Genomic DNA, 60,948 nt, shown 5'->3' on the forward strand with positions numbered 1-60,948 from the left:
TGCATTAACAGATGGAGCAGATGGTGTCAAAGTTGGAGTCTGAATGTTCCCTGGTTGTGAATATGAGCGTACTCTAAAAGTAGCTTCTTCTTGAAATCATTTGCTAGCTATGTCATAGTATTTAAAATTATTTGGGGAGGATCTTTAAAAGCCTTGAATATTTTCAGATTTTGTACAAAAAATAAGTAGAAGTTGCCTCAGAATAGAGAAGTCTAATAATGTGACCGTAAAAAACCAAAACATTTTCTTAAATATGTTTTATATTTAAATGCCTCCAGTTACTGCTTCTAAGTTGAAAAAAGTGAAGACATTTTGAAAACAAACTTAACATACTGCAAACACTAGAATTTGAAAATGATACTTGGTCTAACTTCAGGCCCTGCCATTGTAATCTGCAGCTAGTGTGAGGAAATAAATAAAAAAACCCCAACAACCCATCTGTTGAATAACCATGGAAACAACTAAGCAAGATGCACACTACTGTTTCAGAAATTTTTGAGGAAAATCTTGCCCTTATGAGGAATTGGAACTTCCATTTGCTACAGCTGTATCTGTGGTTGGACTTACCTCTTCCCCTGCAAAGGTCAAGGATCACTTGGCCGATTCAGACCAATGGAAATTCTGTTTTGGTACACCTAAGTCGTTGTTACACTGGGCTCAAATAAAGAGGAGAGACATAATGGCTATAACTCGTGGTTACACAAACCCTGTTGGAATGCTGCGAATTTTCTGTTTTGCATAGTTGTGTTAATACTTGATTAGAGGAACTTTTTCCATATGGAATGTTAGTCCTGAAAACAGGATTTTAAGTGCCTTTGACAGGAGTTCAGAGATCCTTCACTACAAATTTTGTGTGCTACTGTTTGCTCCCCCCCCCCCAATATCTCAAGATGCTGTCTCATATCAATAATTAGTAAAAAATATACAACATTTTATACATGCAGCCTCTTAGGAGAGCCACCTCTGCCTGATAAGTCTTAGCATTATGGAAGGTCCTGTGGTCCACCAAATGACAGGCTCTTTGCTGCAGCAAGTGTACCATACCTTTTAGAAAATGTTGCAAAAGAAGTGTGAGAATATGCTGTAACAGGTAAACACAGTGCAACAAATAGTGTGTTATTCCTTCTTTCTAATGGATTTATTCAGGATAAAGAAGCTAAACAGAAAGGAAAAGATTGTATAGTTTCTTTTGTTTGATCTCTTTTCCCTCTCCTACCATTCTTTGGACTTCCAGTTGTGTGTTATAGAAGAGATGGATGCTGTGCAAAGCTGCTTGGTTTAGAACAACCAGGGAGTATGTTGTGTCTTTCTTTGCAATAAAGAATTGCTGTCTGGAGGATGATAGAGGTGCTAATGTAAAGAGTCTGGTGAGTACTGGTTCAGTTAATTGAGTATCATTCAGATATTGTAGCCTACAGTACAAATAATGTGAGCTGTAGTTTGTTTTCTTTTAATGCATCTATTTGCAAAAAAGGATATGCATTTCCATCTGGTTAGTCTTTGATTTCCCTACTGAAATATTTATCTGATGGGACTTCTATTAGTTTAGATGGTAAACAAATGTGACGTGCTTTCCCCTTGCAGTCCTGCAGCAGGGCTTTTATAAGTGCTATATAGCATTTAATTTACAATTATAATTTCTTTGCCTGATACATTTTGGATGTTAATAGATATCATCTCCATTTTTTTAACTCTTTCCATGCAGTTCCAACCAAGAAGGTGTTGAATTGTAATTTTTAAAGAAATTAATACTGGGAGACTTCATTCCAGCAGTTGAATATGTTCAAACTAACCATGCTGACTGATTTGAGATTTCTAGTTTTCTGATAGCATTATCCCTGAACTAACTTGCACGTACTGTAGAACATGTACAAGCTTGTTTACCATATAGTGTAGCAATACCTCTCAGCTGCTAAACACACTGTGTACTGCTTTTATCATTGATGTGGCTGTGGGGAACATGATGATAAATTTAATTTGAGGTTAGCATCTTATTTGGGTTGGTTATTACAGGTACTAGGTTACTGCATCTAGACAAAATGGAATTTTACTTGAACTGGCACGATCCCTTAAATGTTGTAGTGAGCACTGCTATTTTATTTTTTTTCTCCCCAAAAGCTGTCCCTTCTTTTCCTTAGGGAATCATTCCTTTGTTGGTTTTGGTTGTTCCCCCCCCCCCCCCCCCCCCCCTTGGGCAAAACAACCAACCTGCGGACAAAGTTTCTGTATGCTTGTCCAGTTCATGGCCCAGATCTAACCTGCAGGAAGACTCTATCTAGCTCCAAAATAATTTTAACTGCTTCTAATATAGCTGTGTACGTGCAGGCCTTCCAGCTGGCAGGTGCTGCGACCATTGTGTGCATTGAGCATGACGTAGAAGTGCCTGAACACCGCCTGTCCCATATGTTTTGAAGCCATATAGAAAGTCTTGCTGCAAAGTGCACGACATGCCAGCACAGCGGCAGTGCGTGCTGTGATCGCTTCCTCGAGTCTCGTTTCAAGGAAAATGCCCATCTCACCTGTTCTCCAAAATAACCATATTTTATAGTCCTCAGTTTAAAACTTGGGCATCTACAGCATTAGACTGCTTACTAATAATAGATTCCAGAAGGATGTATAAGCACTGTCCTGGATCTTAGTAGGGGATAATCTTTGTGCAATCTTTCTGTAATCTTCAGGTATGCTGCTCAGTTTCTTGAAGGTAAACACTTCTGTTTTACACAAAAATGGTTTAATGATGCTGTTCTTTTCAACAACGAATCACAGTAACAAGCCATATAACTCGATGAACAGAATTCCATTGATGGTACGTACTATAAATTTGTCAAAGTTTATAAATGTGGTATGTCCTATGGGAACACATACAAGATTTAGCCTAGTCTTAATACTCAGAAGCACTGTAGTACATTGCATTGGCCAAGTATCACACTGTAAAACCTTATCTCCATCTCTGTTGGACTAACTCTAAACTTGTAAATCCTGAATTTACTCTAAAATTGCGATTTGAAATCCTCACTCCATTTTATACAAAAATAACTCTTTAGGGATAGACTTTTAAAAAAACCACCAAACTCCACAACTTCTCGGTTACAGGGAAGTGGGGATTTTCCACCCCTTTCAAGCTAACAAAATCAAGGGTCTGCTGTAATTCTGAGCCTTCTGACCGCTGAAGAAGACCTTGAAAATAGGGAACGAATTCCCGGTGCCATGTTTTGCAGTGCATCGCGCGTGTGTGAACAGCCCAGCACGCTAACGAGCTGTGAGCGGGTGATACAGTGTAAGACGTCAAACCATTTAATTGTACTTCTGTTGAGTTTCGTGCATATTTTTGGGGGTGTGGGGGTGCGTGTGTGCAAGACTCACCCACGCAGCCTTCACCCCCCCCCCCCCGCTGGGCGCCCAGGGCTCCCACTGCCGTGCAGCCCCGCCCCCGCGCCAATGGTCTCGGCCTGCCGCAGCGCTGCCTGGCTCTTGTGGCCGGCGCTCGACGCGCGCTGCCTGGCGCCGCCGCTCTGGCTGCTGGGTCGGGGCGCTGCGCCGCGGCCTGCCCCCCGCTCCTGCCCGCAGAGCTCGGCGGCGGCCCCGGGAGCTTTCCGCGCCCCGAGGGGAGGGCAGGGCAGGGTACGGGGGGGCTGCTCCGCGGGCTTCAGCTCCCACGCGCCGCGCCGGGCCCCGCTCGGGCCGCCGCAGCCATGACCACGGAGGACGAGATCATCCGCATCGCCAAGAAGATGGACAAGATGGTGCAGAAGAAAAACGCGGTGAGCGGGGGCGGGACGGGACGGGAGGCGGCTCGGCGGCGCGGAGCCGAACCGAGCCGAACCACCGCGGGCCCCGGCCGGCCCCGCGCTCCCTCCTCTTAGCGGGCCCGGGGGCGTCCCCCTTCCCACCGCCCTGCGCCTGGGGCTCTTCACCCGCGTCTCTCTGTCTCTCCCCCCGCTGCCTGGCGGCCTCGGCGGCTTCCTCGCTGCCCCGCGCGGTTGGCGGGTACGGCGGCTCCCCCCGCACCGCACCGCCCCGCCCCGCAGCGAGACGGCGTGGAGCCGCCGGCCGGCGCGGCCCGCCCGCTGCGGGGGGTGGGGGGGCTCTGGCCCTGACAGCCGGCCCTCCCCGGCGGATCGCCCCGGCCGCCCTCCGCAGCGCCGGCCGGCGGCGGGTAGGGAGCGGCGCCTCCGCCCGCTCCAGCGCGGCTTCGAGCCATGGGGAGGTTCCTGCCCGGGCACCGGACCCTGGCTCCGAACGGCGTTTCCCCCTCCGCTTCCCATTCATTACAGTCGCGATATGGGCCTCGCTCGAGAGCTGAAGCGATGCGGGAAGCCCCGTCAGCTGGAGGAGGGTGCCCGCAGGGGTGGTTCTCCTTTAGATAGCTGGTTTTCCCTTTCACGTGTGAAGATTAGAGTTTTACGTGGGGCGTGCAAACTAAAATATGAGCGAAGAACTCTAATTCTGCTTCAGCAGGGTGGCCAGAGGTGTGTGGGCAAACTTCTGAAACAGGTGGAGGATGTGAGCCACTTTTTTTTTTTTTTTTTCTTCTTTTAACTTGAAACAAAGTATGAGTATCACTTTAACTGTGTTTATTAATTCAGGGAATAACTTCTGCCTCAGAATGGAGGTAGGATATAGTTAGGTACAATTCAGTTAACTTAGTTTAAGTGTTATTCTCACGTATGCCCTTGATATAGAACTTACTTAAATAACATGCAACATCTATACTTACCCATACAAAAACATCAAAATAAGTAAAATCAGAGTGTGCAGCAACAGCCAAATACCTGGGTATGGCTACACATAAAATAGCATACAAGTAAATTGTAAACTCTGTTTACTACTTCTTTATCAGGTGGGTACATTTTTATTCTCTTGTAATTTGTGTATTTGTGATTGCTGCTCTTCCTGCAAGCTACTATTTTAGTACATAAAGTTAAGGGGTTTTTCTCTGTGTTATGATAGTGCATTAAATGCTCAGTGTTGGTGATAGTTCAGAACTGGGTGGTGTGGAATTTCAGTTCACAGAAGTCTTTTTTTTTTTTTTCTTGGTGTTTAAGATAATAGAAATTACAAACAACATTTTTTTAATAAGATTTGAATTTTTATAGAAATACTGATTGCATTAAACCAGTGAAATTTTCTTCATTCAGAATCCAAACAAATTCATTGCAAGTACCCACAGGTCATGCTTCACTGTGTTTCAAAATCCTTGATGTTCAATAATATTGTATGGTTTAGCTCTGATACTTTTGAACCCTCTAACGATACAGTGTGGAGACTGGAGCCTTGTCTAGTGGAAAGAGTTTTTTACAACCAACGTTTATTCATTTGATTTTTTTTCCCCTTTTTGTCCCCTCCCTCTTTATTTCTATTTCCCCATGCTTTTCAGCACAAAATAATTCACTGTCCTGACTCTAAAATTGAAGTAGTGGCTCTTTCCTATGAGGTGGTGAAAGGGTGAAAACATACGGACTGTGAAATGTTTAAATACTGTGGTAATGAGAATGATAAAGTACAGTCAATTCAGTTTTATTTGGAAGACTTCTGATGATTGATAGGAAGAAAATGGCAACTCCCAGGTGATATGGGAACGACTGTTGACTCTGAGGAGCATCACTGCAGCAATCCCGGAGATGCTCCTGGTGACCACAGTGTGTTTCTCTGTGATCTGGGAGGCTTAGGAGTTTGGATGTAATTCCTAGCAGCAGCTGGGGAGACACATTCACGCTGTAGCGTGTGTAACCTAATTAACTTTCAAAGCTCCAGGGAGCGGTGCGGTGTCAGAGCCGGGGTCAGCACGGACCTGATGCGGCCAAACGCAGCACACACAGCTGGGCCAGGCTGTGCCCGGCTGGAGCCAGCGCCCAGGTCTTCATCTTCGCCCCTGTCCCAGGAGCGAGAGCGTGGGCAGCACCAGAAGCAGTTGCGCTTTTGTACTTTGTTGAACAGAGGTCGTTCGTTCCAGCTCGTTACTGCACACAAGTGCTCTGTTGTTAGATGCCGTCTCAAAAAGCTTCTAAGGCTGAGGGCTTGAGCTGCCTTTGTGGCCGATAGCGGAGATCTGACAGTTTATCCAAAGCACGTGTGTGTACTGTGATAAAAGCCCCTAGTTTTATGATAGGGGAGGACTTTGTGTTTTTCTTACTAGTCTTTGTCATGGATGAGGTATTTCTTTAATTGCACAGTGTGATTTCCTACCCAATCCTGCCCTGCAGTTAAAATGCTAACTTGAGCAAAATTACTAAGATAATTTCTGTGAAGAGGTACTTCATTGTCTCACAACGATGAAGCTGACTTGAGAAACGCATTCTTACATAAGCACCCACTGGATAACGATGCTCCTGGCAATCTCTTGTATTCCTTTCTCCGTTTTCACTCAAGAACAGGTATTTGGTGTATGTCTTTGAATGAGAATGATTTGTTGAAACCCATCAGTAAAGGGGGGGAAAAAAAAACAGCTTTGATACTTTTTCCACTTTGAAGTTGTCAGGACTCAGATGGCAAGAGATGCTTCATCTCTCACACAGAAGGTGACGCTGTGACTTGTGGCAAAGTGCTGTTTGGCATTTCTTTTGATGACTTGAAAAGGCAGGCCGTGCAGACACCCTTCCTGAGTCAGACTCTTGGTGATTTGCCTCAACTAAGGATTTAATTGTAGCTGTGCAGATTTCATAACTATTTTAGTGAAGTGATATATGCAGTTCTTTTGTTTTAATGCAGTGCTGTATTTAATACACTGTGAGATACATATTTCTGCTGTTACCTCAAATATTGGTTGCATGTTCGAAATAGATATTACTCCTTTAGAATAACTGTGGTTGGATCAAAACACATGTAGTGCCTTCCTCATAGCCTTTGTTGTACGTAAGTACACTTCTATTAAGCTGCTGTAATGAATAGGTATGAAAAATAAGGTTGCACCCATGGATTAAAAAAATCAAGAACAGTTGAGTAAGCTTAGAGAAGAAAATGTGAAATTGTCCGTGTTGTTAAATATTTGCTCCCTTAAGTAGAAACAGGATGACTGTATAGCTCTGCTGTCTTCAGAAATGTACTCCATTTTCTATCACCTGAAGCATAGATTTAAATATGACTATAGAACATCAGTCTGGTGCTATGATCTGATCAACTTAGAGAAGCTGAGAGGAGTAAGCTACTAAATCTGTATGAAGCTAACTTCTGTTATTTCAAGTGATGAGGTAAACTGGAAGCCAGCCAGCCTAGTAGAACACAGCATTGCCTTTCATTTCATATAAAATTATAGAAATGCCTTTAAAAGATAATGTTCTTAATGACTGAGGGTTTTTGTTTTGTTTTAAACAGAGAAGCCTTACATTAGAAAAACAGGAATTATAAGTTTTACTGTGCAACTTCCACTCTGGTTTCGAGGAAAAGAGGATATTTGACTTTATGCTAAGAAAAACAGTTATGAAGAACTGTTTAGTTGCTGTGAGTTTAAACTCAGTTTAATTTTAAATCATCTAATTCTTGATACACTTAATACAACTGGTTAGAGAAGACTGAAGGCTTAGAAAGCACTAGTGCATTAGAAATTTTGGTAATTTGGTACAGAAAACAGCATGAAATACAGGTAACATCTGTGTAGAGAGCACCTGGGGTTTTTGACTTGTTCCATGGTTTGTTACTCTCCTATGTATCAAGTTACTAGTTTTAGAAAATGTTTAAACTGGGAATACTAAAGTTGTTTTGACATGTACAATTGGAAAGGGGTTTTACAGAGGCAAAGAAATTTTGGCTAGACTGTATTTCTAAGATGAGGTGAAAAGAGTGCTAGTTTGCATTGCAGTATCATTGTTATGCTGAAATTGCAGACTAAATAACCTGTGTTTATTTTGAAATCACACACTGTACAGTTTGCTAATAACTTAATTGATTTGGAGGTAAATGTTGCTGGATTGTATTTTTGAAAATGGCACATTGACTTTTGTCATTCGTTTTGTTTTGGCTCAGAAAATTTTCTTGAATTTGATTTTGTTTTGTAGTAGCGAAGATAATTAACTTGCTTTACTTGGATCTATGTTTGCACAGAAGAAACCACACTTAGGGCTGTTTAGAGAAAGAAATGGTTTAGTATGCAAAGTCAATTTAGCACCTGAAAACAGCATGACGTTTCCCAGTCTTGCATCATTGCTGCTAAAATTCTATGGTTAAAACTGGAGGAGTTTTGTATATCATGAACAAAAGCTGAATAAGACTTTTTGCTATCATGACAAAACAGTAAAACTTCAGTTTTATAAGTGAATTGGGTTTATGTGAGCTGGGACATAGTGAAATGTTTGGTTTTAGAGGCTTCTTTCAAGTCAGATGTGTTTAAAAAACAGAGGTTGCAGCAGACATTTGAAAGCGTCCAAAGCTGTGCCTGTTTGGATGTGACACAGAAGTTCCACTTTCATCTTCCACAGCCTCTTGGTGGTTATTTTATGTGCTATCTTTAGTAGTTAAATTGTAAAACCTGCAGATGTAGCAGGAAATTACAAGAGTTTCCTTGCAACAGGTGTCATATTTATTAGAAGTTGATTAGGGAGAATTTAAAAATAAAAGCAAGCAAGATGCATATTAAACAAAGTAGGATGAGTTAAGATAGAGGTAAGGAAAGAGAAAAGAATCAGCATTCCTAAGATCTGCAAGATGGAAATTTTGTGGGGTTTATTTTAAGGAAAAAAAAAAAAAAAGAAAAGAAAAAGTGGGAAGATAATGGGCTTAGCCTGGTAGTGTGGCCCCTTACATCTGAAGGTGGTTGCCTTCTTGCCGTTCATGGCTCTCAGGTTCAGAACCATAGGCGCTTGAATAACAGCACAGTCGTCTCAGCTTTTAGGACGCTGCTGTAGTCTGACAACCCCTGTGCACAGGAAGAAGCGAATGGTGCGGAGCTTTACTGAAGTAGAGGTTGTAAATCATCAAGCATGTAGAAGTTGAAGTAAATAACAGAGCTCACGTGTATGAAAACTTTTTAAGTAAGGCCACTGTTGCCAAGGAATGAATTGTTAGTCAGAGTAGCTGTGTATAGAGTTTATTAATGCCTAACAGTACAATCTCTGAAATTGACTCATTTATCTAGATAAGTTGCTTCTTTCACAGTATTAGCTTGTACCTTTCCTTGTGATCTTAGCAAGGGAAAAGGAAAAAAGAAAAACCCATGACAGCTGAATAATAAACAAGTTCAGATGTTAGAGCACATTAGGATGTGCTGTGGCTTCTAGTTTGGAACATGTAGATGCTTGGCCAACCTGGTGTAGGCTATATATGTTTTACATATATATATATATATATATGCACTAGTTATGGACTATGCAGAGTCTCTCAACTCCCAAGTTCTTGTGCTAAAACAGGTGAGGTTGTTCTGAACTGAAAATTGCTGTTGTTGTCTGGCTTGTTTCTGATGCTGTTAAGTGAAGTACCCTTGAGGCTGTTTTCTTGAGGATGTGTTTTGCTTAAGTAGTAATTGATAGAATGCTTCAACTGGAATTTGAATTGTATGGGTTAAAACTTCTCTACTCTTTGAGTGAATACTTTGATTTCTGAGTTAAGGCCTGTTAATGCTGAGTGTTTGTGTAGCAGAACATTCCTTGTTCTAGGGTTATTCTGTCGATAAATTGGGAACTGATGGTTTGAATCCAGTCTGGGACCTTGAAGGCAGATAAGAGTATGTTGTTGATACTTTATTTAAAGTACCTGATTGCTACTAAATTGACATTTTTCTTTTTTTTTTTTTTTTCTTTTCTCATTTGCAGGCTGGAGCTCTTGATTTATTGAAGGAGCTTAAGAATATTCCCATGACCCTTGAGTTGTTGCAGGTATGATTTTCTTATTGTTGTTATGGTGCAGATATTAACTCCATAATGATGAAGCCAACAAATTTGGAAGAAGATTGCACTATTAAAGTAGATTCCTATGTAGAAACTTCTTGGAAGAATTGATGTTATTACAGGGTAACCAGTCTTATTTCACCTTGATTTAGGGCACTTATCTTAAGTGTTTTCTTCCAGTAGTAAGCTCTTAAAGTTTATCTTTCTGTTTAAGTTGAAAATAGTGAATATTGTCATGGACAAAGGGGAAGAGCTGCTTATAAAGTTACCTTACATATAATCTTAGGTTCTTACTAATACAAATATGATGTGTTTCCTTCCTTCTGAAGGAGAATGCACCCAGTTACAGCTGATACCTTCTTTTCTTATGTAGTTAGTTCTGGTTTGGGATTGTGAGGAGAAGCACAATTCATACCTTCAGGCAAGTTGTATTTGACCATTTCCTTCCCCTGCCTGCAACTCTTGAGTAGTGTATTTCTTAAGGTAATCATAATACTACTCCTCTCCCCTTTTACTCCCAGGGGCAGGAGTGATGGTATGGTACAGTCTCTCTCACTTGCATGCATGCTGTCTCTAATTTTGCTTATATCTACATCTCTGACATAGTATTTTGTATATTATTTATAAATTCTTTCACAAAGTAACTCAGTGAACTTTATTTGCATGTCAAGTTTCAGAGTTTGTCATGTAATTCATCAATGAACACCTTTTGTTCCAAAGTAACTAAATTTTTCCTATATCTGAAAATTTTGCAAATGGCAGAGGTTAAGTGTAAGCTGACTTGCTTAAATTGGAAGAGACTGAAAAGTAACTTTTTTCTAAGTGACAATTAATGGTCACAGATACAGAATTAGCTATAAAGTTCAAATCTTAAGTGTCAGTAGCAATGTCATACTTGACATATGCATCCTGTATATTCGCAGTATGCGCTTAGTACGTTATTACTAATACTGTTTGTGATAGAAAATAGGAATTTGAAAGTGTCACCTTCACGCGTGAATGAGCATGGCTGATATAATGCTGCAACCTTCTCTTCTATATCCAACCTCCTTCCTTAAAAAAAACCCCAAAACAAAACCGCACCGGAAAAAAAAAAAACCTCTCAAGCCCCAAAACAACAACAAAACCCAGAAAAACCCTCTGATTCTTAACCTGATTCTTTTGAGTTCTTTGTGTGGGTCTTAATACTTGTGTATATTTGTGTAATAATATTTTTTTGCCTTTGGAATGAAAAATCTCTCTGAAGTGCTCTGGAAATTCTATGAATGCTGTTATGCAAACCTGTTTTGCTTAGTGTGAAAAATGAGACAAGAAGGAGAAGCTTTACACAGGACAGCAGAACAATTTTACCCTTAGACTGTGAGGATCTGAAGAATGTACAAGAAGATAACTTTTTTTTTCGTTGCAATGAAAACCTTAGTAATGTTATCAACAGAGGAGGACTCTTAATCTTGCTAAGTACAAACAAACTCAACTGTCTGCCTTTTAGGGCACTTGTGTGACCCTGTCTTAATTTGTATAGGGTTGCATATTAATTCTGTCCAGTTTTCTATCCTACTTCAAAGAAGCTTATTTATTCCTATCCATACAACAAGTGCCTGTTTTAAGAGTGAAATAATATTTGCAGTAAAAGATTGGTTTTAATCTGTATTCGGGCAGGCACCAGATGAGTTTGTAAAGAAGATTTCTCTGTGTTACAGTATGTCTAAAGGGATCAGGTATTTTAGCATACTCTTGTGTAGTAGGTGGACTGTAGCTTAGTTAAGAAATTTTTCTTAAGTATCCACTGCTATATTCAAAACAGTTCTGCTGCATAAGATTGCATTTAGGAACATGTTCAGACTCAAATTTACATTATTTTTGTTGAAAGTTTTATAAATATGTAAAATCTGCTGTAAATTTTCTGTTAGTCTCCCAAATTTGCTTAAGCACTGAAGGACTCAAAGCAATAGTTGAAATGCAAAGTAATTGTACCTGTGGCTTTGGTAGCGGATCATTAGTGTGCTAATGTCAGGAAGGGCAATGATCATGAGAAGGTGGGCGTGCTAACTTCCTCTGTGTAGATTGAGATATCTATTGATGTGTTTGAACTGATGAAATGCGGGACGCAAGTGAAAAACATACTTCCACACTCATTTTTAAGCAGTTTTGAAAGATGGCTACATTGAGAAAAGCACTGCTAGCTGATAAGATAGTTTCATTATTCCTGTGTAATAGGAGAAATGATGATTTTTCCTGTAATGTGACTGTTGCTTCAGTCTGAGCTGGCGAGGTCATCTGAACAGTTTACAGATGTGTGGAATGGTAAGGTGCACATCAGTAGTCTGGGCTTATGTTTGTGTCTATCTTGCCTGAATTTTGTCAGAGAAAGCTGAAGTGGTTACAGACAATAATACAACTGTGTCATATCTAATGAGTTTTATGTAAGCAAGCTGATCCTTGCTTAGCTAGGCAGGGAGCCAGTGGCCTTCCTCACATGTGATTTATCCGGTGGTCAGAATTGCAAATCTGTTTAGCAGCCACTACACAGTATTAAAGGCATTGTGTCCCTGGTGCTAATTGTGGGTAGTGCGCAGCCAAACAGTGACACAGGCGGTCTTTATTTTAACAAACAGGTTTTACTGGAAATTACACACACATGTGCAGAACTAGGCTATGATGTGCAGTCCTTGTTAATGACTTCTTGGCAGTTCCTTGGCGAGCTGGGGAGACCAGATAACCTGGAGGTGGTTATTCTTTATGGGTTGATTTGGCTCTGCTTTCCTCCAGGTGCTCACCAATTCTCTGTCCTCGTGCTCTCTTACAGTTTAAAGTTGGTGACAGTTCTGCTTGCTTCAGTGGATCCCTTTCTTCCCCAACTATTTTCCCTTCATTTTGTCCTTCAGTCTGGTTTAGAAAAGAGCAGCCGCCACCGTATGCTTTGTTTTGTGTTCAGGCAGGGGTTACTTATGCCAACTGTTTGCTCGTACCAACTGAAGGCTGCTTGGCCTACAGCTTGAATGCTTCGGGGGTGAAAACAGCTGTCTCTGAGCCTCTCCACTCTCAGAAAGCTCTAGAATTTGAAGTGGGGAAGAATAAGCCATTAAAAATACATTTTGGATAAGATGGGGAAGGTTTTTGTGTATTTGCACACTTATAAACTGGCACAGAGATAAAGCAGTTCCACAGGTAACACTGGGCTAGGCAAAAATACCCGAGTTTTCCACTTAAAATGGCTCTCACAAGAATAGCTCCATAGGCTGAGGAAATTTCACAATGCTGACAGCTGGTTTGTCATTAAAGCACAGTTGTTTTGAGAATGTAACACTAATCTCTTGTGAATTACCTGTGTCAGTTTGCAGGCAAATAAATTGATTGATCGTTCCTTCCCCCCTGTTTAAGCGAGGCCAGATCCAGTGCTCTGGAAAAGCAGGCAAATGAACTATGAGTACTGCCTTAAGAAAGCCGGCAGTTTAGACAGCATGATCTGTTTCTCTTGTGTGATCAGAGGAGGAAGTTAATTTATCCAATTAATTCTGAGTTTTACTTGAGTTTTTGAATTTTACTTACCTAATTAAGAGTGTAAGTTGGTGTCTGTCTTTTTTGCTGATGAGAGTAGGCCGTGGTTCTGCCCGGTTATCAGTGGAGGGTTATTTTTTTTTTGTAGATATATTTTTTCTCATTCAGATATGATGAGTATTTTATGGAGTTCCAAGCACTTGTTATTCTTTATTGTTTGAACATAATGTCCAGAGTATGTGTTTAACATGTCAAGAGAGTTGGCCAGTACTGTTAATCTGAGTGATCAGGGTCCATCTTGAAACACTTTACTTACAGGTGAGTAACTATTTTCTTTAATGCAAAACATGTATTTAGAGCTGATGCTCAGACCTGAGCTTATTTGATGTGTTTCTTTTGCTGAAATAGCTACTGAATATTTCAGTACATTTCCAATCATTTAGCACATCCATGGTGCCCCAAAAAGTGTTGTGTGGGTTGTAAAGAGTAATTTACAGGAACAAATCATTTCCATTTTTAGTGAGCCACAAAGATTTAAGTTTTCCTTTAAAGGAGAAGGAAATTTGTAATCATCTACTGCAAAAGTAAGTGGAATAAATGGTATTTAGTGAGTCTTGTTAATAGTAAATGCAACAAAACCGAGCATCTTAAGAACAATTTAAAAATTGTAGTCATCAATCAAAATATGAAATGACAATAAAATACTTGTTTGTATTGTTAAACACTTTTCTCCTCTCATGAAACTAAGAGTGTGGAAATGTTCTGCTTCTTAGATTAAGAAGTTAAAAGTCTAAAAGGAAACTTCTGTTGCTGTTGAGCTAAATTTATGTCCTCATCTTCCGAGTCTTAAAAGGAGTGGAGTGTAAATGAGTCTTCTCTTGGCTCTGTAGGTGGCAGTAGTGCCAAAGGCTTCAAGCCTCTCACTGTCATGGTCTTCTCAGAGGGGTGTTTCTATCTAAAAGCAGAACCCTCTGGGCTAAAGATGTTAAAGAATCTCAGTATTGCCAAAAGTACCAGGAATCTAAAATGTGGTCACTCCCAACTGATGTTACAGCTTCTTCCGCAGCCACTAAATGGGCATTCTAAGAGTATGAAGTCACTGAAGCAGTTGGCAAGCTTCTGATTGTGCCAAAATATGCATATAGTCATTGCTTCACAGAAAAATAAGGTTTTGAGGCTAGAACCTTTGCTAAAAATGGTATATTACATTTAGATGTATATATGATTTTCACATTGTTAGATGTCTTGAATGCCATATTTAATTTAGGGAAGTAGTTCTACGGAGCTTTTTGAAACTGTTTGGGAGCAAAAATCTTCTGATTGACTCCCCTTAACCCTCCTGCCTCCCTCCCTCCCCTGCCCCCAAACTTCTGTGATGGAGACAAATGGTAATACTGTTGTATTCCTTTTTTAAAATGTCCACATTCTTAAAATTTTGTTTGGTAAAGGCTTGAAGCCTTTCATCCTGATATTCTTAAACCTATTAAACAAAACCTAAAACAAAGAAAAAAAGATAATTTAAAAAAACGATGTCAAAGTACAACTTTATATCTGTTAACTTGTTAAATTATCTTCATGTCACCTTTTATAGTGTATATTTTTATTTCTGTTGCAGTCTACCAGAATTGGAATGTCAGTGAATGCGATACGCAAGCAAAGCACAGATGAAGAAGTTACATCTTTAGCAAAGTCTCTTATCAAGTCTTGGAAGAAACTGTTAGGTATGACAACACAACCTTTTTTTTTTCCCCCTGCTTTTGCATGGTTTAACTGTATGCAGTTTTGATGCAAATCCTTCACACTGCCTTGCTTTAGATATATTTGTGCTCCTGTGTAAGTATTGAAACTTTCTGCACTGATGTAGTTGTTTTTTACTGTTTGACTATCACCAGTGCATTACTGTGAAAGTGTATTCACAGAAAAAGTTAATATATTTTTATCGGGGCTGGCAAGCAGTAGGAAGTCAGCTTCTGCAACATGACTAATTTCTGAAGTCTTGTTGCCTGCTGTTGAGCTAGGGTGACTGTACTGCAGTACTAAGCACTAACGAACCTGTTCTTGACTATTTCCTTTGTCAAATGTAACAGGTACTTTGAAGAACTTGTGCAAAATCTCATATGAGAGTGCGAAGGCTTTGAAGTTTGGTTATAAAGTGATTTGTGAAGAGAAAAAAAAAAACAGTAAAAAGCCTGACATTAAAAATCTGTTAGAACTTGCAGGTAGTGAGAAATAGATCTACACTTTCTAAAACCTTCATAGTTTTTAACAACTAACTAGTGAGTTAATACTTTTTGTTTAGTTTCCCTTAAAGCAGTGAATGCACTTAATGAAACCCTGTTAGCAGGGTTTTCTTCAAGGTTATTTTGTAGTACTTAATTTTAATGTATTTGAAAACACTCAAATCTCAAACTGTGTTCAGGTATTTTTGTTCATACACTGTGCTGTACTCTATTTTGTTTCTTTGTATCTAATTTTAGGTAAACTAAAATTTAGGAAGCTTAGATTTTTGAAATAGAAAACAGCTTACATTATTTTCTACTGATTTAAATATTTGCTATTCTGTCCAGAAAAATATGCTAAACACCAGGAGGTGTTAGAGTCCGATCATTTGAAGTCAGCCTCATTGTTATCAATTATGAGGTATTTTATCAGATACTTTATTACTCTCTTGTAAATGGTGTAGAAGTGACTTTGTATCCATCTGACTATATATGTCTGTAGAAATGGACAATTTGTCACAGCTTTTAACCTCTATATTCTAATAAGAAGCAATAACCTCCACAGTAGACATATTTTTAACCTACCTTTAAAAGTTAGATAATAGGATAGTTTTAGTAATTAAATTTAGATAATACTAGATATGCTGATAAGATACTTACAAAAGTAATTTTAATGATTTTTAAATAAATTAAATGCATACTTTATACAGGATCTGATCAGAGTTCACTGGTAAATAGTGAAAATTATGTACTTTTTATGTTTAAATTTCCACTTAGAGCTTGAAGTTCAACTGATTATATCCAATGCATAAAAGTGGTGAGATACATAAGTAAATAGACTTGCATATTAACTTGAGTTACTCTAAAGATGTCTAAAAGCAAGAGCTGGATTGAGTGGCCTAGCTCTCAAGTTATTAATTGAAGTTTAAAAAAAAAACCAAAACCCTATCAAAGTTTTGTTGTAACAACAAAACTTTTTTTTTCTCTAAAGTTCAAATTTTTGACACTGCAACTTGGTTTAGGCAGCAAAGTAGAAGAAATATTCCTCTTTATTTTTTTTCCTCACAGAATTCTCAACTTTTGGGAGTGCCCTAGGATACTGCTTTTTTTTGTGTGTGTGGCGGGGGGGGGGGGGGCGCTAACCCTTCTGGGTATCACTGTCCTTTGCTCAAAGGAATTGCTATTTATTTGTTGAGACAGCAAAACCAGTCTTCTGTCTCCTTTTTTTTTTTTTTTAAACACAAGATCTGAAGTCAGTCAAACTTGTCTTAATATGTTGTTACTTATAGCTGACTGATCTTTAAGCATTCAAACATTGTGAAACAGAGGTAGTATTATTCCTGTCTGAGGACCAGAGCGTGTTGATGCTGTAGAGGTCTGGAAGAAGTCTGTGGTGCCTGATGGTCAGGACAGGTCAGTCTGGACGTAGGCTGCTGCTGAAAGGGGTGGTTCTGGCTTCTCCTCTGCACAGGTGCCTTCTTGCTCCATCCTGTGCTACACAACTCATGCTCAAGTGGCTATCCAGGAGACCAGAGGTGGGAACTGACCAGTTGAAAACCAACCATTTTGTTCATTTCTTCCAGCTTAGATTTCAACTGTATCAATTTTTTGGTCCAGTCTGTTTGCAGTTACTGTTTCCTGCACAAGGATTGCGGCAGTAAGGTACAGTTGGGGCAAGGTGGACCTTCCTGTTTTTATGCCTTGCCATGTTCAGATTGTTTTAAGACAGTTGGGAGAGTTTACTGGAGGCTGCTTACATCAGGTGAAGTCACACATGTGAGGAACTGGAAAGTAAATAGCAAATATTTTTGATTAATCAGAACTGAATACTTTTTTCTTGAGGCAGTGGGTATGTGACCTTTGTTCATGCTCTAATTTTTGTTACAGGGCAGATATTATTGTGCCAGGTGTAGTATGGTTATGGTTGTGCACGTATATAAAATCAAATTATTCCTGAAAATACAGCACTACTTGTATTCAAAACTTACATAGTTAAATTCTCCTTGATCGTAATGTAGACCTTATAATAAAGCATAGTAGGGCAAATATTTCACCTCTTGTTTCACCACTCAATAATTTATTAGAACTTAAAATCTTAAAACTGTGGAAGGTAGCGTATCTGGGCTGTGCGAAGTATGGGTGGGAATCTTACAAAGTACTCTTATTCTGTTTTATCATTAGTTTTGACTTTCTCAGAAGAAATACCATATGTTGAGCTGCTTGAGAAGTCAGTTTCGATTATGCTGTTTGTAGTGCATGTAAAATGGTATGGATCAAAGATGGCAACAGAAGCGGACAGCTGTTAATCGTACCAAGCATTGTACTCAGAGATCTGAAGTCTTTGTGAGTTATTTTTATAAATGACATTTTGAATTTAGGCAAGAATTGTTGACTGTTCAGGCTGCATGCACTGTTTAAGTTCAATGCTATTGGAACTTATGTTTTAAGAATGCATGGGAAACATGAGAACAAATCAAAGCAAGGTTGTGAATCACCAGATGTTTGTGGCTTGACCAGAGCCATGCCAGGTTACCGATGGTTTTCCAGGCGGGTAGGAAGCTGCCCAGCAGAGGGATTGCAAGTGTTGTCTGAAGTGACTCACTGAGTGAGCTGCAGTGGAATATCGCTTTCAGATGTTGCTGGAAGAACGTTAAACCATGCAGCAGAGTTGGTTACAATTTACAGAAAAAAGCAAATTCTGCTCTCAGAATAAAATACTGTTCAGTTATAACACAGAATTTGCAAATAATGATTGTTGTGCCAAGTAGATGAGTATACAGAGTATGCTATGCAGATAATGAATCTATGCGTACCCATTTAGGCTATGAGGCGTGTTCCTTTTTATTAAAAAAAACCTAACAAAAATTCTTTAAGGAATTTAACATTCTCCATCACAAATAATTACTTATTGAACTCTATGAGTATACAGCAAAAAAGAGTGTCCAGACCTCTAAGTAGATGTAACTCCGGTAAGTTTATGTACTGAACTGGAAATGCAGAGTGACTGGACAATAATCTTAAGTGGAAGTGTGATCATCTGTTGCTAGTAATAAAAACTAAAAATGGGACCATGAACATTTTGAAACGCCTATTTCAAAAAGTGTATGCCTGAGTAATTTTATTTTAAAAGAATGTTTAAGTGCTTACTGTTGTCAAGGGAAGATAACACCAGCTAGACTTCCCAGAAGTGTTTTACTCAGATTACTTTGTTCATACAATCCTTTGTTAGTTCAAACCTGGGTTTGATTCTGTTGGAGCAAGCTGGTAAAGCCTGAGTGTCTTACAGGTATGTTAATGCTATCATTAGGTAAAGTCGTTCAAGGACATCTGGTAACCTACTGGCTTTGCTCAAAAAAAAAATAAAAATTGTTATTGACGAAAGTTCCTAAATTACAGTCTAACAGTGTTTAAGAGTATTGTTTACTATTGATAAGAAGACTACATGTCTTTATAAGATATCAAGTAGAATCATGTGCAAAAATAATTTCAGTAGTTTCATTTCCATATCAAGTATGAGCTGTGGAAATGACCTTCTGTCAAATGTATATTTGGAACTGTTCCATGTACAATTAGTAGATCTTTGTTAGGAGTATCAATGGAGAGATAATAACACATGATGCAAATTACATTGTACTATATAGGAGAAAAAACATGTATAGCAAAGAAATTAATGTATCATGCTCTTTTGTCACTTATGATAAAAAATCTTTTAAAATGGCAAACAGTTAATGATTTTGTCATTTATTTATAGACTTTAGATATTATTCCTCCCTATGCTACTACTAAGAAGAAGCTTTTCTGATCTTACCTTCATGTCTTACTACATATTGCAGAGGAATTGCTGATAAATGTAGCTGCTTGTGCATCTCAAGATTATTTTGGTCAGGGTCTGGAAAATGGGACCTAATGAATTATTAAATATGAGGGTCATTGTTAAATTAATGACTATGCCATCTGTTACCTGTTCTCAGATGGCTTTCCTCTAACTTACTTAAATGGAATACTCAGAAAACTTTCCAACTTTGGTTGTGATGGTTGTGATATCTGAATCAGTAACTTAAGATAACCCACTGAATTAAATTCTTATGTGCTTCTAGGGAATAACTAGCCACCTTTCATTAACATTTCTGAAAAATTCTTACTTTAAAAAAATTAGTAATTTAAATTAATTATAAATTAATAACATTACATTTTTTTATTTTCTAATTTTTCCTTACTAGCAGATGTCTTGAGTTCACTTGTAATATAATTAGAAGAATCTACAATGAAACTATTAATGCCTTGTAACATTCAGATTAATTGTATTATCTCTGGCCATATATTATTTCATTAAAAATTTTGTTGTGGTAACAAAGAACACTATCATGTCGTGTTTTACCCTGGAGAGTTAGGGGCGGAGAATGTAGAAGTATCTTTCAAATGAATTGCAAGTCCCAGGTAGAAACTGCAATGCACCAGTCAGAATTTGATAGTCTTATTCCAGTGCCTAATAGTTCATGTTATTAGCTTGTTCTTTGTATTTTAAAGAAGTATTAATATAAATTAGTTTAGCTTACAGGTTTTTTTATGGCCTTCTGAAGCTGCAGTAGCTAAAACTGAAGTTTTTAATCCTAAACTTAATGACAATTTCAGTTTATTTCTGAAAAAAAGTTTTGGTAAGTTTTAATAGCTGTATGAAGTTGAAAAAGTAATTATACCTCTTTAAAGCAACTTTATATATATTATATAAATATTTATGACATTCTATGGACTTCCTGATGTGAATCACTTGCTCATTGGAATTTTTAAATATCTTTCACAGAAGGGCCATTTTTTTCCATCTTACTTGTTAGAATTTCCATGGTTGTTTGTAGTTCCCATTAGCTGTCTTTTTTTTTTCCTTTGCATTAGAATCTGGCTGTTGAGTGCAAAATAAGTTAATTAGTATGGACTTTTGGTTTCTCAAGGATAACTTTTTTTCCTTTCCCTAGGGGACAGTTGAAATGCTGTCTAGCAGGCTGTTAATTGCATTCCATTCTTTTGTTGATACAGTATTTTAATAAAATAAGAAATCCTTATTAATGTGTGAGTTTAAGAATAAATACTGCTTGACACTGGATCTCCTCTCCTTGGTGCTTTCCAATTTATGATCCATAAGAGTGACTTAAACACTTGGGTGAATATTTTTAGCGAACAGAGAATATTGTTAACTTTATTTTCATATTTCTGAAACTGGGTTAAACAAAAGTGTCTATAAATGCTTCTCAAAGTGATTAGAGAAACTGTAGTTTTGAAGACATATTTGTTGAAGATGGTCCATTTGTCTCAGCTGCTGAAGTTCGACCTTGGTTTGAGAAAAGCTTGCATAGACTGGTCTGCAGGTGTAGAAGAGCTGTGCTTTTACCTCTTGCTTTATCCCTGCACCTCTCGTATACCCTGCCTTCCATAAGTGCAAGAAGCAATCAGGGTATTTATTGGCAGATATTCTCAGGTGCCTGCCTTCTCCTATGAAATGGTGCTGAGCTAATGGAAGCGTTTGATAATCTAAAACTACTTGCCAGCTATACCATAGTGATGTATTTGATGCAAAATAAGCAGGAGATGCCTAGGTCAGCTCTGAATCTGACAGCTTGTGTGCCAGAAAAAAATGTGGAGGTAAATGGGCTGAAGCCGAGCTGAGCTCTAAGGCAGGTCTGCTGCTTTGCAGAACCTGACCTGTACCCCAAGATACCTGTTTGATCTATCAGTTTGTCTTAAAGCCTCTGACAAAAATGATCATGTACTTCAAAAAAATGATGAGAGTAAATGCAAGTACGTGCATTTTAGAATATTTTTAAAAATTATTTATCATGTAAGCATTTGTTGCCACAGACAGTAGTCATGTGAATATGCATTTTAAAAATGGGATTTGTTTTCTTTCTGAGTATTGTGCATGTTTGGTGTTATAGCAAAGAACTTGTGTGATCCATTCAATTTTATGGCCTCGTTTGCTTTGTCAGTGAAATTACTTTTTTATAAATAATAGTTGATTGAATCGATATCTTTATTAGGATTTTTTGAATAACACTTTTATCTTATTAAAGACAATCAGTCCAAGTGCATCATCTACTATGTTTGATTTTTCCTTTTTTTTCTTCAATGTATAAATTTGTCAAGGATTGAATACAGAGTTACAAACTGTGTGTGAGAAAATCACTAAACTTTTAAGCTCCTGAAGGCTGGGGAAATATTCTGAAGAAGTATCTCTGCACTTGCCTGATTCCTCTACTGTTTTGTAAGCATCTCTCTTTAGGTGCAGCTGGAGACAGGATAGTAGATGGGTGCTTGGTCTGATCCAGTTCAGCTGTGTCTGTGGTGCCTGTTTATGATGATGATTTTTTTTTTAAAGTGATACTTGATTTGATAAATTCCTTAACTCAAAAGGAAAGGATCAAAATCCTGTTTAGTTTAATATCTTTTCCGCGTAGCTTTAACTGTAAATTGTTCCTATTTAAACATAAGCTAATACATTAATTTTCTACTCTCTAGGAAAAAAAAAAACCAAAAACATCTCAGTGCTTGAATACGAGACCTGAATTTGTGTGTTCCATACCACCAAGTTCCCCTGAGGAATGTGGGATGGGGTTCTTCTGGAAATGAAGATACTTTTAGATGCTTAAACAAGGATTTAGATACCTAGTTCAGGACATCTTCATGGGAAAGACTGTATCAGGTTCCCCTCCTTTTCTTGATCTGCTTTTAGTTCCTTTTAAAGTTTGCAATATATGTCTACAGATTTAGAAGTGTAATGGCAGCTTTATAAGGGCTTGGAGAGAGGAATTCACAAAATCTGAGTGAGTGATGCCAATCTCACTAGGCTTTCTCTGTAGGCAGTGGAGAGTTAGCCTTTCTAGAGAGCAAATCAAAGCGGGAGCTCGATTTAGCCACTCTGAATTCCCCTTTACAATAGAAGGGTGTATGTGTTCTTGCTAGGCTAAAGTTAAATATTGTGATTACTCTTTTTAATAAAGGCTTTCATCTTTATTCTTTATAAAATCATCATTAAACGTAGCCTGTATGGGAGAGGCAAATTCAAATATTTTTAAACACTAAGGCAAATAATTTAAGAGCTATCACAGAAAATACTGTGTGGAAAACTCCTTCAAAAGCATATGAAAATGATCTTTATATTTTTTGGCAACCATGGTAGCTTTCACACCACAGTTGTATTTGGTTCAGTCCTTTGGTAGAAATCCTGTGAATGTAATAAAAAGAATGACATGTATTTAGTAGGAACTTATATTTAAAACATGGAAGACAAACTCCAGAAACTTGATGCAATAGTTTAAGAAGATACTGTCTACCTCATGCAGTGGAGTTGGCAAAAATAAATCATAAAAGTCTACATTTTCATCATGTCTTCACTGTCACTTGAAGCAGATGCTGGACTTGAAGGATCTGCAGTGTTATATTTTCCATTTGCTTGGTTGGGGAGGGTGTTGGGGAGTGGAAGGCTGTACTGCAAGAGAAGGTCACAGCAGAGAGTGGGAGCTGATAGCATTTCCAACTGGTTCAGGCGAAATCATCAGATATTTTACCGCTGCTTTAAATCGGTTACTATTTCTGGTTAAAAGACAGTTTCTCATGTTTTGTACTTCCAGATGGACCTTCAACTGATAAAGATTCTGAAGACAAGAAAAAGGAGCCTGCATCTTCCTCACAAAACAGCCCTGAAGCAAGAGAAGAAAGGTGCTTAATTCTTCATGACCGTAAAAATAATCTCACTCAGTATAAATTAACATTAGACTATTTGGTCCAAATTTGTCATATTTAGAGACAGCTTCCACATTCTTTTCAGCAATACAGAGAGTTGTACAAGAGCTGATCTGTTGATAGGGAAGTAAATCCTGCTGCTGGTGATATTAAAAAAATATGAAAGCCACAAGTCAAGATATGGCCAGACTAGTTACTGTTTATTCTATCTGTCAAGTACTCCTTCCTTTCTCAGTACTAGCACTGAGCTTTGAGAACTGCAAAACAACTTTCAGTCACAGCTTCGTGGTAGTTGCAGAGGCTTAGAATGCTACTGTTGTCTGTTAGCTTTATTAATAAATAAAGCTTTATTAAACTTTATTAAACAGTCTCACTCTGCACTCTTTTTGGTAAAAACAAAATAAATGTTAGCAGAAAAAGAAGCCCATGTTAATGACACTATAGCAGCTGAAGAACATTTGCAAAATAGTATCTGCAAGGCCATTTCTTCTGTATGTTTCTGGTTTTAGTTAATCTGTTTCCAGCAGCCATTTTCAAATTGAAATTTAACCTCTAACCATTTGTCCAAAACTTTTGGGTTTACAGTTTGCAGAGCTACATTCATTGTTTGTGACCATGGTACCACTTTAGCACAATAAGCAAAGTCAGTGCAATGCATTCACTGCAGACTGAATATTTGTGTGATGTGTCTTCGCTGTTTTTTAAAGTAAAGTTCCAAGGGGACCAAAAAAAATAAATTTACATTCATGTAGCGTACTGAGAATTCAAGCTTACGTGACGCATAATGGAATGAAATATCTGCTGTGTCTCTGTTGTGTGGACTATCCTGGTGAATATTCTAAAGACACTTTTAAAATTATATTGACTCTAGAGCTATGAGTAGCTTTAAAAAGGTGGCCTGTGTTCTTATTTTTGGAATAGCATTAAATGGATATAGCAAAAGACCTGTGTTTTGCCCTGGAACAAAGTTATTTGAAGAGGGGGGAAAAATATTAATATTGGTTTTCTTTTTGCCTTTTTTTAGCAGTTCAAGTAGCAATTCCAGCAGCAGGAAGGAGGAGGGTAGTGCTCCCTCAAATTCTTTCATTCCTTCTTTTCCCCGGGCTCCAAGTACTTCAGATTCTGTGCGAGTGAAATGTAGAGAAATGCTCTCTGCAGCTCTCAGAACAGGAGGTGAGCTTTGTAGACAGTATTTTTAACTATTTCCTCCTTGTGTTTCTTTCAGTCCTTTCTGCTCTCTTTTTCTCCTCCCCCATAGGGTAGAATAAACCCCATTTATGTCCATTTGTTTGTGTATACCTATAGGTCAGTTCACCCAAGTTGCAAGTAATTAGTAAACTTGACAGCATGGGAATGTATTGCAATCCATTTTTGTTGCTGATGATATGGGACGTTTTGTGGCTTATATTCATCTGATATCTTGCCTACAATGGAACTTCTTTTCAGGAAGTTTATTGTTTCCTTAATGCCTCATTTAAATCCTTTTGTGGAAGCTGCTATTTTTTTGTCTTATGTCTGACTGAGAGTGCCACTATATACATGCCTGCCTTTCTTACCCCAGAGATCCTGTGGGCCTTCAGATTTTGGTTTTTGAAGGCTGCCTTTCTGTTTGGATGTAATCAATAAGAGAGTCTTGCATTGCTCTATTTTCATGCCTTTTGGGTATCTGTAAATTCCTCGACTGTGTGGGTTTTTTTTTTCTTTTCCCCCCTCATGTACACTTGGGTGTCTTTAAACCAACAAATTGAATGATATGGTAGATAAGGAGCAAACTGAAAGTTGGACTCCTCAGAATGACCTGATTTTTTTTCTTGAGGGTCCTTCTCTTCTGCCAGAACTTAGAACCCAACTGCTGTTCCTCTGTTCTTAGCTTAGTGTAACCTGACCCAGTGTAAGCAGACTTTCAGACTCATCACATTTTTACCCTCTTCACTTTTTTTAGTCTTTAATTCACATAAATTCAGATACAGACAGTAATCAAAGCTGACTAAAGACAATGAATTTGTGGTCCTTTAGATATGTAGTTCATAGAGTTCTAAGATAATTTGTGACCAGAAAGTTGCATATAGCATCCTAGTATTCATAATTCTATGTAGTCTTAATTTTAGCTCATTTTCCAAGAACTTTTTTTGCTATGTTACTTTCTACAGCATATATAAACTGATCATCCATGGGTTGAATTCAGATCTCAAAAAATAAGGGGTTTTTTTGGTTTTATGGCCTTCTGCATGAGATCGAAGGAGAAATGGTGTTTGGATTACTCATTGAAGTACACCCATGTTAAAATGAGGAGGAGGAAAACACATACTGTATCTAATTTGTGCTAAACTGTCTTGGAAAGGCAGCTGTCTTTATGAGTAAGGGTTTTGGTCAGAAACAGTAAACAATTATTTTGAGACATTTTAGGTTGACTGTTGCATTGTCTTCAAGATTGCTATGGTTTATTCTAATTTACATGTCTTATGACACATCTCTGCATTTAAAAAAAAATCTAATAATATTGTTTTGGTTATTTAATTACTATGTTTCTAATGAAATCTTTCTCTTGCATGCATGCAAAACATTAATTGCTTATGCTTGTATTGTGTGGACTGAATTGATGGAACACAATACAAAATGTTTTCTTTTTGTAATAGTCTATGCACAGATATACTGTGGAGATGAGTATTTGCCAAGCCTATTAGAATACTTAAAATTTTTCTGTATAGCAAAGTTTTTTTTGTTTCTGCTTGTGTTTGCAAGTAGATGTCAGAATTTTTGTTTTTGTGAAAGATTGAGGGTTGTTCTCCTTTTTTAAACTTCTGTTGGTCTTCATTTCATTTATTTTTGTTCTTCCAAATACTAAGTTAACAAAGTTTTGAAAGGATAAGTATACAGTAAATAAAACTTGCCTATACAAAAGGAAAATTCACTGCGGTTGTTTCATAATTTTCTGAGTTTGAGTTTTGAATGGGCTCTTGGGTATAGAACACTGATGAGATTGTTACGTTGCTAATATTTTAATATTTGTTTTCCTCAGATGATTACATTGCTATTGGTGCTGATGAGGAAGAGCTGGGTTCTCAGATTGAAGAAGATATCCTTTGTTGTACATCTGTGTGCTCTAGAACAGGATTATTTTTTAAAAGCATTGATGACGTTAAAATTAATTAACTTGATCTATATATTGAATATTTTTTAATTTAATTTAAAACAAAAATAGCAAACCGTTCAACACATCAGTGCAGAAATTGTGTTTAAAAAAAACTAGCACAACCTAAATGATGTGCCTTAAAACATGTAGGAATGTGTGTAGGTGAATATGTGTGGGTTTTTTTTCAGTTCAGTGTGTTTTCCTTGCAGCAGTGATACTATATCTTACTGAAGTATTCTGATATAAAATGCGAGGCTCTTCTATGTTATTTTGAGATCTTTTCTTGTTAACAGTTTTAATCTTTTTCTAATGTCTTTATTTTATTTTTAACAAGTTTATTTCTAAATGAATTTGGAATTTTCAAAAGGGTTGTTCTGGTAACAGTGTTTGAATAGTTACAGAGCAGAGGTCTGGGCTTCTTTTTATTTTAGGGTGGGGTTTTTTTTTTGTGGGAGGGGAGGATATTCTTAAGCGTAGAAATAGTCTAAGCTTCCTGGTTCTAACTTGCTAATGTCCTTTGGTAATTACAGTCAGCCACCATTCCTGTTAAGGAATTTCCTGTTTCTGTTGCAAACTTGTTTTAAAATGCTATTAGTGAGCTGCTGGTGTTTGAATATTTAGTTTAGAAATCAGTTAATCCTCATTATGAGGTCAAGGAACTGGACATAAAAGTATGGGTGACTTTTCACAATTTCATTTGAGATCCTTCTGCCCAAAAATTTATGTTTCACTGACCATGTGCTAAACTATGATTAGGCTTCAGAAGGACGTGAAGTCGGCTGTGTTGAACAGGAGAGTAGCTGTTGGTTGGGGTTGGGGTGGGGGGAAGGACCCAGTCAACAGTGGAGAAGTACATTGCTTTAGAAAAGCTTCCCCCCAAAATGAATCCTTTATAGTGCGCTGTTTTACTTGTTACTTGTTAATGTTCTGTTCCTTAAATCCAAAGCACCTATTTTTCAAGAATTAAAAAACACTGATATGAAATACAAAAATAGGGTACGAAGTAGGATAGCAAATCTCAAGGATGCAAAGAATCCTAACCTAAGGAAAAATGTGTTATGTGGGAACATTCCTCCTGACAAGTTTGCCAAAATGACAGCAGAGGTAAGTAAACCATAGGTCTTGAACTATTTTCTATTTGGCTTACGTCCTGGCCCGTATTTATTAGCAACAAAAAATAATTTATGTAAGCTGCCTGCACTTCTGAAAGACTATGGCTTGTTTGTGGCTTGCACAGTCTGAATTAGACAGGGCTGTGTTAGGGCAGAGGGAAAGTAAGTGGTGTCTGGTAATGGTTCCTAAATACCTGATTTTGTCTGTAAGTCGGAAGGCAGGTAATCTGCCTGTCTTGCCATTTGTTTTTCAAATGCTAACCTCTGCTGTTATACTCCTAGGCAAAGTATAGCACTGTGGTTTTAAAGATCAGTGCCTCTCCTGTTGGCATTTTCAGTATTCATTTAAAGCTTATCTCAAATTTGGCAGATACTTCAAATGATTTTGAAGGAAACTCTTCATAATAAATAGAAAAAGCCATAAGTGATAGGTGAAAGAAGCTAGGAGAATTGCCCTTTATATCAAATCAAATTTAATGTTATTGAAAGAACATTTTGGAGACTTAAATAGAAATCAAAATAAATCTAGGAAGTCAAATGAAAAATTAGATTTTGTGGGAGCTTTACATACAGGTAGAGAAAGCAGGCTGGTAAAGGAATGTGTAAAGAGAAATAGATTGTATCTTCAGTGCATATTTTGAGGGTTTTTTTGTTGTGCATGTGTATGTACATATGCACAAACATACATTTTGTGTTGTCCAGTGCCTGTTCTTTGTTTTAATTAATGTATTGGATTAAAATTTTAATGACTGAAAAACTCCTTAGTGTTAAGATTACTTCTAAAATGAAACAGCATTAATAAAAGATTTGGATTCCACATTTGCATGGGATGTGGAGTAAAACTTAAGAAAAGTGAACAACTGGATTTTTTGCTGCGCACACTTGGTTACTGTGCATTGTGGAGATCCTGCACATTTAAAGGAAAATTGGTGAATCTGAGGTCTTTAGTTTGCGTTTTGAAATTAAGTGTGTATGACTTCTGGTAACATATGGTAAATTGTGGCTATATTCTATTTCTCAGTACTAATGTGGAAATAGTCAAAATAGTGTAAATTTTTCTTATAATAATCTTCTGTAGGTCAATGAGATAATTATACAAGAATCTAACCTAGGGAGAGGACCTTTTTCCTCCTCTCTAGAGAAATTTAAAATCATCCTCTATCCTGTGTCTCTATTACATTTCTGAACCTCAGAAACGTGTTTGCATAGAAATGTTTCTACGTGTTTGATATTGTAACTTTTACTGATTTTTTTTATTACTTTTTTTTCTCCCAGCTGTGTAAAAATGCTTAACTTCTTATGGCTTCTGTGCTGTGAAATATCCCAACTTAAGGCATGTAAAATTTAAAATATGTAGAATTATTTTGCCTTTCAATAGAATTGTTGTTCATGGATTCCAAATCAAAAATGGTGTGTCCTTACGCAGTGGTAACGACTTGTTAAAACCAAAAATTCTCTAGTAAACTCTCTCTGTTTTTTGTCCATAACAGGAAATGGCAAGTGATGAGCTGAAAGAAATGCGCAAAAATCTGACCAAAGAAGCAATCAGAGAGCACCAGATGGCTAAAACAGGAGGAACCCAAACTGATCTGTTTACATGTGGCAAGTGCAAAAAGAAGAACTGTACATACACCCAGGTACATGGTTATTCATGCTCTTCATTCCCCTTTTTCAAAGCTTCAGTCGTGTATAAAGAATGTCAGAGAAAAAAGTTTTAATTACAGAATGAACTCAATAAAATGCTAACAAATTACAGAATATGTGAAGACAGTGGGATCTACTTAGGTGTGCTTACATAAAGAATGTTTGTTGTGTTATTTTAACAAAGGTTTTATGCACATCCAAGCTGAGTATCTATGTAGCCTGAAACCTCAATTTCTTTGCGATGCTGAGGGTTTTTTTGTAATTCTTATTACATCTTATTAATGTGGTTTTATGTGGAGGAGAGCTAATTTACTGTTTTTAATGTGTGTAAACTTTTCTTTACAGAGGGAATAAATAGCAGAAAACAGTAATACATACATATATATACACACATATATATTTGTTTATATATATAATCTACCATTTGACCAAGACTAGACCCTGATTTAAAATCATTCCTACAACCTTTTTCTATTTTAATTAGGAAATATGTGCAAGAAGGGCTTTAATTTATTTAATAGTACTTCAAGACATGTAATTTTGATCATAGAATCAGTTACATTTATAGTTTAATCTGTATATCAGATGCTTTAAGTAGGAAACTTATTTTCAATCATAAGACTTTTAAGCCTTTGCATCCGTAAACATATGTAAAGCTGTACTGAACATGTAGTTTTACTGCAGAATCTTTTCCTAGAAGTGTGTAGACAGTTTCTGTGCTGAAATCGATATTTTGAATCTGTCAGAACATAAATTTGATTGCTTTATAGTCTAGACAAAAAAAAAAAAAAAAAAATTCAATTGATATAGAAAGTTAAGTTGTATTTTTATCCAAATGTGTTTCTTTAATGTTAAACTTTGATTTTAAACCTTTACATTGAACATATACTAACAAAAGTTGAAGATACTAATTTTCCTTTTCTGTTCTGGCTCTTTGCCTTTGCCAAAGGTTCAAACCCGCAGTGCTGATGAACCCATGACAACATTTGTTGTCTGTAATGAATGTGGAAACAGATGGAAGGTAAGAATGTTAGACTGCTCTGCATATTTGATAGCAGATAGCCAGGCTTTGTGCTTAATTTTGGTGTACAGTAAATGACAAATGAGTTTCTGTTGACTTTTGGTTATTAGCCCATTAATAACATCATGTGCTGATATTGCAAAATAGCTTTAGGTTGGAAAAATATTTTTGACTGAAGGTGTGAGATCACGCAAGTAGGGCAGTGGCAAAGGCAGAGAGAAGTCAGGACATTGACTAGCCCTCGTGATATTTAGTTAAAATACTGCTTTGCCATACGTGGTAGTGGCAAGTTAGTCACTGGGTTTTCTCTTTCTTTTCACCCAAAGATAGTCTAATGATTTTTAATCTCTGCTTCAATGAATGGAATAGACCTTTTTAGGCCTTTTGCTGTAGGTTTTTTCTTTTTTTTTTTCCTACTCTGAAAAGAAGGGGATAAAAAAAAAAGAGATGACTGCTGCCATATTCATGTCAGGATAAGTGTAGGGCAGTGATAACTTAAATTTTTTTTAAAGTTCAGGAAATGGGAATTGTAAAAGCTTCTGAGGAACACTGATAGTCCAATAAAGCAAAGAAACACTCAAATGAAGGCCTGTAAAATATACAACCTTAAATGTGATAGTATGCTGCGTGAAGCATGATGTCTTCATTCCGTTATTTTTCTGTGTTAAGAATGCTGCAGCTCTGCAGAACCGTGTTGCACAGCATACATTAAGATTACTGCATAAAAAAAATTCTGCAATGCATCTTGTTTTACATATCTTATTTTACGAATCTATGCTCAAAGATATCTAATAATTTATAAAGCTTAGAAATTGTTTGATGCATACCTGGAAGAGTTCATTTGTCCTTAAAACCTTCTGTAAGTTGGCAGTTACAAAAGTGTCCATATAAAGATGCTTGAGTGAAGGAACGGTTATGATATAAGCAAATGCTTTAACTAGTAATTTCCATATCCTAAGTATGGTGTCATATTTCTGTTTCTTCTTGCAAAGAATTAAAAATAAGCTGTATGAAGATCTCATAAAAATTCTTTTCTTTTGACAGTTCTGTTAGAAGAAGAAATTGTCAAGACATCTGGACCAGTATGAAAGAGGATTTTGTAATTAGCTTTAAAAACTAGGCTAAGCATCTAGCTTCCTGCAAATGAGAGATTTTTTGGGTTTTGTTTTCTCTTTTTTTTTTTTTTTTTTTTTTTGTTAAGCAGCATACATGCCTGAAGTTAGCCTTTGTTTTGACACAACCATCATTTCCTTAAATGCCTTCCTATAGCTGATAGTCGGTAGGGCCAGGTTGCTCAATTGTATGGTGAATGTTAAAATATTTTTTCATTTTTATAAGTAAGTTGACATTAAACTTTTACCAATTAAACATTTTGGTAATTGGTTTGTTTTTTTTCTAACTATGTGAATAATGTACTGTAATTTTTGCGGTTCGAAACATACACGCTCCTCCCATATGTATTTTACCTCTCCTCATTTGTTCAGCTATAAGAATAGAATTTGTTTCTTGCTGCTGTGTTTGCTAGTTTTGCAAAGAGAAAAGGTATCTAACTTCATCTAGTTACGTTAAACTCAGTTGTTATCTAAATCACAATTTAGTTAACTCTCCAGTTTGTACGTACTGTTTCTGAATTAGGATGGAATTTGTGGTCATGGGGTTTGGAAATTTATTGGTGGATATGATGACCTCTTTTGCAGTGGTTGGTTAAGCTTGTTTATGTAACCAGCTTTGATCAATGCAATATATTTTATTTACCAAAGCATGTCTCTTACATTCTATCAGTGGGTATTATTTCTAGGAATGTCTTAAAATAGTTGGTTAAATCTGATTTGAGTGTTCAGTTTTGCTTAACGTGCTTGATAACCAAGTTTAGTTTAGACTTTGTAAATAAGCAAAGGCATTGTGTTGTAGGCTGTCCTAGCAACCACTTCATCACAGTATAAACTGGCTGGGGAGGTAATATTAAATTCACTTCATATAAATGACATTAATTTTGTTCATGAACTGAATTTTGAGATGTAGAGTATCTGTCAATCATAGACCTGCAGGCAAGAATAAATTATTAAAGTTACGGTCTTTTCCATATGTGGAACAATACAAATACTGCTTTGTTAGAGCCTGCCTTTTAATGGTGCACATGTTTAGAAGTATTTTCAAATGCACTTTCAAGGAAAAACATGTCAACGTCTTTAGAAGAGATGAAATTCTTTCATTATACCTAAGTTTATCTTATTTAATTTATCGAAGCCTGGGGCTGAGGACTTTTATCTTGGTAATGTATAAAGGATTCATGGGGGGATGGGAAGAGTATGTGCGGTTCCTGGTAAATAAATCCTTGACTGTAAAGGAAAACCAAGATTTTCTATGTCAAATATTTTTTGTGTGATGGTGGCGATCGTAACAAATGAGTTAGAAATAGTATGATGATACTTGAGCTTTGCAAGACACGAAGTGTTTGGTAAATACTTCATAGAGCAAGCTTTTTGAGTCAGCTTGTGCAAGGAAAAGTGGCTTTTCTGCTGAAAGGAAATTATTAAAATAGAAGTTTAGTTACAAACATTTTTTAGGCAGAAAATTGTTCAGCATTTGAAGTTTCTTACGTAACTTTATATAAAAATGTTTTTAACTCAATGTATTTGCTATTAATGCTCTAATTCAGAAAATATTCTTTTTTTCTGCTAACAGGCTTTATTTTTAGCCTGCATGTAGGTCCTTTGGCAGGATTTCTTCTTAAGAGTTACTTAAAAATGCATAATTAATTTTATTTTCCAAGTTGTTTAAGACAACAACAAACTAATGACAGACATTTAATACCAATACCAGTGCTTTGATTTGGAGACCTTTGTAAAGGAACAAGTTCAAAAAATTATGTTAAAAATGATTGCAAAGTGGATGCCAAGTAGACCTAAATTTCCACGGCTGTTGGCAGCACACGCACAGGGCAGGCACACGTTGGTCCGCGTAACCTTCTTCACACTACGTGTCCTTTAATCTTTATGCTTGACTGGGACACTCAGGAAAATTACCTTGTGAGGAAATATAGTAATTGTCTTTCTGTACTTACTGAATTATAGCTGGACTTTGTTAACTAGAACTGTGATAGCGCTTTCTGTGATGTAGGTGTATCCAAGTAGGAGTTCAGATAAAATGTTGTTTCACCTAATGTTACCTTACGGCTGGGCAACAGCCTTCAACCTTTCTCTCTTCTGTCCCCGAGGTAAAAGGAACACTTACTTTCAGTGAAAGATGAAGTCCAAGATCTAGATCCAAAAAAAGATCATAGGTGCCTAAATGTCTGACTTGTGGTCACATACATGACTTTTAAATTGAAAGTTACAACCCATACCAGCTTAGGTAGCACTTAAATTTCTTGACATGAAATCATTCTGTAAAAAGTGATTGTATTACCTTTCAAACGCATGCCTTTTGAAATAGGTCATTCATAGTCATTCATATAGATAAACCTGAGGAGTTTCACCTCGTTAAGTACACTTTCACACAGCTGTATATTAGCTTCTTTTTCGCTAGATCATCACTAATCTTGAAGTGTTTTACCAGTTTAAAAGGTTTGGGATTCATTTAGTTACAACATTAGTATAGAAAATCTTTCATTAATGTCATTGAACTGATACTGATACCCTTTGTGGCAGAAGACACATCTTCTCAAGTGCTGTTTAGAGCAAAGTTGTTTAAAAATTACTTCACATTGAGATAGTCTTTTCACTTTCTCTTTTCCAGATATCCTTTGTAATCAGAATGCACAAGTATGTGATGTTTGTGTGATAAATTTTAATTTATATAGTAGAGCCCTTCAGGGGAGATAGATATAGACACACTTACTTTTTTTGCCCCCTCCATTTGTATTGTGCTAATGACTTTGGAATTTAAAGGTCAGTGTAAAGCACAATATGTTGGCTGAAGGAGCCCATGCAATTTTAATACTGCTTAGCAGGCTGGTGAAAAGAGCAGTCTTTAACAGAATGCGTGTTCTGTGGGAGTTAGTGGTTTGTGAAGTGCAGACATTGAAGAAGGAATACCAGTGGACTGGAAAGTTGTTAGAGCTTAATGATATCCTGCAGTTAGATAAATGCCAAGACAAACCAACCATGCTTATTTTCAAGCTAGGATAAATTGATTTTGTGATAATTTCTTACTTGATGAATTATAAATAATATCTTGTGTCAGTATGATTATTTCTCCTGCTATTCATGTAACAGCTCGTCTATAGTAACTTTTCAGTGCAACTCACTTTTGCCCTGAGAAAAGTTTGTGCATAATGAGCAAGTATATAGTAATGAAATGTAGTTAAAAACCTGTCTTCTGTGCAGATGGGTTTTTGGTTTCCTCTTTTTTTTCTTTTTTTCCCTCTGCAATTAAGTCCAGCATTAAGCAGCCTCAAAATAACGTGATATTTAGGGGAGTGGGTTGGTTGGTTGGTTGTGGGGGTTTTTTTGTTTTGTTTTTGTTTTGTTTTTTTTTTAACAGATACTCTCAGGGTACCTGGGGACCAGCATTCTGCCATCGGTGTTGGGTGTAAGCTTAAATCTAAACTACGACATTAAAATCTGTTAAGATTTTTCAGGAAAGATGCACATTGCAAATGTCAGCATATTGTAATGCAGAAGTAAAATCAAAATTGCCTAGAGAATTTTAATTGCTTAGAAGTTGTGGCACATGGAAAATAGGCTTAGAAGTTGTTATTTTCTTTTAATAATCAGATGTATCAGATGTGAACCATAGAACTGCCCAAACCAATATAGTTTTCTCTCCCCTCTAATTTCATTGCATCTTTCTCTTTCTTTTTCTTGCAAAATGATAGAATATATTGTTTGATATAGAGTATGAATGTTCGGTCTGTCTTCCAGCTCTTAATGAGGTATCTTTGCAGGGAAGAAAGAGAACTTAAACAAAATCCTCCATTTCATGAAATGACACACTTTGAACTTTTTTTCATGTGCGTGTCTGATCTTTCCAGCAAGCTGAATTTGACCTAGTTAAATTTACTTTGTCAACTTAGAGTTTTAGAGCAGCCTTACCCACCTTGATTAAAACAAGTACAGCATCGTCGGTTTGACTGCAGACTCCCCATGAATGCTGCCTTACTGCTATGTCCAGTTTGCTTTGTTGAAGTTACTACTTATCATGTAATACTTTATGTAAACTGAGATTGTATCAAGAGTGCTTTGAATGTGTTTACTACAAATTCAGCTGAGATGACCAATGTTGATACGTTCAGCAGTGGCAAATGGACCATGTCTTAAATAGTGGTATATAGAAGAGCTTCCTCTTAACTTAGTCATCCAGAGGGCAAAAGCACTTTGTTTTGCTGTCTCTCTCAAGCTTTTTGGCTTGCTTTTTTTGTGTTGACATGTTGAGTAGTACTTTGTTTTTGGAAGGAGATGATGGTAACTGGTCCATAGCTGTAGTTATTAACTTACTGCATGTTGGGTCTTCTCCTGTGGTGCTGTGTAATGAAAAAATCTCATCGTTGTTTGTTTAATAACGCGAATGCAGTAGGGGGTGAACGTGTCTCCTGCCGAGTGCATTTAGGGAACAATTAAATTGATCTCCTAAATTCTGCCTTGTTATTCCCATTTACTTTTTTCAGAGACAGTCTCCATTTTGTGCTTTTTCACTAGGCAAAGAGTAGGCTTTAAAAGGGCTACAGCAAATGTCACTGAACTATGCCTGTCTGGCCCTTCCCTTCTAGGGGTATTTTTCTTCCTTTGTTCCCCATGTTTCCTTTTCCTGCCTATATGTGTTGTTTGATTCATTTAAATAAATGTGCAGGAAAAAATACAATTTAATGGAAGTCCACTGTAAACTCCAAAGCTTAATACAGTGGAGTTGCAGTGAATCTTTTCTAAAGATTCACTACAGATTAAATCTTTTTTATTTAAAATAACAAAGTTATTAGAATAACAGATTACATACAAATGGATTATGCGGATTCAATTTACTTTTATCCTAGTACTTCTTGTGATTACTGATTTTGAGATATGATCAGAAATCAAGTGTAATGTTCTTAGGATACTGTAAATGAAGTGGTTTATTAGCAGATAGACCTGTTGCTTTTTAGACAGTCTGAAATAGTGCTATATCAGAACCGAATAGTTCCAGCTTCCTCCTTTTGTCAGTTAAATGTATGAGTATGTGTAATAGAAACCTTTCAAGATCTGTCAGGTTAACAGAAGAATATAATATGTACAAAACCAAGATGGTTGATACTGCCATCCTCTCAGGAGCGAGTACTGAAATGTTTTTTTACATCTGCCTACCAAGGGAAGAGAAGAATATGTGAGAATTCTTGTGCTTTATTTCAGAATTTAAATGCCCAGACTCTTTTTCCTCTTAAGTAAATAATTTAACTTTATAAACATCAACAATATGAACTTAAAAATGCTTTCAGCAGACTCTAGTAGTAAAATAATAATTCCTCAGGAAAAGATTTTTTTATAGGCAGCATTATTTCAACCATTAGCTTTCATAAACTTGAGATTGCCATACTGATTTCCATTAGCGCACCGTATATGCATTGAATATGCCAAGACAAGTGGAGTGTACCTGTGCCAGGTACGATTTGTACAATGTGTGAAACTTTTTGCCTAGTGTAACTTGGATGTTGACGGTCCTGTTTTTACTTTGGTCACAGTGTGGATGGGGCAACTGGAAAATTCTAACACTCCACTTAATAAAATTTAGGTTTTGTTGCTCAGTTGGCATTTGTACCTCAGACATACGTTGTAACAGATTTGCAGCTGAGTTACGTGCTGCGTTTGAAAAACTACTGCATTTTTTTTGAACAACAACATTTTCCCTTCATTCTCTTTTGCAAAGTAACACTGAATTTGATCAGAAACTGTAGTTAGCTGATTGTGTCAGAGCCTTGTGCAGCTTTAAATCATTCAGTCTGTGATAAAACTTGCCTGAGTTATTTTCAGGTAAATATTGGATTAATTCTAAATTCCCTGTGGATTGGTGTAGCCCAGAGTTCCGTTTGTTTTAAAATAAATACGTTTAAGAAAAAATCTTAAGCTTCAATGGATTTTTCAGATAAGGACCGAAGCAAGTCCTTATAAATAGCAGAGTTCATAAACCGTGGGTAGGAGTCTCTGTGCATTAAGGTATAAATTTGAAGCTGTGCATCATCGAAGGTGTGTTGTGAGGGTTCCAGCATATTTCGGTTAATAACTTCTCTTACTCTGGAGTCCAGACTGACCTGCATATTAAAATAGAAAGTCACATAATTAATGGTGAATAGTACACGTGGGGGTTTTAGGTTTGTTTTATTGGCTTGAAAAAGCAGTCGGGTTTAACCATTTCAGCTGGTATCCTTCAAGAGTCTAAAAACTGCTAAATGTACTTAGGCAAAAATGACTGGTTTTAAATTTGGAAATAGTAGTCTCTTGAGTATGGATAGAGAAATTTTCTCACTGAGGCGACCTTGCTTTGAACAAGGCTGCCTGCAATCCCGTTATTACTGAAACCTCAGGAGACTGGCAGACTATTTCCAGACCAACTCCCTGCTCTGTAGTAGAGAGGATTTGTAAATTTTTGTGACAGTTTGTTTCCTTGGGAGTTAGTGCTGTTGTAAAGAGGCTGAATTTGGAGTAAACAGTATGACGCAGATGGAAACTGTCACCTGGGAAGCTGTCGCTTAATCAAATTCCTATGTTAAAAAGCAGGGTGAATTGATGCAAACCACAGGTATGGCTCTATAATGATTCCGTACAACATACAAGTAATGTAATTTTTTTTCTGTAAGGCTCTAGTCTCTGTAGAAAGATGTTAGTATTACCGTACTAGGCTGACCAGAGTTAAACAGCATTTTTATAAGTACTTAAGTATGGTTTGCACCGCAAACAATTAAGTTTATGAGTTTTGCAAGGATATTGGAAGGTTTAAAATACCAGCCTGCTTGGTAGGATTATATTAAAATTGAACTGAAGTGTCTTGGAAACTTGACACACTGGCTAACAGCAAAGTGACAAGTAGCTTTGAAAATTTTCAGGAAGTTGGTGTGTGTGTTCTATGCCATATTTTGTCAGCTGCTCTTTGAGCAATTTGAGCTTTGCAAATAACACTTTATCTGTGGTTACTGTGCTTTTGGAGAGAAGCGCAAACCCCCTCCTTGTGCAAAGACAAAAGAAACTGGTTTGTCCAACAAATAAAATTGAAGTTGAGCAAGGATAAAGCAATCATCTGTATGTGTGTGCCTCAAACTGAGGACTTCACATCAGCATGCCAGGGTAGCACAGGAAGAGCTTTGACCTCATCTTGCCTCAACAATGTCTCTGCCTTTCCCCCTAAATCTCTATTTGTTGGCAGTTGGAACGTGTGTGGGGAAAAAGTTCTCACCGAGTATTATTGTGGGTGTAAATGTGTGTTAGAACTAGTTGTGCAAAGCTGCAGCAAAGAATGTATTGGAGAAAGTAATATACCTCTTTTGGAGAAAGGATAGAAATATAATCTTCATAAATTAGCCTTGCTTTTTCTTCAATGACACTTTTGTTGGATTCTTGTTTTAGTTCCTCACAGGCCATCCAGAAAAGCATGTTTTCCTCGCTGAATTCTGTTCGTAGAAATTCACGAAAAGCATTTCTGCCAGCTGGAGTAAGCATCAGCTTGTCAAATGATTGAGCCCAGGCATTTACTTCTTCAAGAGTAGGAGCAGGACTTGAGGAGGGAGAGGACGAGAAGAGAGAAATGAATGATTGTTACTCAAGCTGTTTGCAGCTGGCAGGAGGCATCTGCCATCACGGTGGAACAAAATCGCAAGGTTCATGGGGCTCCAGTTCCTCACTGGAACTACCCAAGTGCAAACTCTAGTAAATATATAAGATGCTTTTTTGAAAGTGTGCTTATCAAAACCTCAGGTGATTGCCGGCGCTTTGATGCAGAACTTGCGGTTTACTGCTCAAAGTAATTGCAACAAAGTTGTCCCTCTGCAACAGTTATGCATTTTTTTCTATACCCAATAGTCCTTGTTGAATCATTGTTAAAAATTGAATGAAAATATGTAGCAAGAAGCAATGATTCAAACCCCATAAAAGGCACCCTCCTGTCTATGATGGTCTTACAGGTTGCTCCCACCTGTTTGAGCAATTCTGAAGAGACAGTTGCCTGACTTTTGGGAGGATCGAGCTCTTTATTATTTTTGTAAGGCTGAGCACTGCCAGTTAGCTTCATCACATAGTTGCTGGGTGGGAACAGGATGTATTTAAAAACTATTTCAGAAAAAAGGGTTCTGTGTTTACAATGCTGGTTTTGATCTGTCGCATTATTAAAGTGGGGATGTGGTTACATGCCGCATATAAACAAGGTAAAACATTCGAGGTCAGACCTTTGATTCCTTAGGAAGTAAGAGACAGATGACTGCAAATTCAGCAGAAGTGACAAATAGATAATAACAGTTATTTGCATATTCCAGGTAATTCACTTTATTTAGTATGGTTTGTTGGGTTTGTTTTGTTTTGGCCTGACAGAACACTTGGCAAAAACCATACCTTTCCTCGCAGTTTGGAATACTCTCTGCTTGGAGTTCATGAGATGTTCGTGTTCTCTCTTCGTCTTGATTTCTAACAGTAAGACTGCAAGGTAGCAAAAAAAAATTTAGTCAACTTCATAAAGGAAGAGGCTGAACGTACACCAGATGCTTTTCCTCCAATATTTAAATAAAAAATCAGCTAAAAGGACAGAAACTAACAGTAGCCACATTACCTGTCGTTACACTCTGACATTAATTTTACAGTTGTATAAACCTGGCAAACTTTAATGTAGCTAAATGCTGTTCAGTATTATATCACATAGACTTTCTGTACAGGGATCATAGATTCATAGAGTATCTCGAGTTGGAAGGGACCCATAAGGATCTTTTCCCATATCTATACACACACACATGTATGCATATATGTATACGTGAGTACCCATTCTCACATACCGAATTATTCTCCATTGACGCTTATTATACTGTGTATGCTTGATGTAATGTTTTTACTTAAGTTAGACTTGATGCACTGGTTTTATGTGAGTTAGGTTTCAAGGTTGGTGGTTTTGGTCTTTGGTTTTGTTGTTCTGCCTGGCTGTTTTCTATATCCACAGGGCACGGATGAGGGCCAAGACTCTGGTTTAGAATGGTGATACCACGTCCAAGATAGCCAGAGTTCAGAAGCTGGAGCACAAGTTTTAAGTGAGATAAATGCTTCTGTACATGTGGTTGAAAGTGTCAGCATCTTTCAGAGTTCAGATGTAGGTATAGCCAGATTGTGTGATAATTGATTGCAACTTTTAAGAAAGCGATAGTATATGCTTCAAAATGTGAGGCCTGGAGCACAAAGAGTAGATATATCATTGCCGAATATCATTTTGAGTATGTCTGACTGGAAATGAGTATTAGTTTGTAGCATTACAAAAAAAATAAATATTTGCGGCCATCATTAGTGATCACTGAGTGTTTTTCACGTCCTGTGGAAGGGTGGCTGTCAGTTCCTGCTGCTTTCATCAAATGTTAGTTTAAATAACTCTAGTTTTTAAAAATTCCTTTTTGGTTGCAGATGATTCTTTTTCATTTGAGACTGGATTTGAGAATATACATATTTCTTTTTAGGGAATGGGGATTATGTTCCAGTTCACAGGCTATCATAATTTAGAGAGAAATGCATGTGCATGCACACACACATACATACACTCATGTAATCTGTAAAGCTGCTTAAAATTTGTCAAGAAGAAAATTGCCAGTGAATTACAACCTGTAATTTATATGAAGTGAGTCCTTCAGCTGAAGTAAAGCAATACAGTTGTGAAAACTTCTAGGAGAATATCGAACTTAATGTCTTCATTTGTATCTTACCTTTTTTTAATGCTAATGTTGGTAATGGTTTTGTTGCCTTCATCCTTAAGAATCTTGTTTATCTCTAGAAGGCTTTTTGTTAAACCAGTTGATTTTTCTGTCCTTTCAGCATTCTAAACTCATGGCTTTGTCTTATTTGCAGCCTTACTCTTCACTGCTTATCTCTTTCTCTTGCTTTCTCTAGTGATAGTCCATAATGTGTAGAGACCCGCTTTTCCCTTTGCCAAGGCAGCCCATGCATTGAAGAGGTAGGGGAGCTTTCCTGTTGCTAAGCTGGAGAGCAGCTACTGCAAACACTTTTTTTTTTTTTCCCCTGCAACATCTGAACCATGCTTTCAAACCAATGAACTATTTCAGTTCACCTTTTCAGAAGAAGAAAGTAGTTAATGTTAGTTTTCTAGTCTTTTGGGGTATATAGGACTCGATCCTTTACTACACTTTTTATCAGTGATTCTGGCCTTTTTTAATGTGGGAAGTGACATACTATGTATTCTTCACACACAGGCAAGGAATGGTATGCCTATCAGAGTTATTTTTAGCTTGAGGGGAACCAACAGATCCAACAGAAAGGATTACAGTTTTCATAGGGTAATGCATGAAAGGGGAAAATGACAAGTAAGAAAGGCTTCCTTGAGAGAACATGCTGTTCCTCAGAAAATGCTTTGCAGGTAGGCTCTTTCCCGAGAAATGTACAGGTAAGCAAAAAAGAGATTAGTGCAATACTGCATCTTCTCAGGATCTGGAAGAGTAGCAGGCTTGAGTTGTGGCTGTAGGAATGAACACAGGCTCTGGGCATCCAGCTGAGAGACTCACTTCACCATTTTTTCATTCTAAATCTACTATTAAGAGTATGCTGAATATTGGATGTTCAGCAACTCAGCTGCATGACTCATGTAGACTGTTATTTTTATTCCTATTCATAATTTTTCTGTTCAAAGTACTTGAGCTATTTTGAGGAAAGGCTCTATGAATAGGGAATAGAAATAGCTTAATTATGGTTTGTTTTGCATTTCTTGCTACTAGAAAACAATTGTTCTCAAAAAAAAAATCAAATTATTTTAAAGCTAAAACAGCCTGCTCTGTTTTGGAGCTTGTACTGGTTTTCAGATGATTCTGAAATGCAAATAGGAATTTTAAGCATCAGGAAATTTGAGTAATTTCACACACCCTATTGAGTAAATTGCTTTCTTTTGAATTGTTTGAATAGTGAGGTGCACAGAAAATGAGCATCTTGGAGAACATCAGGTAAAATGGCAAAACAGCACTTTATCATTTGAAAGATAAAATGCAAATTTTATGTACTCTGACTTAGTAGATAAATGTACCTTATTTTTTCCTTTTATGGAAATACGCGTGTTTGTGTAATATGCAGCTCTAGATTGAGCCGCTTGCGATTGCACTGGACAACTGTTCAGATGAAGCTGAAATTTGTATGGTAATGCTTTAACATAGACACCATTCTGTGAGGTAGCAAACTCTGATCCTGTACAGGCATGGTACTTAATCTCTCTCTAAACTCCACCTTAGTTTACCTCTAAGCCACTGAAGAGGTGGTAGAGTGGTAGAATCAGAGCCAGTTTACTCGACATCTTGCAAAAAAACCCCAAACCACCACACAGCCTTTTGTCCTTACAAAATACTCACTATTGGCATCGGAGAGGATGGAATTGGGTATCTTGGCTTCTGATGAGCTGAGTACCAATAGCAAAGGAACAATAACCTGCTCTTCCCCTGCTTCTAATGTTGTTCTCGAAAGTATTTGCTACCAGCTGCTGGTGGTGGTGGGGAAGATGGAATAGATTCTTAGCCTGGGTTGTAAGGTTATTTATGACTTCTCCCCTTCACGTCAGTGCAAGGTTTCCTTGCTCTGAAGTGTTTATGTGATGGATAGCTTGCTGTCAGTCTTTTGACTGAACTTCTATGGCTGTTTAAGACTTTTTTTCTTTATTTCAATGCAAGTTCTGGTCTTGCCCATTAATTAACACTTGGGCGCAAACAGATACAGGACTTTTGAGTATGGGAAGCTTCAGTTTTGAATGAAATCCCTTGGAATCTGGAGGAGCTGGTAAGAGAGAGAAGGTGAACGCATGATTAAGGGATAGAGTGATTCCTTTTCCTCTTTTGCTTTGCTTCTCTGATAAATTTTCCTCCTTAACACCTTGTAATGGGAGTTCTTCTGAATTAACGTTCTGCTTAACTCCTCATCTTCAGCAAATAGCCACAAAGTCTAAAGTCTCTAATCCTAAGGATTAACTTCATATGAGTTGCAGTTGCCGTGAGTTGGCAACACTAATTAATGGCAACAGCTCCAGTTGCCTTCGAAACAAAAGAACAGTGCTGGGCACCTGGTTCTTAATTTTCTGACCCACAAATTCTTCCACCTTCTCCTAACTCTATTTAACACCATCTGTGCTGCTGCTTAAGTCCTAGTCCTAAATCTAAAGCTGTTACATATTCTGGTATTGCTTTCAGTTTTTACTAGAAGACCTGGTGAAGCTCAAGGCTGAGGAGAACCAGTCCTACACAAAACAGACCTTCTATTGCACAGTATTGACAACAAAAGCACAACAGAGATATTGTACAGAGACTTTTTTTAAAAAAAATCTGTTATTTCAATGGCAGGAAAAAAAAGTAAATGAGTAGAAGGTTGTGTCTAGTACAGTTCTCTCAGTGACAGATTTGCTGAATTCCCCAGGTGGTTTCTTTGGATTATGTTGTCCTACAGGCTGGCTATTGCCTCCCTGCCCCGCTGTTGTGTTCCCCAGAGGCTGGAATGAGAGGGGTTACCATGAGCAGCTGCAGCAACAGCACCAACAAAAGCAGCAGGCATTGGACCCTCGATTTCCTGCGCTGTGCTGAGCCTGTGCAGCGCCTGGGGTCTCCTGGGTCGTAGACATCTGCCGTTTGCGCATCTCCATCCGCTCTGATCCCATGGGCTGCAAGACAGCAAGAGAAGGGGGAGGGTAAGAAACGTCTCTTTTTCTTTTTGTTTGCTTTAAAAGTCTTACCAAGAACTGCTGAAGGCCACAGCTCCAAAGGAACTGAAAAGCTAAATGCTTTTTTTTTTTTTCCCCACAGAAGCTCTTCCGTGTTGAATCCTTTGGAAAATTCATTTTATTTAAGTGCTGGGATGAAAGGCGAAGGGCTGATGAATTCTGCACATGGGTGGGAATACAATGAGAAGAGAGTGGTGATGCAGAGAGCAAAAGGTGGAAGTGAGGGGTCTTGGAGACCTGCAACTCTGGGCACAGTGGTATACATAAGCCTAGGAGTTGAAAAGGGTTTCCTGAGGTTTTGACTTCAAGGCCAGCCCTAAAGACAATGAATGGTACAGAATAGAGGTAGTTGGAGCCTTTTCTTTTTTTTTCTCTTTATCTCTCTCTTTTAGCCAATGCGCAGGCTTAGTGATGCTTGAGTGAGACACCTGAGCTCTCCTGAAAATCTGGCCTTTGGTGAGTATCGGGGATGTCTCAGACCTGCTGGTTGCCCTGTAGCAAAGGGGAAAGGCCAATGCTTATCTGTCCGTTATAGCTCTGACTGCCACAGGTGTGTTAAAGTGTTTTTCTCTCAAGAAGGAATCAAGTGCTTCTGTGAAGATTAGGGATTACTAATGGAGAAAACCCACAACTGAACATTGATAGTCAACGTGCAAGTCTTTGGTCACCTCCCCCAGTTGAAGACAGCATGAAAAAATTTTGGTGGAAACACTTGGGTTTTTTTGCACTGTTCTAGGAAACCTTTTTGGAGCATGGATTCTGCAGATAGTGCAGAGAAGTGGTGTTAATGAAATGCCCAGTCCCCTTGAAGTCCCTGTCCCTTTCTGACCTCTCTCTGAGCTTCAGACTTGCTCTACAGCACTTAATAATGCGTGCTCTATTATGCTGAGGGTTGTGCCATACCTAAGTGACAAGTGTCTTGTATAGATGAAATGCCAGCTTGTACAAAGATGAGTACATTTTCCTTCATTTTGATTTTATTTGATTTTTGGATACGTAACTAGTCATCCTCCTGTGTCCTGAGACCCCTTTGTGTGTAGATTTTTTCAGGTTGCTAAACCTTCTTTTGAGACCATGACAATTGTAGGGGAATTAAAATCAGCTGCTACCAATTTTGATTTCTTTTTTTAATTGATAATTGAATACCAGACTTGAAAAATAATCTGATGAGCTGAATAGCAGAGAGTTAAAAATTGCCTTCTTTTCTAAAATGTTCAGCCAGTTTTAGGAAGTACTATTGTTGTAACTTGAGGGAGAATGCACAGACGTTGTCATGGACTCAACAGAAGTGTCTGGAGAAGAAAGGACATTATTTTAGCAGAGTGAGGCATTACATTTTGCTGATTTCTTTTTTTTTTTTTTTAATGCTGAATTTGTTTCTCTCTTACAGAGCTTAATAGTTTTTGGTTTTGTGAGAACCACCCACTCTCCCAAGAGAAAAATGCATGACATGCTGAGCAGAAGATGCACCTGTTTTGCAGGAGGAGTAAAATATAAAAACAACAGTACAGATAGAAATTATAACCTATTTTGTAACTCTGTAGACCTGATCTGACAAGCAATGCCTAAATGCCCAGAAATAGAAAATTGGAAAAGAACATAGCTTCCAAAAACCCCACAACCTTTCTTCTCAGAATGTGGAAGAATAAATGTGAAATGTAAAATTGTAGATTCAGATTTCTTTCCTTCAGAGTTTCAGATTCACAGGAATAGAATGAAGCCCTAAGTATGAATTTCCTTCCAGATACCTATACTTTTTCAAATAGAGCATCTTCATATTTCAATTAGAAAGTGATAGCATATAAAGCATTATTGGAATGATAATATATCTAACAATATTTTAGGCTGCTTTGGACAGTAAACACTGATTAGAAAAGTGTAACTTGGATTCAGATATGTGCAGTTTACGTAGCCTAATCCATCCACTCTTACTTTTGAGATGTTTTATGTGGATAGTTCACACATTCATCTCCCTAATTCATATTACCATTGAACTGACTGGTGGTGTGAGTAGAAAAGCTGGTTCCTGTTGTTTGCTTTTTTCAGGGAGAAAGCTAAAGGACGGTGGCACTGTGGCTTAATTCAAGAGACCTTTCTGGATCCATTGTTACCATTTCAGGAGGTTCTTTAGAATTGTTCTTTGACATCTTTAATGCAGGGAGGAGTATGTAAGCAGCTGTACGGCAAAAACTGCCCAGCGGCACTGTGGTGTTTGTTTCACTTGCGAATCATACACCTTACTTAGTTTTATGAAGGTTCAGCATTGCATGATTTCTCACACAGTTTACAGAAAATGAAGGATTGAGCAACGCAAAAATTTGAGACACTTTCTTTCAGATTAAATGATGCATTTTCATTTTTATCTGGTAGATGTATACTAACTTTCTCATTGAATAAGCAAGTAGATTTCGGTCATTTATGTGATGAAGACTTGTTTTGAAAGTTATTTTTAGCAGATAAAGCATGCTTTCATGATAGCAGAGCTGTATTACAGTAATGGGAAATAAGAGAAAGACGACTGGAATACATCTGTTGGCTTAAAGACGGCCCAAGCTTTAGAATTACAGAGCCATTTAGTGATTATCGTGCATGTATTTCCTGTAGCAATTGACAGTCGTATTGTAAATTCAATAGAGGTTTAGAGTGGATCACAAACTAATTGGGATGTGACTTTCTGCAGTGTATTAGCAGGAATACTGTGGTAAGATACAGGAAGTAATTTACTTCTCTGTGCAGGTACTAGGGGTATAGCATTTGAAGAAAGATAGAGCATCTATCTAAAACTCTAACAAGATGTTTAGAAAGCGTGACTTACACAGAAAAATTGTAGGAGTTTGGGTTGTTATTCTAGAAGGGCGAATTGAGAAGCATATTGATCAGTAAAAGGTTACAATATTCTATTGTTCTCTGTTTCTTTCAGAGATAAATGATGAGTTAGCTTGGGCTAAATAAAATCTAGGCTCGATTTTATAGGATAGCAAGGTAGAGAGCTGAGCAGCGGTGCAGGTTATTACAAAGTTATAGAAACTTCTTTGGCACAGATAGTATTAAGACTCATAAACCAAAAACATACTGGGCTAGTCCAGGTTCAGAGAACAAGCAATGAGTAAGTGATCCATCTCAGCATTGTTTTTCTAACTTTGTTCTTCCCTGCTTGTGTTGGTTTTGTTTTGTTTGTTTTTTTTTTTTTTAAATGCAGCTCTGGCTCTAAACCAAACTCATCCAGCACATGGTTCTACATACCTTTCTACCTGGACCAACTCCCTTTGGCTACATAAGAATGATTAATCTGCAAGAGAAGTGGATGTCTTACATTGAAAGTCTAGGGGTTTGTGGTTTATCCTCTAACCAGAATTGCAAAATAAAGTTAAAATGTTCATGTTTGCAGCACACTTTGTTGCAAATGTATATCCCAATCGTGATTGCACCGAGACCATGCAATGCCAGACTTGAGGCCTGAGCACACAGTGAGACATAGGCTCTGCCTAAGGGATGTGTAATAATTTTGTATGTATATTGATGGATATACACCGGCTTTCTAGATTTTCTTGTTTTTTTAAAAAAGTTGTAATAATAAAAAAAAGGTAAACCAGGGAAACACAAACCCTGAAATTTTGCAGCTATGCATGGTGATATAAGATTACCACGAGCTCCCTATCTGCTGCTTTTGCTCTTCCATAAACTGCTCCTTGGCTGGAACAGTGGCAAAGGCACGGACACTGAGTTTGTGCAAGTCATATAAGGATTCATTTTCAAAGAAAAGTAGCTTGAAAAGCATTGAGTTATCCGAGTATGACTGTACACAGGGAAGTATAATGATCTTGGAAGGTGCATGGAAAAAAAGTCATAGAGATGAAGCAAGTTGTCTGAGATCACGCAGTGAGTTAATGACGGAGCCACTGATGGGACACAAACAGCAGCGCCTTACTTTGTGTCTGTAGTTGTTTTCCTGCTGCCTCTAGTATATCCAAAATTTCACTATGAGTCACTGAAGTTCTCCATCACTCTTTGCTGCTTCTTGCTGCAGCCACCATAGGTGTGCAATGAGCCTTTCCAGGCACCTGCTCGAATTACTGTTTTGAGTTGCATTATCTGCAGGAACGGACAGTAGATTTATCAACAACCGCAGTGAATAATATTTGTAGGAATTTACAAAATTCCTTGCTTCTTTACAGTACAACCCACATTAGCAACAATTTAAACAATCACCTGACTTGTGCATCTGTGGGAATGGAGGCAGCTATTTTTTTGCCTTCAGTAGACTTTAGGTGCTCATGGCAAAAAGGAGAGGGGTTTGTAAAGACCTCTCAGTAGGTCTTCTGTTCATATAATGTTATGGCTGTTAATTTGGGACATTAGATGGTTTGACTGGGTCATGCAGTAGATGTAAAACCAATTAGAAAATCTAGTGTCTGTTCTTTGCATCAGTGATGAGACTGACTATGTATTACTTGAAAAATTATTCACTTGTGGATGCTCCTGCTCTAGTACATGGTACCAGTGATTGGTGACCTCTTCAAGTTTATTATCCCATAGTATTAGGTGAAAGGATTTCAACCAACTCTAATCAAAACTAGTAGAAGTGTGACTGCTAATTTTGCAAGAGGGTTTTCCTTATTTTCCAGACTGATATTGTGGATGATCAGGTGGTTTGAATAATGAAAAATGCCAGTCATTAACAGCATTTTAAGCTAATAGCTTATATTAAAGTTGTTAAAGGGAATGACATAGCTTGGTAATTAGGTTTAGCTAAGTATTTTTCTTTCCCTATCCTAGTTGAGAATACATTCAACAGACCAACAAGTGGTGGAGTGGGGAAGCAGGATAAGAGGCACATAGAATCACAGAATAGTTTGGGTTGGGAGGGACTTTTAAAGGTCATCTAGGCTGACCTCCCTGCAATCAGCAGGGATGTCTTCAACTACATCAGGTTGCTCAGAGCCCCGTCCAACCTGGCCTTGAACATTTACAGGGATGGGGTATATACAGCCTTTCTGGGCAACCTGTTCCAATGTTTTACTACCCTCATTGTAAAAAATTTCTTCCTTATATCTAGTCTGAATATACCCTCTTTTAGTTTAAAACTATTACCCTTTGCCCTATTGCTTCAGGCCCTACTAGAAAGTCTGTCCCCATCTTTCTTACAAGCCCCTTTTAAGTACTGTAAGGCTGCTATAAGGTCTCCCCAGAGCCGTCTCTTCTCCAGGCTGAACAACCCCAACTCTCTCAGCCTGTCCTCACAGGAGAGGTGCTCCAGCCCTCTGATCAGCCTTGTGGTCCTCCCCTGGACTCTCTCCAACAGCTCCATGTCTCTCCTGTACTGGGGCCCCCAGAGCTGGACACAGTACTCCAGGTGGGGTCTCAGGAGAGTGGAGTAGAGGGGCAGGATCACCTCCCTCAACCTGCTGGTCACACCTCTTTTGATGCAGCCCAGGATATGGTTGGCTTTCTGGGCTGCAAGCGTGTGCTGCCAGGTCATGTTGAGCTACTCCTCCACCAACACCCCCAAGTCCTTCTCCTCAGGGTTGCTCTCAATCCCTTCATCCTCCAGCCGATATTGATACCAGAGGTTGCCCCAACCTGTGTGCAGGACTTTGCACTTGGCCTTGTTCAATCTCATGAGGTTCACGTGGGCCCATTTCTTGAGTTTGTCCAGGTCACTCTGGGTGGCATCTCACCCCTCAGGCAAGTCAACTGCACCACTCAGCTTGGTGTCATCTGAAAACTTGCTGAGGGTACACTTGGTTCCACAGTCTATGTTGTTGATGAAGATATTAGACAGTACTGGTCCCAATATGGACCCCTGAGGGACACCACTCATCACTGATCTCCATCTGAACATTGAGCCGTTGACCACTACCCTCTGGATGCGACCACCTAACCAATTCCTAATCACTGAACAGTCCACCCATCAAATTCATATCTCTCCAATTTAGAGAGAAGGATGTTGTGGGGGACCGTGTCAATGGCCTTAATTTGGTATGGGTGTTGCTCCCCTGCTAGCTGCTATGTTTCATAAGTGGCATAAAAGGTGACTTAAACTGGTCCCCGTGACCTGATTGTGCTGCTTAAATAATGATCTCTGTGTACGATGTTGGAGACGAATGTGTGTACAGAGCTGGGCAGGTGAAACATCAGTTGTAGCAATCAGTTGGAAGAAGACTTTGGAGCTCAAGGAGCCCTGGGAGCTGAAGTGTATATGAAAGTAAGTGCAGTCAAGGGTGAGGGACAGTTCAGAGCTGCTATTTGGCTGTAGAACAAGAAGATGCATTCCTGAGGAAAACAAGGTGTACTAACATCCTCCTAGACCTGACACTGTCAGGTAGATCACTGCTCTGACAGGAGACTGTTTTTTAGTCAATATGGCATTGAAGTGGGAAAGAACCTGCAATGAAACTGGACAGATTTCTCCTCGTAGAGAAATTTTTATAATGCAGTTAGAAAAAAATGGATAAACTAGGTGCATTTTCTGTAAACAGTGCAAATGTTCTTCCATCAGCCAAAATATTCTGCACCAGGTGTGCACTTTGAAAATGGTAATTGGTAAATACAGCTTGTTGTCACACCAGTCTCCCAGGACAATCACTTATTTCATCAGCTGACACTGAAATAAAAACAATATGGAGGTGCTGTTCCTAAGGTTTTCAGTTTGCATGGCATGCAGTCAGTATCTGGTTTTAAATGGATTTGTTACTGGCCAGTGTCAAGTATTTTCTCTTTTGTTTCCCGGGGCAATCAAATATAAATATGCCTATCAGCAAAGAGGATGTTTTCTTTGGAACACCAAAATCCCATTGTGATGAGAGAAAATTCCATCCTATTTTTTTAAACATTCAATTTTGAAATATTAATGCTGATTACACATACTATGAGTCAAATTTTCAGCTGCTGAAAAACTACATCACGATGGCCAGTGAAGACAAGGGGGTCTATACCAGCTGAGGATCTGATCTGGTACTTGTATTTATGCTGCAGAGTAAAGTGACTTTGTATCTTGGGCTGGACATAATACCAGGTGGTGCTAAGTGGAGGTGTTATGAATTGTCTGAAGTGCCTTTCTTCAAAATTCATATGAATGTTTTGTTTAAAAATCCTCCTTCTGCTTCCTGAATGCATTTACACAGATGGTTACAAACAGGGAGAGTTTTCTCTTATCACTGAAAGCGACTTTTTCCATTGTACGTGTTCACCCTCTGCATTCTCTTAGTATCTGTGTGCATAAATGATTGTTCTCTATTTCTACTCCAATTGAATAGTTTTGTATTTATTCTTTGAGAGAACTCTTTCTGTTTTGACTATAAACTAAATTTAGAGATAGATTTTTATATTTTTTCCAAGGTAGTTTATGTATGTTTAGATTTTTAGATATATTTCTTTAGATACTTAAAGGTTCAGACCTATGAGATGCTGTTCTCATTGTCCTCTTGCAAGTTGAGGAAGATCAACATCTCACAGGTTCAAGCTCAAATTACTGCTCTGGTTTTGTTTGGGGTTTTTTGTAGTCACTTGGGTAGTCACACTGAGCTCTAGTGCTTTCCCTCTTTAAGACTGAGGCAAGGTTATATTGCATCTTCAAGGTAAGAGAGGAAGGTCCAAGAGGAGAACTTACCTCTGAGCCCCAATGGAGAAGTTCAACTACCTAGTTTGTGACAGGTTTATCCCCTAATACACCTGGATTTCAAAAACCTTGGATGCTCCCTGGTCTCTTGTTTAATTCCTCATTACCTTCAACTTCCTCACTAGGTTTCTGTACTACAGGAGAGATCCATACTATAAAATTTGGCTTGCTGAGGAACAATAAGCCAATCAAAAATTGCTTTTCTTCCTCCAGATTATCTCCCTCACAAAACAGAAATTTCACTGCCCTACACTCCCTGTGCAGTGAGCGTTCTTTCTCAGACTTCCAGACCTCTCAGAAGGTGCTATGAGAAAGAACAAATGGCGTGAAAACCCTCTGTGCTGGATGCTCTCTGCACTTGAGAACTGGTGTCTGCCTTTGTCCCCACCATCTGGAGCAGATACATGCCTTGTTTGAAAACAGGTTGGAGAAGACAACAAGGGATTTAAAAACTGGAGATGGACCACTATCTTGTACATGTTTTGTAAGGAAGCCAAAAATACTTTCAAACTACTGAAGGAATGAGGTGAGATACCTTTAACCAAAGAACTTTAACCTCTACCACCTCCAGCATTACTTAACCCCAGCCTTGGTACAGTTTTAGCGAATTGCTGGATATAACATGAAATGTATCACTATGTCCAATTATCTCAGTTTGCCCGAAGTAATGACAGCACTGTCAGAGGCACCTACGTCTGTTTGCTGAGGGCTTGGGTAGCCATAATTGAACAGAAAAAAATATGACTTTCTGGTTCATATGGATAGAGAAGGACTAAAAGATGCTATTCTGCTGGTTCTTGGATAGTCAATGGGATCTGATTTTGCTAATATTGAGTCACTATGGGGAATCAGATCTTTGAACAGGACAGTCAGTCAACGTCCAGATGGCAACAGGAGTTTCTGTTGCAAAGGTCCTTGTAGTGGTGGTGTTGGCTGGACCTGATGAGACTCCCTGAGCTGTGCATTGCTGCGCAGTTTTTGTATCCAGCTGGCCTGTGCTCCTTGGGACCACTCCAGCATGTGCATGACCTAATAGTGATCACCTAGTGATTATCACCTAGTGATTATCTTGAGCTACATACAAAACATCTCCTGACTACCTAAACTGTGCGCAAAAGACTGTCCTACATGATCACTCCTGTGTCTGCAGGAAGTTTCTCCTCACTACTTACAAGTTACTGGCAACTTGGAAGTTTCCTGTGACTACCTGCAATCCATGTAGAGGTGGATCAATTTTGCAGACCTGGAGTCTCTGGCAGGGCCAGATTCTCTGGATGTTGATCAGCACATTGAAACACACAGGGATTGGTCTGGGTGCAGCAGAACCTGCCTGAAGGAACCCACAGAACTGTCCAAATCCCTCATGGAGAGCACTAATTAGTCAAATACTTAATTGAGAAAGGGGAGTAGGAGTTGAGTTGATCAGCTTGTCTCTGGTTGGTTCACTCTCTCAAGTCAATGTAATGTTGCATCTCTGCAGATGCGTAGGTGTGGAGTTTCTGCATATCCCAGGGAGAGAGAGGTCCTTCTCTATATAATGATATCAACAAATTTAGTCTTTTATAAAAATGTCCCTAAAAAGCAATGAACCAAAAATAGAGAAAAAATAATGGCACATGTTCTTGCTTCTTAGCCAGCTAGACAGCATCTGTGATTCATATGAAAAGTACACACTCATATTACTGAATGCTCATAAGTAATTAAAAAAAAAAAAAAAGTCCAGGCATTTAAGCAAGCATCTGAAAAGCTACTTTTGACAATAGTGGGAAAACTACTGTATGTCTTAAGAGTAATGTTGAGGTACTGGCATAAGTATGTCTGTCATACCTTTTCCATTCCAAGGCATGCCTAGCTGACATTCAGATTATGAAACATTTATGTACGTAACCTTATGAACGCAAAGGAGTGTGAAGGTCAGGAGTGAAAATTATTTGCCTGGTTAAAAGCACCTCAGGTGATATTTGGCTATATTTAAAATCTAAGCCACAAATGTCAAATTTAAAAACAAAACAAAACCCCAACCAAATTTAAAAAAAAAACCCACAACCTAAACACAAGAATACATAGAAAAGATTGTAGACAAAGCTTTTATACTTTTATCCTCATTTTATGATAAAGCACGATGTGGCATTTTCTCAGCTCAAAGTGCAAAGATTCTATTACTTAAATGTAATTTCTTAAAGATAACGTGTACTCTTGTACACGTTACAATTAGGCAGGTGTGCAAGCCTTAACTTCTGCTCGGGTCCGATTTGCACGGCCACGGCACGAAGCTTTCACAGTAACCACAGGGCCTGGGAAGCCCCGTGCTGTAACGCTAGCTGCCAGCCCGTTGGAGTGACTGCACAGATGTGGATCATCACAGTCCAGTTATTTTTCAGTAAATCCTTCATGCCTGATCCAAACTCTGTTATAACAATGGAAACCACCTATTGGTTTTGGCTTACTTAACTCTCACGGTTGCTGCTCTCCCTTTGGACTCCCCCCCCCATAATAATAACCAGCAAGTTGGAAGAAAGAGATTCTGTCCTTGTCTACTCATGTCATAAAAGGCTTGCTACTGGGGTCAAGCTCAAAGGCAATCTCTGAATCTGCGTTTTTATGAATTTAGAAATACTTGGGGCTGCAACGTACTCCCACTGAAGCCTGTGGCAGTTTATTGTCAACTGAAACATAAACAGGAAGGTTGATGCTCGTGCTTCTTCCTCTTCATTGACAAATTTGACACGCAGGCTTTCTGCATCAAGCAGTGTACTATTTTAGATAGAGAAGAATTATAATATATGTTAATGAACTCACCCACACATATGCACATGCTTTAGGCATAGTTATTGGATTGGCCACTTAGTGAGTTAAGAGCAAGAGCTCTTTGGAATTTTTTTTTTTTGTATAAGTGGAGATTTGGCATCTTGTAATGGGGTAACTGAAATGGTTGAGAGTTTACGAATGCAAGACAGAGGTTAGCAGAGGGGAGACTGGCAGCCACGCTGAATAAAGCAGCTTCTTATGTCCCTGCTGCGCCCGAGTCTGTCAGAGGCTTAAGTGGATAAAATTTCAAGAGAAAGTAGTATGCTTCTATAGGTTTAAGTAACAATTCTGGGATGCTTTTATGTAAAAAGTCCAGAAATTGAGTACCTTTACCTGTTTTATTTAATTTATTTTTCCAGTGGAGCAGCAGCTCAGAGGAGCTGGGTTCATCTATTCAGATTAAAGCATTGCTGTACGTTTCAAAAGGAATGGCTGAAAATGTATCACACCCACACAGCAATCGGTAATGGTGCCTTGATCACGTCACCTCTAACTGAGGTCTTTTCCTACCAAGGGCTTAGATGTCTTCTGCTCCTTTTTCTTTGCTATTCAATGCTGCACATTTGGCCACCAGATCAGCCCACTGTCTGCAAAAAACTTTCTGCACTAAAGTATTTTTCTGAGTAAAATCTGAGTTTCTTGTTAAGAAACATAGTTACTTGGGGTTTTGGTGGGATTTTTGTGGTTTGTTTTTTTTTTTTTTTTTAGAGGGATGCCCTATATCTCCTCAGGTAGTATTGTAAAGTATTTCTTTACTTTGGATTTTATCACAAGAGACTTCACTGAAAATGTTACTCTAACGTGCACTTAGCAGGGTCACTCTCTGTCATTATTTCTCCTGTAATAGGGGAAAGACACGAGAGAATTTTTTACCAGTTGCACAGAAAAAGCAACAAATACAACCTGTCGCTCTGGTCCAGCTGTTTCTGTGGGCGCTATGACAGGGAAGCAGTACAAGTGCAAGTATGGATTTAACTTCATCCCATGCTGAGTCTCCTTACAAACCAGGTCATTGCAAACCACAATTAAGTTAAATCAGTGTCAAGTCCTCCTCCTCTGTGCAGCAGACTGTCAGCATCCCTTGCCTTGTCTTCTGTGGCAGTTGGAGTCAGCCTCCGTGGATGTTCATCGGTTCACACTGGCTGATCAGCTGTCTTAGAAGCAAAACCAAACCAAATAGACCTCAGGCTTCTCCAGTGTTGGGAGTTCTACCACTGCTTCAGCCCTGCTTTAGCTGGCTTTAAGGTCAGTGGAAGTATTTGCTTCTAGTTATTTTTATGCATGTCACTTTAAAAAAAAAAAATAAAATTCATTCAGCCTAATATTTTACAAACTTCTTTACTATGCAAACAGTGAAACCGGTGCATGCAGCAGATTGCTCTGCTTACTCCCATCATCTACTGAGCGCTTGGTTGCATCGTGCTTAATTCTGAATGGTCTCCAAAAAGCCCATTTTACTGTACTATGAAGTGACTCATATCACACCGAAGCTCTGACAACTCGCACTGGGTATTGGAGTCACATGGCGCTGTATTAGTGGGTGACTCATTTCATATTGTACTCGGTGCTGAGATCTGACTCATATCGAACTGTGCGAGGAGCTGACTGACATTGTACTGGTCTGAAAGCTGGTTTGAATCGGGATGACTCACCCTGGAGTGCATTAAATAGTGATTCACATACCGTTTCCTATTGATTCCGATTGTCGCGATTCACTTCAGATTGTACTACGCTGGCATCTGGCTGCGCTGGCAGGGTCGGCACCGTGGTGGCTGCCCTCTGCCTTGCGAGCTCGGCTACGGTGCCAAGCGGAGCAGCGTCAGCCAGGAGGAGCAGGACCAAAGGCAGCATAAAGCTGACGTAAGGTCAGAATTTGACTTAGCACACTGTCATTTTGGTCATGACGCTCTCTGGACTTCTTTCCTTCACCTGACAATGACCAATTTTGAAACATGCCTATAAGCAGAACGTTAGGAGTCGTGAACCTCTAGCTAAGAATGCTCTTGCTTCTGAGTGCTATGAGATCGCTGCAGTATTTCTAAGACCTGCTGCCTCCTTGTGATAACTTTTCTTAGTGACAAAAAGAAGGGTTGAGTGACTCAGTACCGGCAGTTGCCTACACTTCAGGTTCACCAACTTGTGACCTGGGCTTTGAAAGACACACAAAGCTTATACTCAGAAAACTCCTTCCTGGTACTGTAAGCTGAGCCCTCAAACATTTTTCACTCTGAAAAATGCACACTGTTCTTTCCGAGGGAGAAAGAGGTGTGTAACAGCCGAAGCGATGCTCCGTGATTAACTATTTGGGACCCAGAGTAAAGATATCAAAGTAGGTATTGATGGGAGAGGTAGATAAGAAAATAAAGGGAAAATAAAGTAACTGTTCTCTCATCTTAGAGCATTTTATAAAACACAGTGCTAGTTTACATTTGGTTGGCTTGAACATGCTCTTAGTTTAGAAAGACGCTCCTAGTTTTAACACAACGCTCCTAATTTTAACCTGACCACAGCTAGGACTCTCCTAGCTGACAGTGATTTCCGCGCTTCGTTTAGTTGAACTAGTGGTTACTGGTTTTTGGTCCTGTAGCACGGCAGTGGTGTAACCAGCACCACGGTACATAGCTCCTGGTGCTGATGTTCTGTTTGTGCAACGGGCACAGAGGTACGAGGAGATTCTTCACCATTACGTCATACCCATGGCACTGCATGAAAAGTTTCGATCTTACATTTTTCAACAGTAAAAACGAAATAATGGAACGGTTGCATAAAGTAAATTACATCAGTATTAAATTACTGTAATTCTTACGGGCATATACAAGAATAATCTTATTTCACTTTCTGCAGTTGTGTCCAATTTTCATTACCTGCTTTTTCTTACCTACTGACCCATAACTAACGACAGAGCTCAGGAAGAGCCCCTTCTCTCACCCAAGGATGCATGATGTGGCAGGCTGATACTGGAAGAGTCTATATGGGAACACTCGCTTGTTGCTACTCATCTCTAACTTTGCAGGGGAGCCGAGGGACCCGAGAACGGACGCGCCGCCGGACTCCCCTCACGAAGGGGCGGGGGGTGATGGATGCTGCCTTATCTTCATCCTCACTCCTGAAAAGAGGAGGAAGGGCTCCTGGGGACACGGCGGGAGCCGAGCCGAGGTGGTGTTACCTGCGCCGGGGCGAGGGAGGCGGCGCCGAGCGGGGCAGCGGTGGGGCCGACGCCGCGGGGAGGGGTCGCTGCCCCCGCTCCGGGGCCGGGGCCATCCCGGTGCTACCCGGGGACCCGGTGGGAGCGGCTCCGGGAGCCCGTGGGGAGGGACGGGGCGGTGCGGACCCCAGCGCGGGGTGCTCTCGGCTGGCGGCTCCCGACCCTCCGAGGGACGGGGGGAAGCGCCTTTTGCGCCGGGTCCCTCCGGTTTCTCCCGGGGAGGGCGGACGCGGCTTCTCGCCCGCCCCTGCCGCGGGGGCCGCCGCTGGCAGCGCCGCCCGTCCCGTCCCGTCCCGTCCCGTCCCGCTGCACCCGGGGCGGCCTCGGTTGCGGCGCGGGGGTCGCGGCTGCCGGTGACGAACCCGCGCGGGGCCGTGGGGCCCGGCGGCTGCCAGACGGGACCGAGTGGTACTTACGGTGCCGGCGGCGGGGCCCCGCCAGGAGTCCTCGCCCGCTTCCTCTCCGGTAGCGGCGGGCTGGGCGCCCGGGGACGACGGCTCGCCAGCCCCGCGCATGCGCCCGGCTCTCGCGGGCTCGTCTCACGGTGCCGGCCGCGGACGCGGGTGGGCTTCGCTCGCCGTGGCCGGAGCCGGGGGGGAGCGAAGGCCGGCAGCCCGCGCCCCCCGCCCCGGCCCCGGCACGACGAGGCGAGCACCGGGGCCGCGCTGCAGCTCAGGGGCGGTTTGCAACGGGAGCAGCAGCCGCCGCAGCGCCCGCACCGCGGCGGCGGGCTGGGGAGGGAGCGGGGGGAGCCATGGGGCCGGCGCCGGAGGGGGGAGAAACGCCGGAGAAACCGGCGTGAGAGTGTGCGTGTGTGAGCGAGTGAGTGTGAGTGTGCGTGTGTGCGCGCTCAGGGGAGGGGATGGGAAGGGCTTGAAGAGGCGGCGATGCTGCCGCGGGGCTCGGTACTGGTGCTTTAATGTTCATAGATGCCTTAAATGAGAGCCGTGCTTATAAACCCGGGATTGGAACACGCTTGCATTTTAAGTAACTGCAGGGATACATCTTCCCTCCCCGCCCCCCCAGCCGCCTCCTGTCTTCCAGAGGCGCACAGCTCGCCGCCGCCGGGCTCTCTCGGTCTAGTTCTCCCGTTTCAGCGGGGCACGATGTTACCGGCTACGGCAGCCGCGCAGCGCGGCCCCGGGGAAGGCGTGTGCAGGACGGCGGGCAGGAGCCGCCGGGTTCGGCGCTCACCCCGCTTCCTCCGGGGCGGCCCTCCCAGCAGCGCCCTTACCAACACCGCCACGTTTCGGGGACTCTCTCACCGATAAGGTCCCGCCACCGCGGCCCCCCCGGGCAGTCCCAAACGCCGTCTGCCGGGAGGGCGCAGCGCGCCCGTCGGCGGGACAAGGGTTAACGGGACGGCTGCAGCTGGTGTCACCGCCGTCCCCGGGCAGAGCGACACGGTTTTCCGTGAAATCGAGACTGATCCGGTGCATGAACGCCCTGCGCGTTCCCGGTTCCCGGAGCTGGGCTCCCGGTTCCCGGGAGACCTGGCGGGCAGCCCTGCCGTCGGGGCTGCTCCCTTCTCGCCTGCGCACCGGGTGCGGAGCCCGGCGGCCGCAGGAGCCCCCTTGCCGGAGCCAGCGGACCCGGGGAGCGATGAAGATGGCAGATGGGGAGCGGCGGGCTTTGCCTGTGGAGCCCGGGGCTCTCAGCCCGCGGAGCTCAGCTAGCGCATCCGAGACTCCCACGCCGGTGCCGGCTGGGGAACGTGGGCGGACAGCGGCTTCCCCGGTGCGGGGAGGAGGAGGAGGAAGGGGCGGACGCGGCCCCACGAGCGGTACTCACAGCGCCGGGCGGCTCGGGGGCAGCGTGGGGCTGCGGCGGCGCGGCTCCGTGACACGCCGGGCATCTCCGGCGCTCCGCGGGGAGGTGGCTGGGCGGCGGCGGCGCCGGGGCCGGGGCGGGGGCCGGCGGCGGCGGCTCAGCCCAGCGGCCCCGCAGCAGGGCGGCGAGAGGGCAGCGGGCGGCCGCCCCGCTCCCCGCCAGCAGCACCGCCAAACCCACGGGGCCGAAGCGAGCCCCCGGGGCGTCTCGACGGGGCGCCGAGACGAAGCGCGGGCAGGGCCGGCGAGCGGGGAGCTGCGGCCGCAGGAAGGGGCTGGAGAGCAGAGCTGACAGCGGGGCGAGGGGCCCGGCAGGCCTCGGAGGCTGCGGCGTGCGGGGGAGGTGTGGAAGCGGGGGACGGGGCGGGGAGAGAGAGAGAGAGAGAGAAAACACAAAATAAGCATTACCGGGTGGGCAGGCGGGCGCCCTGCACAGCCCAGCCCCGAGCGGAGCCCCTCCACCGCGGTGCTAATCTGTGGGGTGGCAGACTTGAACACCCACCGGTCAGTCCCTGGCTGCTCGGGGCTGCCCATTCACCCCTCCCGCGGGCACGCTCTGTGTTTTAACTTTTCTAAGTCGCCCCTTTAGGCGCGGTGTGGACGAGACTTCTTGTACCGAGCCAATGCCCCTTGGGGTTCAGGGCTGGCCATAGTGCCAGAGGAGCACGGCGAGGAGGTTGACCAGTTACAACCTACACGCAAGGAGCACCCCCCAAAAAAAACCCCAACCCTACCCAAAAAGCCAACCACAGTCGGCGGGAGGAGCTGCGGCAGCGGGCGGCCTCGGGAGCGGAGCGGAGCGGAGCGGAGCGCAGCCCCCCCGCCCGACCCAGCCGCCACCCGGCCCTGTCCAGGGTTCTGAAACTGCCCCGCCGCCTCCAGCCCCGCTGGCGGCTCGGGGGTGGCCGGGCAGCTCGGCGAGCCCGCTCCGGTCTCCAAGCGGCAGGGCAGTATGGTCTTCCCCCTTCCTTTGTTGAATGTCATGGTCCTGGAGAGAGGAAGCCGCTATACTGGAGTGTGAGCCTGGAATAGGAACAGACAGAAATCACTGCCATTTGGGCTCTGCCTCCCTTTTCTCTAGCGGTGATTTCTGCCAGTTCCTGTTCAGGGCTCCGTTTTCCCATCAAGGCCCAGCCCTTCCCAAAACATCTTCCCCATTTCTGGCCTACAACCAATCTCTTGACACCAAAGAGACAGAGAGGAACTGAAGTCTGCACAGTGTGAAGAAAGCCCTTCCCACGGTGATGGCGCCGCCCTTGAAGGCCAAAGCCATTGCTACAGCAAGGGGAGAAGACAGCTGTGGTGCTGTTGGTGCCAGGAGAAGGTGCCCATTAGAGCTGAGACCTGCAGGGAAAGCTGCCATTCCTGCACATAAGGAGAGCTTGCTGTTGCTTAGCAGCAGAGAGTTCCCCTAGGTCTGTTCTGAGTTGAACTAGGGCGGAAGTCCACACTCCACATGAGAGTGGAAAA

The 60,948-nt window shown here is 40.1% G+C and overlaps 2 protein-coding genes across 5 annotated transcripts; one reads left to right on the top strand and one right to left on the bottom strand.

Moving 5' to 3' along the window:
* The first annotated feature begins 3,477 nt into the window (after window positions 1-3,477).
* On the top strand, window positions 3,478-31,541 carry TCEA1 (transcription elongation factor A1). 2 transcript variants are annotated; one of them, XM_075744088.1, is made up of 10 exons: window positions 3,478-3,761; window positions 9,741-9,803; window positions 14,929-15,034; window positions 23,152-23,239; window positions 24,288-24,436; window positions 26,283-26,339; window positions 27,346-27,500; window positions 28,999-29,145; window positions 30,102-30,173; window positions 31,218-31,541. In XM_075744088.1, the coding sequence occupies exons 1-10, from the start codon at window positions 3,693-3,695 to the stop codon at window positions 31,224-31,226; spliced, it is 915 nt and encodes a 304-aa protein (XP_075600203.1). In that variant the 5' UTR covers window positions 3,478-3,692; the 3' UTR covers window positions 31,227-31,541. The 2 variants fall into 2 exon arrangements, with proteins under 2 accessions (XP_075600203.1, XP_075600202.1); XM_075744087.1 differs by having other exon boundaries at window positions 3,521-3,761; window positions 24,291-24,436.
* A 4,600-nt stretch (window positions 31,542-36,141) lies between these two features.
* Window positions 36,142-59,770, bottom strand: RGS20 (regulator of G protein signaling 20). Of its 3 annotated transcripts, XM_075744092.1 has the most exons (6): window positions 58,066-58,470; window positions 56,128-56,373; window positions 43,810-43,958; window positions 39,680-39,763; window positions 38,615-38,849; window positions 36,142-37,392 (listed from the first exon to the last, which is right to left on the bottom strand). In XM_075744092.1, the coding sequence occupies exons 3-6, from the start codon at window positions 43,953-43,955 to the stop codon at window positions 37,204-37,206; spliced, it is 654 nt and encodes a 217-aa protein (XP_075600207.1). In that variant the 5' UTR covers window positions 43,956-43,958; window positions 56,128-56,373; window positions 58,066-58,470; the 3' UTR covers window positions 36,142-37,203. The 3 variants fall into 3 exon arrangements, with proteins under 3 accessions (XP_075600207.1, XP_075600208.1, XP_075600206.1); XM_075744093.1 differs by lacking the exons at window positions 56,128-56,373; window positions 58,066-58,470 and adding an exon at window positions 59,441-59,770; XM_075744091.1 differs by lacking the exon at window positions 56,128-56,373 and having other exon boundaries at window positions 36,143-37,392.
* Between the last annotated feature and the right edge of the window lie 1,178 nt (window positions 59,771-60,948).

This window comes from Balearica regulorum, chromosome 2 (assembly GCF_011004875.1).
Source record: "Balearica regulorum gibbericeps isolate bBalReg1 chromosome 2, bBalReg1.pri, whole genome shotgun sequence".
Classification (NCBI taxonomy): Eukaryota; Metazoa; Chordata; class Aves; order Gruiformes; family Gruidae; genus Balearica; species Balearica regulorum.

Coding starts and splice junctions, on each gene's coding strand:
- TCEA1 (XM_075744088.1), top strand. CDS start 3,693: ATGACCACGGAGGACGAGATCATCCGCATCGCCAAGAAGATGGACAAG. Junction 3,762..9,740: donor TGGTGCAGAAGAAAAACGCG/GTGAGCGGGGGC, acceptor TCTCATTTGCAG/GCTGGAGCTCTTGATTTATT. Junction 15,035..23,151: donor GTCTTGGAAGAAACTGTTAG/GTATGACAACAC, acceptor TTGTACTTCCAG/ATGGACCTTCAACTGATAAA.
- RGS20 (XM_075744091.1), bottom strand. CDS start 58,164: ATGCGCGGGGCTGGCGAGCCGTCGTCCCCGGGCGCCCAGCCCGCCGCT. Junction 43,959..58,065: donor GGGGCCCCGCCGCCGGCACC/GTAAGTACCACT, acceptor GCTGTCTTGCAG/CCCATGGGATCAGAGCGGAT. Junction 38,850..39,679: donor ATTCCAAACTGCGAGGAAAG/GTATGGTTTTTG, acceptor TCCCTCCTCAAG/TCCTGCTCCTACTCTTGAAG.